The sequence below is a fragment of the Corvus kubaryi genome, unplaced genomic scaffold, assembly GCF_017639235.1.
Source record: "Corvus kubaryi isolate FWS band 111438036 unplaced genomic scaffold, C.kubaryi_AGA036_p1.0 66, whole genome shotgun sequence".
Classification (NCBI taxonomy): Eukaryota; Metazoa; Chordata; class Aves; order Passeriformes; family Corvidae; genus Corvus; species Corvus kubaryi.
The window spans coordinates 13,258,456-13,329,451 of NW_024582054.1; the positions used below are offsets into that span (position 1 = coordinate 13,258,456).

General features: G+C 38.3%; 5 protein-coding genes across 6 annotated transcripts in view; 3 read left to right on the top strand and 2 right to left on the bottom strand.

The window, feature by feature from the left end:
- Positions 1–3,476: 3,476 nt before the first annotated feature.
- SEC23A (SEC23 homolog A, COPII coat complex component) lies at positions 3,477–31,958 on the bottom strand. Its single transcript, XM_042047439.1, has 20 exons — positions 31,869–31,958; positions 28,200–28,441; positions 26,376–26,433; positions 26,033–26,119; positions 24,633–24,869; positions 24,454–24,533; positions 23,422–23,566; positions 22,927–23,085; positions 22,015–22,130; positions 20,484–20,607; positions 19,259–19,339; positions 17,450–17,539; positions 16,091–16,197; positions 14,956–15,109; positions 14,146–14,223; positions 12,996–13,157; positions 11,447–11,533; positions 9,824–9,979; positions 9,170–9,235; positions 3,477–4,925 (listed from the first exon to the last, which is right to left on the bottom strand). Exons 2-20 carry the CDS (start codon positions 28,418–28,420, stop codon positions 4,836–4,838), a joined length of 2,298 nt encoding a protein of 765 aa, XP_041903373.1. The 5' UTR covers positions 28,421–28,441; positions 31,869–31,958; the 3' UTR covers positions 3,477–4,835.
- A 3,106-nt stretch (positions 31,959–35,064) lies between these two features.
- Positions 35,065–43,246, top strand: GEMIN2 (gem nuclear organelle associated protein 2). The gene is made up of 10 exons (XM_042046946.1): positions 35,065–35,237; positions 35,752–35,836; positions 37,018–37,107; positions 39,052–39,111; positions 39,283–39,393; positions 39,977–40,021; positions 40,717–40,785; positions 42,083–42,193; positions 42,403–42,461; positions 42,785–43,246. Exons 1-10 carry the CDS (start codon positions 35,116–35,118, stop codon positions 42,822–42,824), a joined length of 792 nt encoding a protein of 263 aa, XP_041902880.1. The 5' UTR covers positions 35,065–35,115; the 3' UTR covers positions 42,825–43,246.
- Positions 43,247–45,499: 2,253 nt separating this feature from the next.
- Positions 45,500–51,183, bottom strand: TRAPPC6B (trafficking protein particle complex subunit 6B). Its single transcript, XM_042046947.1, has 6 exons — positions 50,484–51,183; positions 50,334–50,401; positions 49,155–49,272; positions 47,601–47,684; positions 46,466–46,559; positions 45,500–45,682 (listed from the first exon to the last, which is right to left on the bottom strand). Exons 1-6 carry the CDS (start codon positions 50,562–50,564, stop codon positions 45,651–45,653), a joined length of 477 nt encoding a protein of 158 aa, XP_041902881.1. The 5' UTR covers positions 50,565–51,183; the 3' UTR covers positions 45,500–45,650.
- A 282-nt stretch (positions 51,184–51,465) lies between these two features.
- Positions 51,466–61,551, top strand: PNN (pinin, desmosome associated protein). The gene is made up of 9 exons (XM_042046948.1): positions 51,466–51,633; positions 51,926–51,997; positions 52,666–52,734; positions 53,869–53,941; positions 54,025–54,119; positions 56,070–56,151; positions 57,771–57,926; positions 58,009–58,147; positions 59,161–61,551. The coding sequence occupies exons 1-9, from the start codon at positions 51,521–51,523 to the stop codon at positions 60,444–60,446; spliced, it is 2,085 nt and encodes a 694-aa protein (XP_041902882.1). The 5' UTR covers positions 51,466–51,520; the 3' UTR covers positions 60,447–61,551.
- A 6,448-nt stretch (positions 61,552–67,999) lies between these two features.
- The window catches only part of MIA2 (MIA SH3 domain ER export factor 2), a 36,433-nt gene continuing 33,436 nt past the window's right edge, over positions 68,000–70,996 (top strand). The window contains exons 1-2 of one of the 2 annotated variants that reach the window (XM_042047395.1): positions 68,000–68,271; positions 69,755–69,888. In XM_042047395.1, coding sequence (XP_041903329.1) covers positions 68,157–68,271; positions 69,755–69,888 — 249 coding nt within the window. In that variant the 5' untranslated portion in view covers positions 68,000–68,156. The remainder of the gene's footprint in view (positions 68,272–69,754; positions 69,889–70,996) is intronic. The other variant, XM_042047394.1, reaches the window with a different exon arrangement.

The following is a 70,996-nucleotide window of genomic DNA, read 5'->3' on the forward strand; positions in this document are numbered from 1 at the left end:
GTAGACTATGAACTCTGGTACATGAGTCACTGGCATCTCTCCTGAGGTTGAAAGGTTGGTAACCACAAAGAGGCGAGTTCTAACCCAGAGGGAAGTACATGTTCAGGGAGTTCAGAGGCTGTCCCAATTTTATTTTGGCCCCACTTCAACAACCATTATGGTTCCAAGTTACCCTGATCACGTAATTTATACACATGCTTTGAAAGTTGTTAATCCCTTGAGTGAGTGGTTGTCTGTTCCCAGTATTCAGGAAGAGAGAATAGGACAGGGTTGCCATGCCAGGACTTTGTGAGACACAGGTTCTTTTTCTAGTAAGGTATATTGGTCTTTGGCCATTCTCTAGCCAGAGAACCATTCCCAAAATGTGCACAGTTCCAATGCATTAAGCTGACTGCAGACCATGACACAACATACGTATTTTTCCCCAGGAAAGCCAAAGAAGAGCCTACTGCTTGTTCCACACACATTAGCTGGCAAGCAAAGTCTTACCCCCCTTCGTGGCTAGTGTACCACACAGCTGGATACCTCCAGGCAGTCATAGAAAAGGATGGAAAGACACACAAAATGGACAATCTGCAGGAACTGGAGACAGCCTCCCTTGTTAAAGTATGCAGTGATTATTTTGCTTAATTTTTGCCAAAAATCAATTTATGGACATTGATCCAATTGTTTATCTTTTAGCATCGCAGTTCTTCCTTCAGACAAAAGCTTACACTATTAGGAACAATCTGCTATTTTAACCAAGATTTCAGATTAAATTCAGAGCAGAGAAACAGCTTCATTAATTTTTCCATCTGTTCTGTTCGGGCTTGTTGGCTTTCATGTAACATTTAACTTTTGTATGAACACAAAATGCCAAAAGCTAAACTGAGCTCAATTCTATTGTGTTTCACAATCTGACAGGAGGTAACATAGTCATTTGCCTCAGACCTGGGTGAACAGGATAGGCCTCTCATCACTGTTCACCAACTATTCTATTCAACCAAGGAAAAGAGGGAACACTGGAAAATGCAATTTTCCTAACATTGATGGCAGCCATAGGCCCACTCATTGATGTCACAGTTCCACAGATCAAGATGTGAAGTTCTAGGAATTTGACAGTATTTTTATTTCTAGGCAAATCCACTTGCCTTTACGCAACTTAACTTCAAATTTTGGTTGAGCTTGTTAAATCTGTGCCTAAACCTGGGAGTTATCCCATCCAAGCATGAGAAGACAGTCTACAGTTAACAATCCACTCCTTTTTATCCCAGAAAAAGGAAATAAAATTATTAACGGTTGGTATTAAAAAAAAAAACAGAAAATGTGAAACAGAGTAGCTAAAAAAATCCCAATCCTAGACTCTCCAAAAAAAGAGATCCTGAAGCTGTATTGTAACAGATTAAATTACTGTCAAGTATTTCCAAAGGTTCTTAACACACTGATTGTTCCAGTCACAGTCCTGTAAAGCAGGGGCAGCCTCTTGGACAAGCCGGGCTATTTATCACAACAGCTTAGAGTCAGCAAAAAACCAAACAGCAGAGGCTTGATGTCTTGCTAGTGAAAGAGCAGAGCACTGTCAAGGATGTTCTGACCTTCCTTCCAGCACACTTAAATACCTGTGTGGATGGCAACAATTCTAGTTTTGAGATCCAGTCAGAAATACTTCAGAGTTTAAAGGTTTTTATATATATTAAATTATCATCCACATTTTAGATGATGGCTTCTATTGCTCAAAATGGCTTGTTTCAAAATAATTAACGACCATTTCTCTTCCTGAATGAAGGGTAGCTCTCACACTTAAAAGGTCCAGGAAACTTTAATCTCTTAAGACACTGACCATAGGAGCTTTGTGTTGTGGGCTGATCTAAACCCATCAATGGCATATATATATATAATAAATGGACTCAAGTTCAGGACTTAAGGCACTGGAAAGAGAAGAAAAATTTAGATGGTTTTGTAGAATGTACAGCTTGTAAAGGCGTGCAGAGAAAAAGGCAGCAGGTTAGAACTAAGCACCTTATAAACCAGGCACTGTATAAGCACTGTCAATCACAACATGCTTTTCTGTATGTCCTAACACCAGACACAAGAATATCAAAGAACACCAACAGCTGTTGCATTGCTATGAGTTCCATCTGATTTTATGATCCTGGCAAACCTTTAACTTCAGAATCTCCCATGTTGCTCTCTGAGACAAATGTATTTCCCATATGGCAATGCTTCAGGCCTGTGTATGTCCAGTGAGGAACTTTAGATCAAGAACAGATCTCGCACTGTTCTAATCACAGCCTGCCTAACAAGGTGGAGAAAGCAGCACCTGTCTGCTTGTTCCCCCACCTCTGACTTTCCAAGGGTAATTTTCAGTCTTTAACTTGCCAGTCCTTAACAGAACAGTCAGCAACTGTTTTATCCCTTATTCTGCAAAAGGCTACATCTTCCAAGTCTTTTTCTCAAAAACATTTGACCAACTCTTCCTCTGATTTCCAATCTGTTTCCAGCCAAAAGCAAATATTCAAAGCAATCATAAATAGACCAACCTTGAGTGTCACAGATATTGGAGATTGGTAGAAACTCTTCACCAAGAAACCCAGTAATACAGACATTAGCAAGGACTTCAAATTGTAGCAATTTATCTTTTTTAAACCACTTTCTCCTGTAGCGCAACCCTACAATGCATTATTTTAAATGTTGATCAATTCTCAGTGAACAAATGGCTTCTGTCCCCTCCTGTAGCTCACCTGACCTATGCCAATGTGCAAGAGATATTAGATTAAATAGATGAATGAGATGTTGCAAGTTACCAGGACTGGATGGCCTTCACTAAGGAGTTCTAAAGGAAGTGAGACATGGAAGGGCAGATGTGCCAGTGAACACTTTTAACTACAATTACAGACAGTCACTGTGCCAGATGACTGGCAGACCACTGGACATTTTGGAAAGGTTTTTCCCTCCTAAGAAGCATGCTGATTCTATCTCACTAACCATAGAGTCTTCAGAATAGGTGAATAAGCAGGAGGATAAAGGTGATACATCAGACATATTTGGATTTCCAAGAAGTCTTCGGCAATGTTAAATACTTGATAAGCTAATGTTGCTAAGAAATTGGATTTTAAAATAGCCATTACAAGGTGAAAGCTGGTTAAAGGGTAGGAATGAAAGCAGAAAAAACCCCATTCATTATCATGACTTGGTGATGACTTGATTTATTAGGCAAACTGTACCTAACTATCAAGTAAACTGGACATATTTGGTGTTACAAGAAAATTTAGGCTGTTTATTAGCTAAAACAAAAGAAAGTCAAAAAGGCTACTGAATTATCACTTTCTAAACTGCCACTAGCATAAACTGTTCAGCACCTCTGGAAGTTAAATTAGTTTGATACCAATTATTACATGAAAAAAAAGGTGAAGTTATTCTAAATTTTATCACTACTACCTTTATTTCCACATTTTATTTCAAGAACTGACATAAACCAGCACAATAAATACAAGAAGTGAGAGAAAAACATGTATTTTATTTGCATTGTGGCAAAAGGAGCTCATCTCATTTAGATCAAAGAAATGGAGAGCAAATGATTCAATCAAGTTTTTAAGAATTTATAGAAAACAGAAAAACCACCCTCATGTCTATCACACCAATAAACAACTGAATTTCGTATGAACTCTCTATTCCTTTAGACTTGGCACAATTTTTTATTGCCCACTACCACACTTCACATCTTTGCTTGTCAAAATGTTGTATTACCTATGTAAACATCTGGTTTATGCGTAAACTTCAACAAGTAAATGGGAAAGCCTACTGATTTATCCACTCCCAAAAAAATCAAGTGTGAACTAAATATCAAATTAATTACATCATATTCTACGTAATACTGTTTCAACAAGAACTACAGCCTGTTGAATTCATAACAAAAAGGATGCAGAAACAAAAAGCAGATGTGCAGTGTCATGCATTAGTGTAATAACATTATAAGGCAACAATAAAAAAGGTAAATTTTATTTTTAAGTATACTCACCAAGACAAAAATCAAGGCTGTACTCTTAGTTCATTTTGGTAGTGTAGGATTTCTTCTTAGCTCAAGCAGAAAGTGTTAACTTTTGAGCATATTCACCTGTTACTGTGTTTGATAATAGATACTTTGGTCACAATACATGTGGATTTAAATTTTGTGCAACAGTGGATTTTATACCTTTTCAGTTCAAATTCTTTATGTTGAAATAAAGAAAAACTCTGTTCCCAAAGAATCAAATAGGGTAAATGGGAAGAAATACTTGAAATTAAATACTCCTAAAATAAACAATACATGAACAATAATATCTCTGCAGGAAATAAAAGTTCATAAGCCTGAATCAAAAGATTGAGTTAATACTATTCTTATATGCTTTTTGTTGTAGCTTTGTTCACTTCATGCTCAAATTGAGTAAGCAAAAGTAATTATATGGCAGTCTGGAAAGCCAGACATCACCAAAGATTTCCTTTATTGTTCAATGGGCCTTTTATGCAGAGCATAATCAACCCCAACCATTTAAACAAGAAACTGAAATCACATCTCGAAGTTGTTGCAAATGATCTCAAAGTAATTTTAGTACCACAGTAACCGAAATGACTGTTTTTTTCCTGAAGTTATTTGCCAATAACTTAATCTACTACCTGTGATTTTTAAAAACTGCAGTTCACATTAAAACATTTGCTGATAACAAAAGCTTTTCTTTGAAAACAACACTGCTTTACATCTAGTCAGGCAGCTTGTGCATATCAGAGCATTCTGTCAAGAGAGACACGGAAAAGGGTAAAGGAGGAAAAAGCTGAAATATGGCCGCAGTTTGTCTGTGCCTTCCACGCACTGCAGAATCTCAGGCAGCACTAGAGACAGCGAGTTTCTTCAGATGATCCATAAATACTTGTAAGCTGACATCATCAGTAAGAATGGGTGCTCCAGACTCCTACAAAATAAGGGAAAAAGGGAGAACTGATTATACACATTGTGAAGAAAAAGCATTTTAAGGCACAGTATGTTCCATTGAATAAACATTTTATAAATTTAGCAAGATCTTAGAAGTGTATCATTGTCGAAATTCTCTGACAAAAAATCCCAGCAGACTGTACATTTACATAAATTTTCATACATTGCATGAATTCCAGCATAAACCACAACTACATTCTCTTACATATTAACACATACAGCAATGACTTGCTGTATCGCAGCGTCTTTACATCAGCCATACACAACTCCAGAGTTTTTTGACAGCTGCCAAATATTAACTTACAAACTTTCCATGGGGCAGTTCCTGCATCATTCCTACCTCAGTAGAGCAAAAGGGAGAGAAACAGTAATATGCAAATGACAACCAACAAATCAGTATCACTCAGTGAAGCTCAGACATATCAAAACGGTGAAAGGAGGAAACAAATCCCCTACGGGTCTGATTTGTCACCAAGGGAAGGTCATCCAGCTTTCCCAAAGAGAGCTGGGCCTATTCTCTCCTGTAGCTCTGTACCACCTCAGAGAAAGACCAAAAGCATCTGAAAGTCACAAGCAATCAGATCACAAAAGATATGAAAAAACCTTTTGGGTGGATTCTTGCAATTTACTTTTTGACCTCAGAAGTATTTTCACAAATCCAAGAATTTCAAAATGGTCATGTTTTAATTACTATTTTTGAACAAATTTACACTCAAACCAGCAGTTGGCAACTCTGCAAATATTACATAGTAACTCCCTTAAGTTTTTTGAGACCAGTCTACCACTACTTCCATTTACAGATGTAAGAAGAATTCCTATAAATCTCAACAATTCAATGTTTTCAAAGGTACTAAGAATCCATATCTCCAAATTAAACCAGAGCTGTCAGAACTCTTGTAAAGTCTTCCAAAAGACAGACATAAAAGTCTTAACAAGGATGCTCAGAACTGGTGCCGTTTCCTGAGAACTGGCCGGAAACAGTTCTCAGTTAACGATCAAGTACAGCAAGATTTCTTGGATCACTACAATACACAGCCACTCTCAGGGAAGGCACACTAAATTATCTATCATCTGATGGCAGCAAGATGAGATTAAAGGATGCTCTACTTCCAAGCCTGCCAAATGCTATGTCTGAGATCTCTTATTTAAGAATCACAGAATCATTTAGGTAGAAAAGACCTCTAAGGTCATTGAGCCCAACCACTAATCCAGCACTGCCAAACCCACTGCTAAACCATGTCCCTAAGTGCCACATCTACACGTCTCTTAAATACTTCCAGGAATGGTGACTCTACCACTTCCCTGGGCAGTCCATTCCAATGCTTGACAATCCTTCCTATGAAGGAATTTTTTCTAATACCCAATCTAAATGTCCTCTGGCATCTTGAGGCCATTTTTTCTTTTCCTATTGCTTGTTACCTGTGAGAAGAGACCAACCCCTATCTGGCTCCTTTGAGGTAGTTGTAGAGAGTGATAAGGTCTCCCCTGAATCTCCTTTTCTCCAAATTAAGCACCCCCAGCTCGCTCACCTGCTCCTCACAAGACTTGTGCTCCAGAGCCTTCACCAGCTCCGTTTCCTTTTGCTGGACACACTCCAGCACCTCAACATCCTTCTTGCAGTGAGAAGCCCAAAACAGAACACAGGACTCAAGGTGTGACCTCACCAGCGCTGAGTACAAGAGGATGATCCCTTCCCTGGTCCTGCTAGACACAATATTCTTGATCCAAGCCAGAGTGCCAGTGGCCTTCTTGGCCACCTGGGCACACACTGGCTCATGTTCAGCAGCTGTCAATCAGCATTCACAGGTCCTTTTTGAAAATTTCAACTGCATCTTCAAACACCAACCACATAATGGAAATGCACAAGAAGTTTATCGTTGTTTTCTGGAAATGCTTTCTACACTAGTAAGGCACCTACCTGCCTGCTAAAGTTTAAAGAAAATCTTTACTTAAAATATTAAAAACCAAACTAGGCAATTCATCACTGCCTGAAATACATTTTCAGTGGTGTGTGGGTGCCCTCTTCAGGTCAATGTGACTTTCAGTGGTTCACAAAATAAAATATGAAACAATCAGGAAGGTCATGAGAAAAAAAGAGCAAGATGCAAAACAGTTTGAAATTTCTCCCAGATATCGCATTTCTCATTTTATAATTAGTACTTGATTCAACTTTTTTCACAAAATCCCTGCAAATACAAGAGTATATTATCTTGAGCACACACACTGCAATGCCCCCGGGTGGTTAATACACCATTTCTTATGTTACCCTAGAACTGAATTCTTTTCAGCATTAAAACAGACAACTATCTTTTGCAAGATGTATCATCTGTCTAGCATGAAAAATTATCTTACAGATCAGTTAAAGAAATTTTTTGTACTTATATTTGGAATACTATTTCATTTGCTTATTAATTAAACAAGCAGCAAACTGTTGTCCTGTACTGCCGGAAATGTGAAAACTTAAAAAAATTCCACGTAACGTTTAGATTAAAAATAAGATCTTCCAAACTACAAGATTTGTGTGTATGTCAAGGGGAAACATGATGAAGAGAAGCACTAATAAACTGCTGGTTAGATTACCAAGTTTGGAAGCAAAAGAATTCAGGATTTGTGTTCAAATTGTGCTGGACCTGACTCAGTACAGAATTTTCAAGTATTTTCACTCTGGAGCTCAGTGCTGTTCACTGCCAGAAGCTTCATTAAACAAATTCATTCCTATGAAAATGTACCCTGATAAAACTTATTGACAAAGATGACTGCCATAAAACTACTACAGAGCTTTCTCACTCATGACTTCAACACTGTACACCATTTAGCAAAGTACTCTAAGAGCACAGTTAATACATAGCTTCAAATGTCTGATGCCATTACACTTGCATGAGAAGATGACACTGCACTAGCACTTACCCACAGCAGTGTTTCTCTTCCCACTATAGAAGCTGAATGTGGAAGGGGAACATGGAACAGAGATGCAACATTCAAGAATACAAGCTGCTACAGAACGTTTAACTTCTGAACATAACTTCCTTCCTAAAGACAAGGCTTGAAATCTGATTCCTGGTCAAACAGGCCACAGAAATTCTGGAAAATGTCAGTACACTGGCACTGGTGTATTTTCCAGTTCTTGCTTCTAACTACCTTCAACACTTATTTCCCCTATTGCAAGAAAGTCCCTTAGCCTTTATGTGTGGTAAGCAGTCTCATTTCCAGTATTTTGAAGGTATTTACAGGGATAAAGCTGTAAAGCTTTATCTAAAGCTCTGTGAGACAGGAGGACAAGGAGGTAACAATACAAGGCTACAACATGCTGACTTGAAGAGGAGGCCACCAGGCAAAGGTCAAGCAGCCTTACTAATGGCTCAGCCAGGTAGAAGAAGAAGAGACACAGAAGTGTTACAGTTCTCTTCTGCCCTCGAGCAATATACGCACATTTTCATCCACAAGACAGCTCAGCCCGGCCAAAGCTACCTAAGCCCTCACTGTCACTTGTTTATTTAAGAAAAAATACACCCACCAATATGAAAATCTTTTATGGCAGCAACAGGGAACCAATCCTATTTGACTACAGCAGGTATAAAATTGGTATGTGAAGTCCTCCATGGTGTGGACAAGAATATGATTCTACCTCTCAGACAGGTTGATGGGTTTTGTTCCCCTCTCCCTCCAAAGCAGGAACACTCTTTGGTAAGGTTTGCTTCTCTGCTACTGAGCAGAATGAAACTAAACTGAATTACTGGTGAAGTTAAGCTTAATGAATTGTAAATTGTAAACTTAGCTTACTCAATCATTGTCTAGCCTTAGTATATTTAGTGCTAAGGCAGTAAGTGCACTTATCAGTGACTATTCCAAATCTTTTTATCTGTTGCCTCAATAAACTCTCTACTTTTGACTTCACAGAACTGTTTCAGTGAAAGTCCTTGGACGGGCTCTATCAGGCAAACATCAAACCCATAGTCTTAAGATAACACTGTCTAATAAATTAGGCTAGACATGAAAGCAGCCTAACAGAAGCTTAAAATAGTAAACCAGATCATTTCTGTCTGAAGAAATAAAGCCCATTTTTCTTAGCTTTTGTAATTTTGGTCACATCAGACCAAAACTGCATTTTTTTTTTAGTTTCAAAACTTCGCATTATTACTTATATGTACATAATGTGCCACTTGCCTTCTGAAATAGGGGGGGAAAATTCATGCATACAAGCTTGATCAGCAGATTCATACTCACCTGTCCCCACGCATACATATTGTTATGAGTCTGAGAGGGATTTACTTTTGAAAGCAGGAAACGAGCCTTTAAAAAATAAAGACAATAAATTAATCTTCTCAAATAGAATTTTCCTGCACTTAGAAAAAAGTTGCGTATGTATGAAATATGTCATTTCTATTATCTGGAGATACAGACATTGCAAACAGCACCTCTGTAAACAAAGCCACTCACTGGACTCCACAGCTGTAATGAAGAACTGCTAGCAACTTTCTGATGCAGCTGAAAACAAGCTTTTGTCTTTTTCAAGCACTAGCAAGCAAATGTGAGTATCAACAAGACATTAATTAGTAAGTTTTAAAAAAATAACACAAAAGAGTAATTCTGGTATTGGTTCAAAGACCCAGACAAGTACTGTATTTTCTGCCCTACACACCTTACTCAAAGAATCAGAGTCCAAGTCAGTACGGTTGAAATAATAATATATAGCAGGATTCATAAATTAGGGGGAAACCTACTCTTAAATATCTTGCTCTATAAAAGCTTTAAAATTCAAAACATTGATTTGCAATTTATGTATATTGTAGCACAGAAATGCATGCTTACTACCAAAAATATCTCCCAACGTAACTAACACATCATTTCCCAGATTATATAATATATACTTCACCATACCTGGCTTCCTCCATGTTCTGTATCAATGTATCTGGGCATTGGAAATCTGGAATGGAGAATTTCTTGGGCATCATCTATTGGAGCTTGTAGCAAGTGGTGGAAATTCTCATACTCTGGCATATCCTGGTACCCCGACTTACGCCACTGCGCTATGGTCTGGGGACAGGGGAAAGACAGAAGCTTAGAACTGATTCGCCCAACTTTCTTAGAGGATACACAGGTCTTTTCAGAGGAGAATGTGCCATTGCTCGCCTCTTTTCTATCACTCATCCCTTTCTGCCCTGTAGTAAGTTAATTTTTAAAAGCCAAGATGTGCAAGTAACATGCCAATAGATTTTTTTTTTCCAAACTCTTAACAATGTGTGGTCCATTCGTATTTACTCTTTTTTGTCATCTTTTATATGCCAAATATTTTGTTTGGAGGAGGTCAATGATATTATTTACACTTCTCATATATCATAGACATGCATATTAGAGAAGTATTTACACTGGTATCTTTCACAGTCTGTAGCACAACCTCTCCACCCTCTAGGAGTGAAGCTGGCTACTCAAGGTCAGCTCACGGATACAGGCAGTTGTTAGGAAAGACCTGGAGGGACCCTCAGCAGGGGTTCCTCCCTCCTCTGCTTGGCAACTGCTTTTAAACTGAAGGTCTCATTCCTGGCTCCTGTCTGAGCCACATGTCTGTACCAGGCCATGTACCTGACTGATGTGGACCCCCACTCAGGGACTTGACCTCATAGCCAGAACTTGGACCTCCCTCATCCCCATCAACTTGTCTGGTGATCTGGACTGAAGGCTTAGTCTGGCTACTGCTCAAACTGCTCTGCTTGCTTTGCTCAGGTACAGTGGGGACAGGTCCTCAGTGATAAGACCCTGCCTGCCTTGCAATGATGCTTGCTCCCTGTTCCCCTTCCCTCAGGGAGCAGCCCACCACTGCTGCTTACTGATAGCACCTTACAAAAATGAGATAACATTCTGCTACTTAAGAAGTGTTGAAGTTTAGTAAATATTTTTATCAGTGCAGCTAGAAGGATATGATCCAGAACAGTATTTTTCAAATTCTCAGCTGCAAACCATTTGCAAAGTAGTAAAAAGCAGTAGCTCAATTCCTCCAGGAAGGCAGAGCACCAGCAAGTCACAAGCACTTTAATTTATATTACTAAGGAATGTCTACCTGCCTAACTGCCAGGTGCAGTTCCACTCCTCCAGGACAGTACAGATAAAGGGTGACTATAGAACTTGCTGTTCTGACTTCCTGTCCCTGAACAACCAACTTAAACCAATCTAAAATAAAGGAGTGAAAAGTGGGGAGGAGGGCGAGGCAGGGTATAACACTCTAAAGTAGGAAAAATATTGATCTAAACAAATACTCTGCATATTGAAGCTAATTAATCTCAAACTCATCATAAGAAACAGGACCAAAACATCAAGTCATGTCAGGTATTTGCATATAGACGTGTTAAACTACCAAACTACAAACACAAACTGGGACTCTGCTGTCAGCCACGCAGAAGAGAGGTCAAGCACTGAGGTCCATTAGAATTGGAGCCTGACTTCTAGTGACTTCCATAATGTAGCACTCCTACAGAAAAAATTTATGTAAGAAATGACAACTCTTACCTCTCCATGATAAATAAGGATTTGGAAAAAGGTGTCCATAAGGAGAATGCGATCTGGTAAAATGCTGCTGCTATCCAGAAGAACAGGCTAAGATTTAAAAATAAATTTAAAAATTATCAATGGATGAACTGAGCAATTAGATGGCATTGCCAGATTTTTTAATCAGTAACTGAATCTTAGGAACTTTTTCAATCACTTACTAAAGCTCTGTATTTGCTCCTTTTCATGTTCCACATCTGCAACCCACACAATCTCATTCTGAAGTTATCCTGCCTGATTCTATATATAAAACTTCATGAAAGTAATAAAAAATGTATTCAAGAGCTGAAACCCCTTTCATTATAATGCACTTTTCTAGTCTTTCAAGTACCTCCCTATTTACCCATACAATGCCATTAATTTGAATTGTATTTCAATGCATAAGGATTCAGCACGTATTCAAATACAAGATTTGGGGTTTGTGAGTTGTTTGGGATTTTTTTTAGTCTTGTTCTTGCAACATATTATTACTGTGCATATATATCCCCCAATACTGTATATAGTAAATACTCATGATTTATGAAATTTAATGTAATATTTAAGGTTTTAAATCACCTTTTTAAGGGTGGAGACACTGTATTGGTGCTATATGATTTAATTGAATCAGTATTACTAGAGATAACAAAAATATCAACTATTCCAAGAATCAAGAAAAAAATATTATTATTCATTCTACACTGAGACATCAGCTCCTGTTTAATCATATTTCTCTTTCAATCACCAATGGAACTACTTGTTTTTCATACATGGGAGAGTGATCTTACACTTGCAAGCTGCTCTTCACAAACCACCTTATTACTTTCATTTAAACGCCACTTCTAAAAGTCTTTTTTTATATCCTCATAAATATACTAAAAAAAAAAAAAATTCCTATAAAAAAGTTAGAAATCCAACCTGCCAAGATCCTTGACTACTACGTTTGTTTTCACTGCCTCATTCTCTTTTAAGTAACAGACAACTTTTGTTATCTGCTGTCTGACACTTCTTCCAGAAGCTTCTTGGAAGACCAGCTTTTTATTTTAGGTTTATACAGAATGTGCCATGACAAGATCACCTGGAAGGTTCTGTACTAAATCTACACATAATGGGAACCATATCAAAATTAGAAACTTTGGATTAAGGTATTAAAATAGAGGAAATTTTGTACATTAAAAAAAAACCTCAACTTTTCTTTCAGGCAACAGCAAAAGTACATTTTTAAATGAAACTATTTTTGTTTACATTTACATTCTAGCACCACAAAACCAAAAAATGCTCTCAAAAACTAAAAAAATAGTACCATCCTTTAGTTTAAAACATAACCTCTTTACAAAGTGACTTTTGTTCTCCAGACTGCTACATCAGAATTCTGAGATACGCCTTGTTCATAGCTGTTTTAAATTAAATGAATGTTCTTTCTCATACAATAAATTTTAAACCAATACATTTTGTAACGTAACAGTGAAGACAGCAATCACCTCTTTCTTAACAAAGCACCTTTTAACCCACTATGGAGTTATTTTACTGATACCTCTGGAGGTCCATTGAAAGAGTAGGCATAAAGAATTGGCTGAACCATGATAAGAGACTGGGTTAGATCCTGACGCATAAAATGATGACGATAGTAGGAGCTCTCATCCGGACTGTTGTTAAAAACTTGTAAGAAAGGAGATCTTCTCAAGTGAAACATGAACTGCAAAACAAGAACCATTGGTTTGAACTTTGACAGATAAAAAGGACAGTTCTACAAGGAGAAAATATTTTCCACAAACTACATGAGACCAATGCCACAACAAAACTGAATTCCAACTCCTTTAACATTTCTAATTTGTATGTGCACCTTTGCCAGTTTTTACACACTCCCATGACAGTAAGAGAGGCATCAGAATGGGGAACCTACAAAGCAGCTTTGAAATCCTTCCTTTACTATAAGTTCTACTGTTCCTATGAGGGAGGTGGATGTTCTGGAATGAAGTAAGTTGCAGCACGTAAACAGAAAAAGAAACATTAACCATAGCAAAGTCAAACTTTGCTAGTAAAAGCATATGATTTCATTGCTGAAACAAATTCTCCACATGCTGACTCAATCTCTACGCAACACCTAACACCTACAGACAGATCAGTAGGTAACTGAAACAGAAATATCATGGGAGTGTATGAAGAGTCCAAAAGTGAAGTGTCTGGAGCTATCAGAATGGAGAAGTTTATCAGAATGGATTATTAGCAAAGAAACTATTCAAAGTTTGATACTGTCAAGGTCAAGTTCACAAAAAAGTGTTTCTTTTCAGTATCATAAATCACATGGGAGAGAAACAACAAAGCAAACCCATTTATTTTCTTATGTTTCCTGAATTTCTTCATTAGAATGTCCCTTTAAAAAGTGCCATTAAATGAATTACAAATTCAGGTGAGATAAGGATTGCATTGTAGGAGAAACAAAAAATTTACACAGTTAGACACTTAACTGTAAGGGCAGAGGACAAAGGGGACACAGCAGCACAGACAACAGAAGTGATTTTCCTAATGTCACATGCCAGACAGTAGTTGGGGGCAGGGGTTCTGTTCATCCTGATATGCCTTATTGTACTCAGTGCTACATGGACTCTTTCTTCACTGAGCATTCTCTTTTATCCCTATAGACAAACCTTCCTATAGACAAACCTTCCTATAGACAAACTTACCTGTGGATAAAGTGAAAATGTTTCTGAAAATCTGAAAGAGCTTGGATCATCCTTGTGATACTCTCCAAATTTCTGACACTGGAGGAAATGAGAAAGAAAATCTATATTAAGAAATATACTTTGCTTGGTCATGCCATTACTGTAAGTTTGGTTTTAAAAGGCACGTGACCTGTACTGCTTACAACTTTGTAAACAAACAGAAACCTAGCAAAAACACTGACACAAGTTCTCTCTTTAACAAGCAACCATTTTCTTGAATACGAGGCTTCAACAACTTTGTGTGTTGGTTGTTTTCCCCTCTAAAATCATTAAGCAGAGTTAGATGATTAAACAGCCCAGAAGACATTGTTAAAAATTAAATAATTAATAAATGCTTACTTACAAATAAAAAATAAAATAAATTTTTAAAAAGCCAAGCAGAAAATTGAACTTTTGAAAATAAAAAAAAATTCCATATGGTTTTTCTAGATACTTTGCCTTTTTTTTCTGCTAAAAATACTTACTCTACAATATCATTATAAGCAGCAGAAAGTAGAGAAAACTTTCATTTCTGCTAATCGCATGTTATAATTTCTCTAAATTCCTCTTAATTATCATGTGCTGAGGAAACATTAAAAAAATCAACCGAAAACACACCTGCTCTTTTTTTAATTTAAAATAGAAAATCTTAGTTAATTCTGTATAGCCTCACGTAGAAATTAAGCATTCCGTTCATTTTTTGCTTTTAAAAGAAACCATCACTGAACAGCAGTCATTTATGTGTCCACAAACAAGAAACCAATCTGACTCTTTCAATACAGCTCGTTTTACCAGTCGTATAAGTTGTCTGTCCAGCCACCTCAGCACATCAGGCCCCTCCTCTGTCTCTGCCCTGTACACTGCCAATCTAGCCATGAGAATTGCAGCAGCTTCCTGGTCAAAAGATGCAGCAATGTTTTGAATCTGGGTCTGTGCATCTGCCCAGCTGCAAAATAAAAATACAAGGATTTGCATCACAGTGAAAGGAAAAAATCCAACCTCAAAATATTCCTTCAAAATTAAGGCAAAGAAAGTTTAACAGTTAGCAGTTTAATAAACTCATGCTGAAGCTTCAAAAAATCTATTGGGTAGATTAAACAAGCAGTCTCCCAGTTAACCATTCTTTAATTAGAAATGTTCCTTATTTGTACAGATATCATGCAACCAGTGAAATAAAATATAATGTCACTAATAGAACAGCTATCATATTTTTTAAATAATTAATTGGTTGTTACAGAAAACACCGTCCATGCATCTAATCGCTATTCCCACATAAGCAATTTTCTTGCACACTTTGCCAGTTCTTTTTAGCTTACAGAGTAAACTATTCATCAGCCGTTTCATCAGTCACCAGGATTTTACTAATACAACTTATTATGTTAACAACACAGCCATATCAACAGTTAGGGCAATGCTTTTTTCAATAAACTGAATTTTCCATCAAATTAACCAAGCAATGATCTCCTTCAATTTAGAGTAAATAAATGTCACTGGACATTGAAAAATGTCTTCAAGATATTAAACATCATTTCCTAAAATTGTGAAGTATATTGAATCAAAGAAACTGCAGGTAAAGGTTATACACAGAATACCAGGTATATACATCCCACTGAACTGCAGTTGGCACTCTCAAGTTAAGTTATGAAGTGATTTTTGCCATTCCAAACATCTCTTCAGTTCAGGCCACAGAATTTCACTCAAAGCTTCCCCTTCGTCTAAAATCACTTGGCTTTCCTCAGAGCACTGCTATAATAACATTATACAGCCACTGTAACCTCTCAGAGAAGAAACAGTCCACAGAACAAAAGAGGCAACTGTCTCAAACAAGAGACTGCTTACAAAATCTACAAAGTAAAAGGCATATCTATCTATCTATCTATATCTGTATCTCCTGACTTTTCAAAAATTATTCACAAGTAAAACATACTTTCTGGCAACTGTGGTCACTCTGATACGTCTCTGTCCACTGGAATGCTGGTACTGAGTCACAAACTGAATTGCACCACGCCCTCCTTGAGGAATGGGAGCATTGTGCTAAGAACAGAAGGAAAATAAATGAAAGGGAATCTCAAGATTTTACAGTACAATTTGAAAACTTGTAACTAATTACTAGAAAATTCTAACATTCTTTGCAATAGGCAGCCCCAGTTATTTAAATGCATTGTCTGGTGTTTTTATTATGCTGAGTACCTTTATTAAACACAGATAATCAACTTGGAGATTGTTAAGGGGCGTTAGAAGCAGTTGCTGGCTTCACCAGATATCCTTAAAGCAACCAATGCTCTCTCCTTACAGAGACAACATTTTCCCAAGGGGCCTTGGAATTCCTGGTTCCATCACATTCTATTTGAACACCATATGATTCACTGGAATTACAGGATAAGAAAACTGATACTAGTCTAAAATGTTGACTAATTAATCTGCAATAGTATTATCAAAACAAAGATTGGAATCCAGGTATAAACTGAAATTTCAAAACTCTGCTCAGTGAAAATACAGATTTACACACTATGTAAGCAACCCAGAAGAGGAGAAGAGTTGAGATCAACTATTACACACCGTGACTAGGCCGGTTTTAGAGCTACTAATAAAACAAGGCAAACATAAATATGCAAAAAAGTAGAATTGAAACTTGGCTAAGGTAAGTTCCAAGTTTTCAAACCTCTGCATAGATAACAAACTATGAAATACAGCATACCAAACATATAGAAACTACAGTCAGCTCAGTTCCTGAGCTGCTTCTTGGAACAAGAAATGGTGTGAGAATGAGTAGCACACTTGCTCCTCATGTTTTCATCCTCTTTTCTAGTAGCCCCCCAGGGAAACAGGAAACCTCTTTTGCCCCTATGCATTTCAATGAAACCAATCTTTGCTTGCAAATATTGAGCAGTACATTAAAATGTAACACTATGTAGTAATTACCTTGTAACTAAACCATCAGAGAAATACTGAAAAGCACTTTTAAATATACCCATTACAACATTTTCATATAATGCAATTAAAATACATTTAATAAGTAACACACTGAAAGAAAAACTTGGAGTTAGAGACTATAAACTCTATCCAAAATAAGTAGGTTCCTCAGTTCTCATTATCACTTACAAGAAGATGATTAGCCCATCATTAAGCAGTTAGTGTCCACCTCTAAACTTTGACAACACAAAATGGCAACATCATTTTTATCCCTGCTACTGTGCTTGGGGAAATCATACAAAAACACAAGCTTCAACAGTCACCTAGAATAAAATTACTGTATTAAGTAGACAAGTAGACAAATATTTATTACCTGGTTTACCACCTCAAAGTACAGTGCAAGTGTTGTAGTAGGATTAAGACCACAAATCTTCCACTGACAAGTGCCTCCTGTTCCAATCTCCTGCAGAAAGATTTTGTAATACTTTTATAAACCAGAAGTATTTCCTGGTTTGTGAAATACAGCATCTAGCCATTATAGGTAACTGTTTGCAACTACTCTGTCACAAGCTTTCTCCCTGGTCACTCTGCCATCTTCTCAGACAAACACTCCTGCAAAGCAACTGCAGTGCTGAATGTAGGAATAATAAAAAAAAGAGACTACTGTTTTAAACAATTAATACATTAGAAAGATCAGGAGCTGGCATTAGAAAAAATTTGAAAATGCAAGAAACCGGAAAAAGTACCAGACTTTGCTTATAGAGTCACAAAAGAGGCAAAAAGCACATGTAAGTGGAATGACTCTTCTAAGGTGCAGCAGTAAAACTGTAAGCAAGCTTACACACTGTATTTCATGTAGTGACACACTCTCTAGTAACTAACAAGGTAACTACACAGATAGCAACGTATTTCAACTGACAATTCCTTTTTGGCATCAAAGCAACATAAATATCCAGCAAAACCAATTAAAGTAATCCATCATCCATAATGGACACAGTGAAGCCAAATAAAACATCTAAGGAAAACTATGCTGACAATATTGCCACTGCACCTGTATTCACTTGAAAGCATTATAGCTAGAGGAATTGTCCAGTTATCACTGAAATGAGCTACATGCACTCTCATTTTATTCATATTCAAATTTTAATTCAGATAATTTCAACAAAAAGGGGGTTGGAATATAAATTAATCTTGATATAACTGTAAAGCAACAGACAATCTCACAACTGAACTTCCTATTACCTTCTATGAAATAGATACATAGCTTAAATGAGATGTACCTTTAACTTATTTTTGGTGTTTTTAACTTTTATTGAAATATATGCAATCTCTTCAGGCAATGAAATGAGAAAAATCAGCACCAGATCACCAAAAAAAAAAAAGGCTGATTATATTGAAATTTTTATATTCACAAAGATCCAAACATAAATAAGTTATGGAATAAATGTGCTTATTAAAGCAGGCCATTTGTGAGCATTTTCAAACTGGGAAGTGCTCTGTTATGCAGATTGTTAGGAACAAAAGTGAGACTTCTCAAACACAAGACATTTTGGTCACTTGCAGGAATTGGGTTTTTTTATTGGTAATCAAAAGTTAATAATACTATCTGATAAGAAAATAAGTGATGATTTAAGTCTAATATAATTTAAAGGCATTACTTCAGGAGCCCACAATGGTTGGATCATCCAATCAATTAATTAAATGTGCATTTGGTGAAACAGCTACAAAAATGGGAAGACAGAGTCAAGATAAAAGGGATGGTTCCAAACTCTTGTGCCTTCCTGTTCTGTCAATTCTTCCTAAAAAATGTATTTTCATGGTTCTCTTTGGATAAAAGGAGACAGCTCTGATTTTAACAATACAGCATGCTAACTCACTATCTACTCAGTTTCTGCTACATCGTCATGTAACTTCTGTATAGTAAGTTTAAAGCAATCAAATTTAAACAATCTAAACAAGTGGACATACCTAAACAAGTAACAAGGGATCTGCAAGGTCTAATACAATCGAATCTGACCTACTAATGAATGCGAGCTTGCATGTATTTAGTTTAAAAATCAGTAAAAAGTGAACATTTTGTTCCATTTATGGAAAAGTTTCAGCCTCTCTTCAAGTCCAGAAATCTAAAATCCTATTTTTTCATAGTAGAATATTACCTTCATTTTTAGCGAAGTTTACTTACATTTTCTGAGACACATGGTCCCTTAGAGTTGAGAGAGACACAGGGTCCAATCGCTCCAGAAATCTTTACTTCTCTTGAAGTCTTCATATTTCAAATAAAAATATACATTAACATGGCATAGCTAAATAATTCGGTCTCATTTTATCATTAGATAATTGAAACCTCAACACAGATTACTGATACCTTTAGGGAAGGTTACACATATAATAAGGCTTGATACATTTGGAGACACTTTTCAGTTTCTACTCTTAATTACGTTTGTTTGCTATACCAATTAGTGTATCTTAAACAACAGCATGAACATAAATTAAAACATCAAGAAAGACTGCTTTATTCATAAACATAAGAGCCTATAAAGTATACTGGGTAATGTTTCCTTTCTAATGAAAGGATTAAAATATTCAAAGGTAAGATTAAAACTGAAGACTAGTAAAATAAGCTTACACACACCTGACAAGGAATTTATATTCTATGTCCTAAACATATTTAGCTAAAAGCAAGATCCAGCTATTTACATTCTTCCAATGTCACTGTCCTGTTTGAAGTGATCTGTATGTCCCTCTAGAACTGGAGTTCCCTTTTTACATTTTCCAGGATCTTTCAACAAAATCCCCATGAATATGTATACAAAAAGAAGAGGGTTCAACTATTTGTCCTAGTAGTAAAAATTTAAACAGAATTTTACCAAATATGAAAATAGTCTCATATCCTTCTACAAAGTGGGACGGTAATATTTTTCAAGAAACATCAAAGAAGACAGTGCCTGAACCTACAGCATATTCAGCTCTAAGCTTCTCACAATGGGGGAGGTAAAAAACGACACTGTTAAAATGCCAGAGTGGATTTTGATAAGGATGGAAAATGAAAGAAAATTTGTCCTGGACTATGCAGAGAAACTGACCTATCTAAAACCAAGAAACCACAGATACCAAAATCTAAGGTCACAGCATTGTGAGTTTCTAATGGAGACATTTATTTTACTTTAGTCTCTCTTTTGGCTGTCACTGAACGCAAGGTGAGAAGGAACTACCAGTATACCTAACTCGCATTTACAGAATCACAGAACTGCAGAAAGATAGTTAGGCAGTAACAGCTATGTACAGGCCAATCTTAATACATCTGTTGAGCATGTTCCTAAAGATTTCCTTAAAAGAGCAAAGATTCCACAGTTTGTAGCAATCCTATTCCACTGTTTCACTAACAGACTGCATTTTTGTATGCTTACCTTTATTTCTAATGTGCCGCCAAATCCCATTTTAAACTGTCCTTGCATATCTTTAGTGAATACTCTCTGAAAAGTTTGTTTGAATAATGATGTATTGAAAGAGTCTCCCATTACCATGTAGCCTCTAGACAACAACAAAAAAACCAAACAAAACTCGTGAGTTAAAATAGATTATTTATACAGCTCATTTTTATTGAAGACTAAAACTGAAGACAGTTCATTGTGAGACATATTTTTACCTTCATAAAACAGACTAATGTTAAATTTGTTACTTGTTAAACTTGCTACAATGTTAAGGATCAAATTTTTAAGTGAGCTTTTTGCCCTATGCATCTTAAGGTCATTACATTATGTAACAAAATCTTTCACTGGGAAAATACTATACTGGACTTTCAACACTAAGGATGTCTCAAGGTCCTGTCACACGGTCAGTTTACTTTTAATATTTATTATTCCAAACTACAGTATTTTGTGTAGTTCACTCATTATTTCAGGGTTAAATCTGTGCTCAAGAAGCATGATTTATTTTTATGCTTAGCAGTACTCTGTGGATGTAACTGCAACAGTTGCTACTTGTCGTGAAATATCATACCCTGCCTTTAGAAAATAGTAATGGGAGATATTATTTTCAGTCATCAAAAAATGTTAATTGAAACCTTTTAGTAGGTCAAACATTACACCCAAAAGAAGTATCCAGGTGGATACTCAAAAATAGAAGAAAATAGACACGGATAGAATCAGAAATTCCTCCCCGTATGCAGGATGTAACCAGAACCAAAATAGAACAGCTGTATGAGAAATAAACAAACTATACATTAAGGCTACAGAAACAGGGTGAGTCACACGAGCAGACAGAAAGAGCAAAACAGTATAAACAAAAACATAACTTGAGTTTGATGCAGAAAAGGAATAGGTGTCAATATGCAGGTGAAGTCAAATTTAAACATAAATAGCCTGAACAGTGAAGGCTCCCAAGCTAAGGCTATATATACAGCTCTGAAGAGAAGCAGTGATTAGCATGACCAAGCTGGCCTGAAACTCAGGAGCTGTACCTGATAGTCATCTAAACCACTAGCTGAACCTATAAACAACAATATATAAAAGAACAGCATAAACAAGACAGAAAGAATAACAGAGGGTTTTGTACCACTCTGAAGAACAAGAAAAATAAGGATGACGGGTCCTTATCGTTACTGAAACCTGCCACTTACACAAATACACACAGAAAAACAGCAACAGCATATCTGATAAATATTCTGTTTAAAAGATATCCATGTTATTCAAGCCTCAAAAAGATCACATTAAAAGAAAACAGCAAACCTGCTTCTGATTAAACCCAGAATTGTGGTGACAGATCTGCCAGAGGCCAAGATATTCCAAAATTCCAGTATAAATGCAACCATCACAATTTATCAGTGTTTATGCTTTTTTTTTAAAACAGCAGAAGGTTTTTTGCAAGTGCTTCCTGTTAAACAACTTAAAAAACTAAAAGACTGCTTCATATACTACTAAAAAACAAATGGACACATACCCAGTGTAGTTGGGACAACACTTCATCTCCAGTAGACCAGTCTGATCCAATGCACATGCATATATGTCAATAACATGACCATTTGTTGCAGCTCGATTAGCCAGGGCTTCAAAATGCTAAATGCAAGATGAAAATACAGTTCATAGCAATTTACAATGTGAACTCTCCTCATCTTCATATTAAATCCTGAACTTACAAAATTTTTCTAAAACATTATCAGACTTTATTCACATAAAAGTATATTTTTTCCTAAAGTTAAAACTAAGACTGGAATTTTCAACACTTGGGGTTTTTTTCTGATCAGCTGAGAGCCCGACTCACACTAAAGAGAACTGTGGTTGCTATTTAAATTAGAAAATTACTTTGATCTTCTTCCTTTTAAACTTTGTAGTTAGTACTAGATCCAGCACAAAACCGAATTTACTATTCTAATCTCAAGTGTCTACAATGAGAGGTGCCTGCAACTGAGCTATTTGTTTAAGATCCCATTATCAGTCAAGATGAATTCAACAGGTTTTGAATGCAGTTCATCAACCCAAATGTACTAAATCAAATTAACTATGACTAAACTCTACAGCCTAATCCTCTCCCAACTAGAGAGTTTTGAGCACCTGCCTTAAAAGCACCAGCTTACAACACTAGATATACCATTTGGTCACAAAAATTTTTTTCTGAATTAAACCAGAGAAACGCTCCAAAGAACTTTAATGTGATCTAGACAAGTCCTAACTCAATATACTGAAATTTCTGAAGAAATTCTTGAGACATACCACTATTCAGAGCCAGCTAAACAAAACCTCACAATTCTCACCTCTTTACAAACTTGCTATAACTAACAGCATTTTACAGTGCCAAGCAATTTAAATGTTCATTTACTGGGAATATGTATGAAATCCCATGATCATCTCTTACCTTAGTACCCTTTTTAACATATTTTGCATTGTCTTTTTCGATGTCATGCCACGATCTTATAGGCAACTTCAATTCATCCCCAACAACCATGCCAGGTCCCTGCGTAGCTGGTCCTCCAATGAACATCATTATGCGGGCACCAGTATTAGGGAAAGTGCACTGCAGGAATTAAAGACAAATAAAACCCTTGAGTTTTGCTACAAGCTGAACAAAATAAATAGATATGTGGGTATTTATCACACTGCTAGGATTGTAACAACAACTGCATTTTTTCACTCCAAAAAGTTAAACCTGCCAATAATTCAATTCTCAATTTTGCCTTATTAAAATGTGTAAATGTCTATGATATTCTATGAACATAAGGGATGATATCCGTCAGAATCATCCTACAAACCTAATACACATCAGTTAGTAAGGTTTTTACATACTGATTGTGGCAGCTTTTCTGCAAGAAAATTATCTACGTTTTAGCACAGCTGTAGTTAAAGCTATTACCTCAAGGAGTCCTACAGCTATAGACAGGGCCACTCCAGAAGAACGTAAGGGCCGTTTTCCTTGTGGAACAGGCCAAGGATCCCGCTGCAGTTCACCCAACAGATCAGTAAGATTCATATCAATTTTCTGCACTGGTTGCAAAAATCTAGAAACAAATACGTGGAAGTAGTTTAGATTTAAATTATTAAATAAAAATTTTATCAATTGCTCACTAGCAATATATTAGACATGTATTTGAAATGTCTAATTCTAGATTCTAGTCTGAATTCAGAACAATGTCTCTGCTTCATCAAAATAAAGCAGTTTGGAATTACTACGTACACACTCAGCTTAAGAAGTTCAGCAAAGAGCTTGCAAAATTGAAACTTGCAGACTTAGAGATACCACCACTATCCAGAAAGAACCCTACCTAGCCAAAAGAACAGAGCAGGTGATGACCTATGAATCTCAAAAAGAAACATATTTCACTACTTCAGTGACAATCAATGATCAGTAAGAAAATTAACATGCAAGATCTCTTTCATGCTGTTGAAGGAAGTCTACATATGCAGCTAATTTTTGCAAGCCAGAGATGGCAAAACTGTCTTTCTTTCTCATAATTTTATAAATTCCTTCTATGTCACAGTGAAATACACAAGAAAATCCTGTAATTTCTGAATGAGAGACCAAAGGGGAGGGAAGAGGACTAGAAGAGGGAGAAAAAGGGAAGGCACAACTGGATATCTGCATAAGAAAGGGGCACTAAAGCATCTATTAACACTTTCCAGCACACCAGTCAACAGAAGCATCATTATTACTATTTATGTATCTATAACATGCCTCTCAAAACACTTCCAAAAATCATCCAGATAGTATTACTATTACCCATTGAGTATTTTCTTCCCAGTATAAATTGTAGGAAAGAACAGCCTACTAGTAAATTTGTGCGACCAAGAACTTTGGCTGTCAGTTTACTGTTTTCATGGTCATAAAACCTAGGTTTTTCAGTACATCAGTGTAGTCAAGGTACATTTTAAGATGTTTAAAGATTACCTGTTAGAAGGTGGTGGCTGCTGCACTTGAGGACCCCGACCAACTTGTGCAACAGCTACTTTTGTAAGCCCCAGCATTTCCTGTAGTCAAATAAATAAGATTTTATTACAAAATTTGTTTACAGACTATCTCACCATTAGCACCTTAATGATTTATTTTTGTTTGCCTCTGTTCATTACCTGAAGCTGTTTTGCAGAGAGGTCCTTTGTTCCTCTGAAGACATAACTTTTGGAAATTCCTTCACAGCCAAGCTCATGAACTTGCACCATTCGGCCAAAGGTAATGAGACCAACTAATGCCGTTGGTGGCAGAAGACTAAGGGACATTTGCATGGATTCCTTCAGAGCTTGCAAGTCTTCATCTTCCATGCATGTATCCACAACATAAAGAAATATCAACGGCATCTGAGGACCACGCTTTGAGAAACACAATTATAATCATATGAAAAACAGTATTTCTGGAGCACTTAAAGGATCAAAAATGAACAAGTAAGATACATCTCATAAAAGTTTTAATTTAAATCATACCAGTAATGTGAATGTTCCATCTAATTTAACTCCCTCTCAATTAGTAATCAGGATCCAGAAAAAAAACCCTACCAAAGGGAACTCTGTACAAAAAGGAAATGCTTACTACAGAAGAAAAGAAAAAGTCCTTTCAGGAGTTGAGATAGTTTTGAAGCATGAGCCAATTACATACCTCTTTTAATATACAACGAGCTTTTACTGCTCCAAGGGAACATAACAATCATAAAGCTATTCACAATTATAAAATATTCTAGCCTGATGACATTCCATGGCATTTCACCTCAGAATTTTTTTCCAGAGACCATCTGTACTTTTTATTCTAGATAAATAATTTTGCTGTACTATGAGCAAACATTCTATTTACTTTGCATTACAAGAGTTGGCAAAAAGTATTCGTTCTTCCTTTGATTAAAATTTGTAAGGCTTCAGTGAGGATTCAGATTACAATTTGTCTCACTGAAGTCTTAAAAATTTTAATCCTCAAAAATGGAATTTGGAGATTAAAAATTTGCAATTGCAAATTTTTGCAATTTAGAGGTTTAGGTCTGTTTTTTATTTCTATAAAAAGCAACCTCTATCCTGAAAAAGGATGAATACTAAAATTCAAACACCTGAATTGAATATGTATTAGCTGTTGTCTCTAAACCAGGCAGCACTAAAACTAACTACTCATCATTCAAATACAAACCTAAATTCAAATGATTAATGAGGGGTGAATGAACAGTCAAATCTGAACGACATTACTTCAGCAAGCAACAGAGGTAAGCAGCCTCCTGACACAAACATCAATTAAACTCATTGTAAAGAAACAGACCTAACAGAAGTATCACCTTTAGAGAACTCTCTTTTTCACTGTTTTTTAAACCAGTCTTATTAGCCATCCCAATGCTCAAATGTTTTCCTTTTCCAGCTGATGGCATCAATGTTCAATCTACTAACAAGCACACATATACTCACAGTCACTAAAGTACAGTGGAGAAGTAAAACCGAAATTTATTCTTTTTGGACACTGCAAGGCAATAGATGTTCAAGATTCTATTTAATGATTTTACCTGTACTACATATTCAATGCTGGAGAATTGAGGCAAAAGTTCAGCTGGCTGATTCATTTCAGATATGCCAGCATAAGTAGGGGGAAACTGCAAATAAAAACACAGAAATTAAATATAAATAAAAGATTACAGTTTCTACAAAAGCGGAAAAAAAAGGACTTCTTTTCAACAGATATTCACTATTGCTGTGATTTTAAAAATCTCAATGCAGTGTCTGAAGATACAGTTGCACACTCCTGCTCTTGCTGTCAATTTCAGTTTGCAAATATAATTTGAAAAATCAAGATTTTCATTTCACCTTGTGAGAAGTATTTTCTATATGTTGAATGTTTTATTTTCTTACCTGGTTTCTCTGGTAACAAAAGTTGCAAGCCCAGAGTTTTGCTCGATAATCCACTTGGCTATAAAAATACAATAGGAAAAGTTTATATAGCATAATCAATTCATTTTCCTCCACTGCCCCTAGAATACTTTTCTTTAAAATTTTAAAAAACACTTTGACTTTGAAAAAGCTTCCTTCTAATATACTTTCTCCTAAATACCCTCATTACAAACTGAAAATAAGTGGAGCATTACACAGATGTATCAGCCAAATTACTGTGTTTAGGGAAAAGGAATGGTCTTCAGGAAAAAGATGCAAATAAGAATGTAAAAATACAGGCTTCACGCCTATCTTAGAGCCTTTAGCAAATCTCTTTAACTCTGCTTTCGTATTTTTCATATTTTTCTGCCTCTGTCTATTAGTTTTCATGGTGTGGGACTATCCTGAATATACACTATGCCCTAAAAAAACAGGTTCCAACATAACAGTTCTCTATAACAAGAACAACATTGTTTTCAATTGATGAGTCTACCTCCTTTTGCCTACATTTTTATTAGTATTCAGATAGTTTAAATAAAAAATGTAAATTCTATCTTCATGCCACAGAGATATCTCAACAAAGTCCTAACGACATCTTAAGGGAAAGTCAACTTAATAGTTCTCAATATGCACTTCCTGCTATTACATCTTCTCCTGTCTACAAGAGCAAATCTTCAGATAAGTCCCAGCATGCTGTAAACAAAACACAGATCTATTGCTATCTAATTATCTTTACCAGTTATACAGGCTGCAAATTACCTAGCCCAAAGTGCCACAAAGGCTTCAAAAGTCTCCCCAAATTGAGTCTCCAATCACCCTTTCAGGGGGAAATAAAATCCAGTCATGACTTGCATACACAATACAGAAAAAATGTACACAGTTCCCTGTAATGTTGGCATCTGTCTGACCCTTTACAAGTTTGTCTTCTCACTGGTTTTCTTCCAGTCCTCAATAAAAGATAATGCTTCTGAAAAAGTTAACTGCAACTAGCCACTGCAGCTGTTTAATACTGAAACACAATTATACATCTGCTCTGAAGTTGTTTTTTCTCCCAAGCAGGGACAAGTTATTCGTAACATTAAATTTGCATCTACATCTGATGTTCTCTGACATCATATCTAATCTCTATCATTCAGGACCCTTCCCATGCCTATCAAACTCCAACTTAGAAATCATTCTGTTTCTTTTCCATACTTCTATGACAGGAATGACATATGAAACACCTCCTCTGCTTCCAACCCAAACTTACCCATGACTAGTCCACAATCATTTGAGCTTGTGCCAATATCACTCTTAAGCTTAAACAGTTTTCCACCCTCTTTTGTGCCTACTTCTGATGTTATCTGTCTATCACCTTCTGCTTTGGTAAATTAAACCAGATAACCTGCTTTGGTCCACAAATGAACTAAGGTCAGTAATAAATGTAGTTTATTTCACTTGGAAATTAAACTATATCAGGGTCCAACTGTTCAAAAGATACAGTATTGTAACTTTTTACCCAAGTCATTTTCAAGAGGCAAAATGAAAGAGTATACTAACTCCCAAGATGTATAGTTCCAGAAAAATAACATACCTAATCAATAGTAAGAACATTGAAACTACTCACTAAATGAAAGCTATGTTTTAGGTATATATGTTACATATGCAAATCTATGTGCAGAACCTTCTAAGATCTGTAAGTCTGTGCTGTATAATGATGTGAGGAGTACTTGAATTTCCATATGCCAGATCTTTCACACAGTTCAGCTATCACTGTTCTCAAGATTCTAAGGCCAAGTACTGGAGTAACACATGCATTAGGTTTACCATAAGGGATTCAGAACAGCTCGGCACGTGGTCCTACTGCACAACACTGGCTCATACTGGATAGGAGGCAAGTCTGGCCGTTCCTTCAGTGGCGTGAAGAGGGCAGCCACCGGGACTACCATTCTTGTAGCTTCAAGACGACTTGAAGGCCAAACATTCCAGCTGAATCTAACTCCATCTCTGTCCTCATTCTGCTGGATAAATTCCAGGAAGGTTGTCATGGTCAACTTCTCCCTTTATCACTAAAATAAAATCATAACTGTTAACAGAATGTTGACATGCAAATATTTTTATCCACTAAATGCTGAATGCACTTAATGACAGTCACACATTCAAATACTGTAACTGAGTTACAGTCAATAAAACACTGAGAAACACTGAGAAGAGCTTCTTAAATCCTAAAAGCAATGAGCAGAATTCTAAGAGAAAACAAAATTTGCTTTCTAACTTTATTTTTGGTATCTCATGATGCAGTCTACATGCAAACATAAAGAAATAACAACATGATATTCCTACAGCAAAGCTAGCAAATAACTTTGTAAGAAATACAAGTGCCATATTCCAATACATTATCTACAAAGAAGCACTTTTCAACAATTCTTTGAATTCAAATTTACCATTTTGGGCATTGACCTAAGGCTTTCAAAATTTTCTGCTACGATTATTTACAAGCTGGAGGATGGGGGAGCACAGACACATCTGAAAAGCTCAACAGGTACCTGCGAATATCTGGGAAAGTTAGCAAGGAGCGCTCCCTCCCCCCAATCCCAAACTCCTCAGCTATAGACACACTGCTCCTGACTATCTGCTGCATGCTAGTACCTTTTATAGTACACATAGCACAGGTTTTTCCAAGAACTACAATATCTAAACTCACACCGCTTAATAATTAAGGATTTAAGCCTACATGAAACACCTAAGAGGAAGTAGTAATACTCCTTGATCTCCATTTATACTGTACAAAGTTAATGAACAGCTATTAGAAACACTGGAACCCTCCTGAACTGGGATGTAAATCAGGAATTCTCACAAGCACATTAATATTCTTAGTCCTGCCATTACAGACACTACAAGAGACTCCTAGAAACTCTCAATTTATCAAAACCTACCTCTATCAAAATTACACTGGCACTGCACCTTTAGCTTCTATGACAGCTAAAAACTTTCCAAGTTATTTTAAATTACAGGCTAACTTAATGGTTTTATTTTAATCCTGACTTTTAAGAAAACAGATTAACAAAATACACAAAGCAAAGGGAAGTGCTGCATTTCACAGTTAATATCCTTAGGAAATAATCAACTCCCAATATTTTAATGGGCATGTCTTACTGATCTTAGGAGCAAATCTGCTCCTATCTAGACATGTCATGGCAATTACAACACAGGGAGCATGAGGGACTTTGTGCGTAAGAGCACTTCCACCATTGCTTTTACTCAAACTTCTGCAAAGCCATTGGGCAGGGGACAAAACTGAGCAAAAGAGAAAATATCTGAAAGTTGTAATTACTACAGAAAAATCAGAGACAGAAATTAACTCAGCTAAGAGAGGAAAGAACAGCCTGGCATTTGAAGAGAATATAGAATTTAAGAAATTTCTCTCCTAATAAATCAAAATCCATCCATGTTTTGTAAAAAATTGGAAGGAACATTATCTCTGAAAAATGGGGTACTGATGGAAGAACCTGCATGAGGCAACTATCTCCACTATAACCACAAACTAAACAATCTGTCCATCTAAAAATTATTTCCTGAGAAGACAGAGAAAATTGCAACTTAAGGCTATTTCACCCATTCTGTAGCATCAGCTACAGAGTTCACCAAATCCAGCTCCAAACACTGCAACGTGTCACACTTTCTGTACTGGACTTCAAAGCATTTTCTCCACATTTTATTCTACGTTTGAAATGGCTGTACCTGGATATTACTTTCACCACTCAGTTACTGCTCCTTAAAGGGCAACGTACAAACACCAGTGTGCACTGAGTCATCACGTGCACACACATACATAAAGGATTTGTTGGATTTACTGAGTTAAATACTGTTATTTTCTAGTAAAGTATGGATTTCCTATTAGGAAGGCAAAAGTGGCTAATAATCAAGTTCTCCTCCACCTTTTCTTCTATTCTTTTCAAGAGCCAATAATGTTTACCTCTTGGTCTGACAAATTACACTCAGTACCATTGTTATAGCTATGCAGACACATTTTCTGGGATGGGTGTGGAGATGCATTATACAAGAACAGCAAACCCTCCTGGCCTACAGGGTACACAACAAATTTCGGACACCTGAATGCCACAAAATACACACTGCCACCTCGGAAAACCACAGAGAAGGGATTTTCGGAACAGCTGAATAGCAACAGTTCCCACATTGGAGTGGCACTGCTTTACTTTTGCTGTAGATTACGATATCCAGAAAAAAACAGAAATCCTTTGCTGGCTTGCTTCCTCCCTCCCACTACTAAGGCTGAATGTACCTGCACCATGACAATCTCAACTGTGTCTCACAAAAGAAGCCACTCTTGAATTGCATTGAGAGTCACTGGTTGACTATCAGCACCTTTAAACATTTATACATCACAGGTAAATGTGTCCCAATATAGAATATCCCAGAAATAATATCCCCTAATCTTTGCATGCATATACAAACAAAATCAAAACATTTCTCTCTACGGCATTGTAAGAGTTCCAGCACAGACAGACTGAAGTCCCTCATAGGACCATGTGTTTAAATACCACTAAATGAGTACAGTTCATTGCACACTTTTCTTACAACACACCTATTCTTTCCGTTTATTATGCACTAACAGCCCGGTAAAAGAGATTAATAATAAACCTTTAATTAATTTTTTATGCCCAAATCACATATCAGATACAAACCTATTTCAGTTCCAAGGAGGAACTAAAATATACGAGTAGAATGGTTTAAATAGTTATCTAAAGTAAGGTGCTGACAACATTTTCACCATTCAGACGCAGTCATCCTCCAAATCTGCTTTCCCAGACCTCTCGCTGAGAACTTTTTTTTTTAAACAACCAGGGTGTATCATAACCTACCTAAATTAAAAAATAAACACGTACTCAAAAGCAGCAGGGCCTGCATTTCTTATAGCTTTATCTACACGGCAAGGCACCCCCGTCAGTGGCACAGCGGCGTAGGTACAGCAGAACTCCGGGACAGGAGCACCACAGGCGCTGCCGGCGAGAGCCGCCCTTTAGCCCCGGCCGTGCAAAGGCCGTGCCGCGCCGGCCCTACCCGAGCGCCGGCAGCCCCGGCCGAGCTGGGGGCTGCTGGCGGCCGCTCGCCCAGCCCCGACCCGGCGGGCGCTCCCCGCCGCACGGGAAGGGCGCTCGCACCCCCGGCGCGGGAGGCCGCGGACAGTGCTAACCAGCCGCCGGCGGTAGCCCCCGACCCTCAGGCCGCCGGGGGCCCCGAGAGCAGTTTCGGGCACCCGGGGACACCCCACTGCCAAGAAGGGGACGCGGGGAGCTCCCACCACGCTCGCTCCAGGCCCGGCAGCCGTGCGGGGCCCCGCGGCCCCGGGTGCCCCCCGTGCCTCCCAGCGCGGGGAGCGGGGCTGCCGCCTCTCCGCGCCGCGGCACCCCAGCTCCGCCGGCTCGGGCTCCCCGCGCCCTGCGCTGCCGCCTCAGCCCTGCCCTGCCCGCTCACCCGCGTCCCGGCCGCCGCCGCCGCCGCCGCTCCCGCTGTGCTCGCTCTCCCCGCCCGCCCGCTCGCAGCCGCCCCGGCGCTGCCGACGCATCAACATGGCTGATGGGAGAGTCCGCGCCACGTCAAGGGGCAGAGAGCGGGGGCGGGCTGAGCTCCGCCGCTCCCCCGCCCCCGGGGCACCCCGCCGGCGCCCCACGGGCCTCCCCGGCCAGCGCGGCGGGGCCGGCCTCAGCCATCGCAGAGCTCTGATCGTCGCTTCGCCGCCTTGACGGTTCCTGCTCGCGTGTGTGTGTTCTCTGCCCTGTTTGGCTTTCTTCTAAAGGTCGGTCGTCTGCATCTCGATCCCAAATCCGTTCAGGAAAAAAGGCGTCCTGACCACGGGGAGCAGTTTTGCTTTCTCTCCCCGCCGGCAGCGCTCGGCTCCCCCGTGCTGCGCCTGTGCCCGCGGGTACCGGAGCTGCTCTATCCGCTGCTGCTCTGTCCGGCATGGAATTTCTCCGGGCCGAAACAGCCGCGCTTCCGGGAGTCCTTGAGCTCACCCTGCTTGTTCCCATCTTCCATCATGTATACTTACGGCAACTTTTTAATCAGGAAGATTGTTTGCGTGTTTCTTCTGAGTGCCTGGAAAAAAAAAATACATTGAAATTATATTCCTGGTGGGTTTTAGCCTGAAACAATCCTATATCTCGTATTTAATAAACATTTAATACATGTTTGTTTACTGTCTGTACAATAACTATCACATAGCCATTACTGTATGGGTTTGTCCGGGTTTTTTGTTAGTGTGGTCAGCTTTTTATCCCAAACGCAAGTTATAGTGACTCTTCGGTTTCAGGAATTATTTTTAATAAGCCGGTCATGAAAGGCCAGAACAGTAACTTCTATCTTTCCTGATACATCTTAGTGCAACTAATTCAGACATGGGGGAGGACTGAAAAACATTCTGCTGACTGACTGCCATATCCTCCTTCAGTGCAACTTGGAAAACATTCTGTGACCACCAATCAAATATAAATGACTAAAACAACCTTATTCTCTTTTCTAATATGTCAAATGTGATTATGATAGAATTTCTTTGCCATTACTATCTCCAGTATGGTTTACCAGTCCTCTTCAGTCTAAAAACATGAATAGGTAAACAACAGCGGAATTTATGGGAGGGATTTTTAATTTCCTCATCCACAAATCTCACTGCCGTTTGTGGGAGTGTTAAGCTTGCCAATGACATGTAACATCCTCACTCTGAACACAAAAGAGGAAAAAAAAAAAAGACCAATCCCAGAACATGCCGAACATCAAACAGATGCACAGAAGGTGACTCAGTGTGATAACTTCAAAAGTATTCAAATACCTTGTGAAATATTTTCAGAAAATTACCTTGAAAAGAGGCAAGTCCTGAAGTAGGACTGCAGGATATGAACTGTATAAATGAGAAAAAGATACAACTGACATGTAAAGACACTCAAAGGGCAAGAAGGGAAAACAGGAAAGTATACTACTCTGAAAGTTCACTACAAATAAAAGATATTCAGTATTTTTAATTAGTCTTTAGCTCTAAGCACAATCCAGTGCTCTAAACTTAAAGAAAAGTCTTGCAGCTGTTACGATGATGCAAACCACAGAGAAAATCAAGGAGAAAGAAAAAAGTAGAACAGAAAATACATATATACTCATTATAAGAAAATATTTTGTTAGCTGCCCATACCATATTAGAATGTAGATTGAAAGCATTTTAATTTTTCATAATGCAGAATTTATGTGGGGGGTTTTTGGGTTTGCTTGGGTTTTTTAGCCAACAGGGAATATCCGTTAATGCAGCTCACCCTTTCTTTGGAAAAGTACTCTTCCTTAATACCTAAGCAGTTGAGGAGAAAGAATATACATTTCCAGTTTCATCATCTTCTTTCTCCCCTGAGTCATATTTGCTACCATTGCATCAGCATTGTTGGTAAGACATGTTAGGAACAATTTTATTACCTGTTGAAGACTATCTGTAATAATTAAAAATATGTTGCTTTATTTAAAAAGTATCAACAAAAAGTTCCAGAAAAGGTAATCTAAACATAGAAATTATATTTAAAGTGTATTTATATCTGTGCATTCTCTTTCTGTTCATAGTTCTTGACTTTACAACAAATAGGAAAAATAAGTTCTGAATATTACTAAAGTATTAGAAATGAACTTTTTATAGCTGGACTCACCAAAGTTTTTATCTTGATCATCAGTCAGCCTTTCCAGAGTTATCACTGTAGTCTTAAGCAGGTTTTATTTCTAGTGGTGTCTGCAATTGCTGCATACTCAACTCGGACATTAGATCCGGGTTTCAGAAATAAAACTCCCTGGTACACGTAGGTGCTTTTGGAAACACCCTAAAACAAACAAAAGCCATTGGAGAGGAGGAGTTAAGGCAGGTGTTTATTTAGAACTGCTAAAATACAGATGTGCAGGGGATTAAAAAAAAAAAGCATTGCTTTTTTTTGAACTTACGTTAGAAGTATCTAAAACTACTGTGATATAGTAGATCTAAACTGACTTTGCTGCAGAACTAATAGGAAAGATAATATACCGATTGACATTTTGTGTAACAGGAATAATACACAGTGTAAATGATTACAGCATCATCCTTCCGCTTTTTTATCCTACGTGAAAAACAATGCCCCTTTGTGGAAATGCTACCTTGCTTTCTGGCATGTGGGTGCTCCCACATAATAGTTTTCAGATAAACCAATACAGCAACAGCTCAGACATTGACCCTTCCAGAATCGGAACTCCATGTAAATTTATAACCATTAACTTTTATGTAACTGACTTTAACCACAGATCTCAAAGCATTTCAAGGAAGGGACAAGTATTATGAATACTGGGTATTCACAGGTAAAATAAGAGAGTACTAATGGGTGAGCTTTGAAGAACCTCTTGTATTAGAATAATGGCACAGGGCCTAATGAAAGAAGTCATTAAAGGTTTACACCTCTTCACCACAAAAATAGGCCTAGTTTGATAGGCAGTGAATTGGCAAACCCCTTTCTGCCACTGCTCTTTGGCCAAATTTCTTTTATTCTCCTCCGGTGGTTTCCAGGGCAGCCAAGATGCCCGGAGCAGGGGGCGACACCTCAGAGCGCAAGGCCAGGGCTCCCGCATCGGGGCGCACGGCTCGCCCGCCGCCCGCGCGCCGCCCGGCCCCGCCCCGCCGCTCTCGCGAGAGCTGCGGCAGCCGGGCGGGCTCTGCCGCCGGGGCGGCGCGGCCATGGATTCGGGTGTGGAGGAGTTGATGCCGCGGCTGCTGCCTGTGGGCGACTGTGACCTGGCCGAGGACTTCGACCCCACCGTGCCTCCCAGGACGCCCCAGGAGTATCTGAAGCGCGTCCAGTGAGTGGCGGGGCGGACGTGCCGGGGCCGGCCCGTCACCTCCCCGCGAGAGCGGCGCGGCCGCCGGTGCTGCCCGGGCCGGGCTTCGTGTCGGGGCGCGCCGCGGCGGCCGTGCGGTGCTGCCCTCGGCCGGTATAGTCGGTGTTTTACACACCTGCAGGAGGGGCAGGTACCGACCTCTTTCCTCCCGTGACCGGTGACAGGACTCGAGGAAACGGCATGAAGCCGTGTCTGGGGAGGTCTAGGCTGGATGTCAGGAAAAGGTTCTTCACCCAGAGGGTGGTTGAGTACTGGAACAGGCTCCCCAGGGACGTGGTCACAGCACCAAGCCCGACAGTTCGAGAAACATTTGGATAGCGCTCTCGAGCACAGGGTGTGATTTCTGGGGTGTCCTGTGCAAGGATTTGGACTCAATTGGTCCCTCCATGATTTTATGAGTATTTCAGAGACATCCGGCATATATTGACCTGTTACAGGAAAGAAAAAATGCAGCCCACTTGATTCTGTCTTGTAGGATTGAAGCAGCTCGATGTCCTGACGTGGTCGTGGCACAGATAGATCCAAGAAAATTGAAAAAGAAGCAGACAGTAAACATTTCAGTAAGTTTGAGAGCTTTTACACGTTTTGAGATGGAAAAAAAAAGGAGAAAGGTGTTACTATAATGATGTTTGTATTAATTTTGGGGAGTCATTGGCATAACTAAATAGCACTGCTAGATTCTAAAAGCATCTACAGAATTAAATGTCTGTGTTTGAAGAAACCCCTGCTCAGCTGCTGGGTAACAGTAGTCTTTTTAACTGATTAAATTGATAATCCCCATACTATTTGATATACAGCAGACTATTTTACTGTCTGAGGAAATCAAATGTTGCATTGAATTTTACAATTATTTTATCATAAAACCTGCATAAATTTTAGAAGAAAGGTATCTCCATACCTGTGTTTGGGTTTAAGTCTCTATCTAGCATAAGGGTAGTAAGTGCAGCTAAGTTTTACCTAAGTTATATTAAATTCTAGCACCACTTCTTTCCTTCTGGAAGGAATATTTTATTGGAATTTCCTTACTGTTGAAGCAGATTTTTCTGTTGTTGCATTGCCCTGCCAGCTTGGTTTTTAATCTACTTTCAAATAGTTCAAGAGACCAAGTTTGCCTTTCTCCAATGAAAACGATGTAATACGAGATTTCACTACTAGATTACTCAAACTTTCTAGTACTGGCATGACCTTGTAACTTCTGTAGCCATTCTCTTCATCTGTCTCATCTGTGTAGTGGTATTCTTAAACACTTGTAGAAATATTTTAATTTGTTTAATAATTCTTTCATGCTAATCTTTAAAGAGGTTATATCTACTTAACTATCAGACTTAATTTCCTAGATGGTTTTGTGGTCTTCTGTCTTCCTCAACTTACTATCTTGACAAGCAGAATGCCTAAGATTGATCCCATCTGTCCCAGATAAGGCAACAGCATCCTGCTTTTTATGAGCAGGGAGATTAAAGCAGATCAATTGCTGAAAGGAAGACCTTAAGTAATTCTTTGACAATGTATTTTGAACATTTAGTTTTTCTTCTTATGTACATATGAGAAGAGTCAAACAGTATGTTTTGTCTAAACCAAATTCTTAACTCAGTCTTGGATGTGGTCATGAAATTACCTTTCTTAGATGAAGATTTAAAGGATATTGTTTAGCTGACAGCAAACATTTACTGATTCTCTTGTTCTTAAGGATTCTTCTTATAAAGCTCTCTTTACATTATAATTATTGCCAGTGTTTTCTCAGATTTCTGGATGTCAGCCTGCTCCTGAAGGATACTCTCCAACGCTCAAGTGGCAGCAGCAGCAAGTGGCCAATTTCTCAGCTGTTCGTCAGGTACAAGATAGTCTGTGAGGAGTCTGGCACGGTCTAGATAGAACATACCTGTGCTTTACAGGGGACAATTTTACGTCTGGTATAGAAATGTTATGATTTTGTAGCAGGATAGATGTTTATAGGCAAGTTTTAAGTTCTTGAAAGCTAATTGAGCATATACTGTGTGGCTTTTAAACCTCTGATAAAACTCTTGAGAGTCATGTTTAAGAAATTATCCTTCAACAAAAATGTGTCAGTATTTAGATTAAATGATACGGCATAGTTGAGGAAGGACAAAAACCCCTATGATGTTATGCAGTTATATTAAAACCTAGTGCTAGCAGGAAATGTTCTGCCAAACTCAACATTAACTGAGAACCAAGTGGATTCTAACCCATCAGGAGATTCATAAAGCCCATTTACACAGTCCATTTAGGAATCTGTTGATAGAGGTGGCAACCCATTATGAAGAGAAATACTGAATTGGTAAAACATATTTGTAAGGTTGTAGAGTTAGCACAGACTTTAATCTTTCATGACACATTTGCACCCTGCTTGAAATAACACAAGAACAGAAAATTAAGCAGTCTCAAAGGGTAAAGGTTGTAAGTTCAGCTAAGACTTACTAAAGTTTTAAACTGAAGAAGGGTCGAATTAGATTAGATATACAGAAGAATTTTTTTACACTGGGGGTGGTGAAACACTGGCACAGGTTGCCCAGAGAGGGGTAGATGCCCCATTGCTCAAAACACTAAAGGTCAGGTTGGATGGGGCTCTGAGCCTGATCTAGTTGAAGATGTCCCTGCCCATGGATGAGGGGTTGGACTAGATGACCTGTGAAGGTACCTTCCAACCCAAATCTTTTTATGATTCTACTATTCTCTACACGTAGTTCAAACAGGGTCAAATGGAAAATATAAGATGTAGGTAGAGATCATTTGTTATTTCAGTGCTGCAGACAGCATGTTTACAGTGCATTGGTGCTGCACTGTAGGAGTATCTCAAGCACTGAGGTGGGACCAACTGAGCTGGAGCTGCTCTACCACTGAACTCTGCATGAGCTCATATACCATGTGTTTTTCAGGGAGGAAAATTAGTGAAGGAGCAGATCTGTACTACTGCATCTACATTGTAAACAGTAACTGAGCTAGCCCATTTCTGCAAGGGATCACATTGCATCCTGTGTATTAGGCATAATCTAAGGTTTTAACAAAACTAAGGAGACTGACATCTAAAGGCTTATTCACTGTATAGGTATTCTTTTATGCTCAAATCAATTGTCTTCTCATCTGTGCCAGAATTAATACTGTGAAGATGAGACTATCCTAAAAAGTATTTAAAGTCAGAATTCACTTGTTCAACCACTGCATCAGCTGCTGTTTCTTAGAGCGTATTTAGTGGTCTTTTATACAGCTACAGTAACAACTGGAGTGGGAGAAAAATTTCTACAGAACAGTTACAGCTCTCTACAAGTAACTGTCAAGCAGGCCAATCTGTCTTAACACAGGATTCCTGCCAGGTAGAAGAAATGTGCTAAGAAAGCACATTTGCCTTCACTAAAACAATTCTGTAGACCTCTGATACAGATACAGACCACTGCTGGAAATAGGACATTGCCTTTATGTGTGCTTTTGGATTAAATCAAAGTGGGTTTTTTCTTAAGATTGTTCTAACCAGAAAAGTCTAGAAGACTATTAAAGCTTACTACCTCAGCTTAACCTTATGTAATAGACTTCAAAATGCCTTCAGCTTTAACTTCCAAAAACCCAGCATGAGCATCGTAATTACATTTCTGCTAAGAGGCATGGGAAATACTTAGCCAGTTGTGCTGGCTCTAAATCCACTAATTTATAGAAAGTCATAAAATATACTTTTCATACATTTTAAGAATAATGAAAAGCTTTTATGGTTAGGATAAAATAACTGCAGAGTTAACTGTGATTTAGCTTTGTTTTAATTACTCAGAGCCTGAACAAGCACAGGAATCACTGGCGGTCACAACATTTGGACAGCAATGTTACTATGGTGAGTAGAATTCATAACAGCGCTCTGTGGTTTGCTTTCGCAGTTATTAAATCCACGGTTAATCTTGCTTTATAGTTTCATGTAACAATTTATGAGTATTATCAAGTCTTTTTGCCAGTGTCTTCAAGATAACAGTATCACACGGTTTTAATTTATTTTTATTTACTTCAGCCAAAACCAGAGGATGAAGAAGGCTGGAAGAAATTCTGCCTGGGTGAAAGAGTATACTCAGAAATAGATGCACTATCTGATAATGAAAATTTAGGAATTGATTACATGAAGGTGAGTATAGGACTTCTATTTAATTTTCAGCAGCAATTTTCTAGACTAACTGCCAGAAACAATCCTCTGTTTATTACCACTTTGTGCTAAATAGAAAGTAGGAGGCTCTGGTGAGCCCAGCAAGTCCCATTTTACATTCTTTTTAAGCAGACACTAAGTGAAGCAGAAAATAAGTCTATGTCTTCAGTCAAAATTTGAAGCACTTCTTCATCCGTTATCAGCTGAAGTCACTACTTTGTTCTCACTGAACCGAATGGAAGCTTTCTTCGTAGTCTGCTTTAGTGTTTTGTTGCACAGTGATACGTGCTTACCCTCCTCATACGTGTTACCCTACAAACATGTTCTTCACTGCATCATTTTGAAAAAACAAAACTTTAACAAATAACAGTAGAAGCAAGGTGCTCTGATACTTCACTGGACCTTCAACTTTCTTGAAGATACTTTTCTAATAAATTTCAAAGCTCAGAACAGACTTCAAAATCACTGCAAGTGTCTGAACATCAAATTAAAATCTTAGTATGTTCTAAATTAGAACAAAAATGTTTGTGATAATGGTTGCATTTTCCAACTTGATTTCTTCCAGGTGGGCTTTCCCCCTTTGTTAAGTATTGTAAGCAGGATGAATCAGGTGAGCCTACCTTTTAGAATCATATCGTGACATTGCCTAAATCATTATTTCTCATATTCTGTCTGTTGCAGAAGGCTTATCTATTTTTCTTTGCCTAGACAATTCTTTATTACAAATTCTATTAACTGTACACTTAGAAAGAAAACACGTATTCATTATCTCACGTTCAGCTACAAATAACTTTACTAGCAAAGATTTTTCATGACTAGTTCTGAAAGTATTTTGTTGTTGTAATTTCTCTATAGCACATTTAATGTTTGAATTTTTGCTGAATGCCCCAACAGGTGCTTTACAATGTTTTAAAATTTCTCATTTAGTGTTTTAAGTGCAGTCCTTCAATTTGTTTGTGAAATTCTATGTACATTGCAAAGCTAGAAGAATCACACATTTCCTTTACTACATTTCCTACTTGCCACCATTATATACAACCAACCAGTCAGTGCAATGTCTCTTTCCTAATCTGTAGCTACTTATCCATAACTTTTCACTTACACAGAAACTTAATTCATTTCATAGAAAATTCTTTCCAAAAAGTGGTACTTTAACACTTACTTTACTCTTATATGTAACTTCAACCTGGAATAAATACTGTAGAGTAGAAATACTTTTTCTATAATAAAATCCTTCAGCTAGAAGGGCAGCAAAGCAAAACATTGCAGATACTGTATTGTCTCTTTCTTGTTCCTCTTTTGAAGGCAACAGTAACCAGTGTCTTAGAATACCTGATAAGCTGGTTTGGAGAGAAAAAATTTACTCCAGAACTGGTAATTTTTAATTTATTCTAACTACTTGCACATGAATGCATTAAACAAAGAATAAATTGTTTGCAGTTTTCTATTATTTTAATTTCCTAAAGAGTTCTCTAGATGGTCGTATCATATTCTTACTTTCAAAACATTCTTGATTAGATACTAAAAAGGAGTATTCACAGTTGTTTTTGGAAGGCTAAAATTACAAAACATAACAGATACAGACATAAAAAGTACTGCCCAAACCCCCTCCCATTTGTATCACTTGCCACACTAACTTAAGCCACGAGACTCAATTAGTACCAACATTTAGGAGAGGAGAAAGACCGCAGCAGCTTTGGTTCTGTCAGGGTGCTGCACACTATTTACCAACACCTCCAATTACAGTGTGCTGGCAAAGACACATGGAATCTTTCCACATGCAGCACAGACCAGAAAGCTTAGCTGCATTCACGTGGTGACAAATGAATCCTACTAAGAACTCCTGAGTAACAGGCTACATTGGCATGGAGTTTGGCCACAACTAGACTGACTATCTGCGTAATGGCATCATATCTACAGAAGACCTTGGTGGATGCAGCTCATCTCCTTCAGTACCACAAAGCAAAAGAGTAATGAAAAATTACATGACGCTTAGCATAGTTTCACTATTTTTTTTCAGTCACTTCAAGGCCTTTCATGTTCTGTCCTTTCCTGTGTAGGACTGTTTTCTTTTTAACCAGTATGTTGCAGAGGATGTGTACATTGACCTTTAGTTTAGTCCCACAATGAAGGCCACTAGACACTGCAATTAAATTAAGAAATTAGACTGGTAGCAGAAATTAAGTTTGTAAGAATGCAGTAGAATTCAGTGATGTAAAACTCAAAAGGACATGTTTTCACAGTTCAGATCTTAAAGCAGATCTAACCACTAATTCCACAACGATCTGAGTTCACACATTCAGTCTTCAGGAATGTTTTTTCACTGATTGTGAAGTTAAAAATTAATAGCCAAGTAATAATGTTTAGATATTACTAAAATAATCCTTCTTCGGACTGTAATAGTGGCAGCTGTAATAATTTATACCTTGGCCAGCATTCCAAAAAAATGCCAGGAACCCAGGAGTAGTACTCACAAGAATCTTACCTAGAGACACAAAACTCTCTACCAATTAGTGTCTAATGCGGTTTTCAAAATTCAATTATGGCATATAGCACTTGAATGTAATTTTGTTTTGAGACCTACACTCCAGTCCTGCTCTGTATAACATGAATTGCTTGAATCTTCAAGGAAATGCTCAAAATTAACATTTTGTTACTTGAATCCTCACAGGGTAGATGGCTTTATGCACTGTTGGCATGCCTTGAAAAACCTTTGCTACCTGAAGCTCACTCTCTTATTCGACAGCTGGCAAGACGATGCTCAGAAGTCAGGGTACTGGAGGTAAAGATTTAATATAACTGTGCAAAGAACTTGGTGAGTTTAGCAGGTAAGGAGGATCATTTTTCAGAAGTCTTAATAATTTATTTTTCATGTCCTAAGTTTGCTTGAGAATGAAGGGAAGACTACAAATACATACAACTGGCGTCCAATAGCTTCTCTATTTGACACAGGTAACAAAAGAATTGTTGTAATATTAATCTCTTTTCCAGGAGAGCAAGAATGAAGAACAAATATCAGCTCTGAACTTGATAATCTGCTTAGTTAGCAGGTAATACAAATTATACACCTAAACCAGTAATGTATGTCCAGCATAAATGTGTGATTATTTTTACTTAACCTAAATCCTTTTAAAAGTGAAAGTCTAAAAGTACTCTGGGCCAATGCAGCAAATACACTTAGCTAAAATGACTTCAGATAAACGTAAGAGTAAAGTAAGCTTATTCCTTTCTTCAGATGAGCCCCCTGAACCATAAAGCCATAATTATGATAGCGACACTAAAAGATGAGCTAGAAAGCAATGGGTCAGACAACTTGAAGTGAGGAATATGTTGCATACTGGAGATTTCTTACCATATTCCACTTCATTCCTAGGTACTTCGATCAACGGGACCTGGCTGACGAGCCTTCCTAGGCTGTTTTGAGAACATCCAGTATTTTGCATTGCCATAGTACAAACAGCATTATCAGAGTTAGCAGCAAGACACTGCACTGTCCAGACCTGAAGTACTACACAGTCCCTTCAGAACACCCTCATGCTAATGCATTTGGGACAGCTGTGAATAACTTTAGCTGAGTTTTAGCTGAGATTGTCAGTGTCTCCAATACCATCACCACCATCATTGTAAAGTGGTAATTGAGGTGTCCAGCATCATCTCTCAAGCTCTTGTCTTGGTAAACTACATTCTTGGTTAGGAACTTCTACAATCTGAGTAATCTATGCACACTGCTATTAGGTAAAGTCTGAGATTACATTACAAATTATTATTCTTTTTCTAACAGACTTATTGAGGGCTTTTTAAATAAAACTAAAGGATTTTAAAGACTGTTCCTAAACATTGTGTGTTTTCTCACTCTATATTATTTAACAGCAACCTTACTATAGAAATCTGTACAGTTAGGGCTGAATGTGTTTTTTCAAGTTTTGGTGCCTGAGCTCTAGCACTGCTTAGCAGCTCAACTATAGCCAGCACGTTACTGAAACAATTGTTTTAGTAAAATGTAAACATTACTACTTCTTGAGTAGTAATACCATTTTTAGTAAACAGTTGCAGAAACCAATGAAAATTACATACCTGTATTCAATGCTTTTAGAAGCATTTATTAACAGAATGAACAAATTTATTTTCTCTATGGTTATCTTGTCAAATGCATTGCCTTGCTTATTTATATATATTTAATATGGAGTGCTTTGCCAAGAGGATCAACATCTAACTGGTACATAGATGACCCTCTAGTTCCAATAGTCTTCAACAATTAAAAGAACTATGCATTCAGCTGATAGCAGCAGTATTAACAGTATTAAATGACATCTGATTTCTGTGCATTGTACAATTAAAATCCCCCTCCTCATAATTTAAAATAATAATTAGCCATAACCAGTTATTGATACATCATTAATATGTCTTTGAATGATTGCCATTCTTGCCTGTGGAATGGTAGTCTTAGGCATCAAGTGAACAACCAAAGTGAATGACAGTAACAGAATGTTAATTCTGGAGATGCAAGTAACAGATTTTGCACATGTTGAGTGTCTACCCCACTGTAAGTGCCTAAACGGGACGACATTGAAATGTCCATCTACTAGACATACAGTGTGAATTATTTCTAGTCTCTTTAGTAACATTTTCAACATGTTAAAAGCAGGATGAATTGGCAGCTGAAGAACCTATGAAATGCAAGAATACTACCTAGCTACTTCTCCAGTCCTACAACTCCAAACAAAACTTATATAGGTGAATAACCACCATCCTCCTCTGAATTGTCAGGGTAAGAACCCGGGGTTTTCAATCAAACTGCAAATCCCCACTGAGTACCATACTACTGTAGTTACTTTTACCTCTGCTAGTTCTGTAAAAAGCTGGACAGCATTTGGCTGGTTCAAATTTTGCTCTACATGTTTCCAAGAACTGTTAAATTATTCAGCTACAGCTAATCTGAACTAGCATTCACAGTACCTGAAAAGATAAGAACTTAGTCACACCTTAAGATCAAGCATAATAAAACCCTGGTTATCATATTCATAATCTCTAGCTAGACAGCTTGTGACAGCTTTCTAGAAAAGGCTTGAGCCACGATAAGCTTCAGATTTTTCCTAGAACTTTGGAGAACAGTTCCACTGTTCTTGCCCACCATGCAACTGTACAACATACACTTCTCCAATCATAGAAGGTAAATTTATATCAAAAGTGCTATTTTAACAAACCAGCTTTTCTAGTTTTTCAGCCCATTATTTACTGGTCTCAAAAACAGAAACCCAATCTACCACAAGGCATTCTCACACTTCTGAATAAACACTGTAAGTTTCTATTATGATGCATTTGAAGATAAGTAAAAGGCCTGAACCTGCCAACAAAGAAGTCTTATAGCAAAACTTATTAGAAGTTTTAACAAGATGCTTTCATGCTTACCTAAAGCAAGATATGTATTGTTATGCAAATCTTGTAACGAGTAGTATCTAGCAAATCCCAGTGTCCTGAGGAGATTCTTTATAGCTTCTTTGAGGCCTAACGATCTTCCTGCACACACTCATTACAGAAGTGAACCGTAGCTAGCAATTAAAAACAACTACATTAATATTGAGTTTATGCACAACATGGTAGAACAAGCTTCCTTCTTTGGCCAGTATAGACAACCTCAGGCATAAAATCATTCTGACACAAGGAACAGCAGCTAATTTTAGGGACATAGGAGAAACTGTCAAACTATGTAAAAACAAGTTCTCTTGTACTGCCCCAGACTACATTCCTCCAAAGATCTCCACCGAACATCTTTAATGAATGCTGTTGGCTCACGTGCTAATGGCTCCATCAAAGAAACACAAAAGCAGTCGCTTCCTCCCAGTTCACAGTGAATGGGGAAAGGTAGAAGTTGGCCATTCATTTTGGGCAACACAACACAACACACATTAGTTTCTTATTCAAATTTAGTCTTGGTCAGGATTTTTCTCTGTTCTCAAACTCCACCTCTGGTCTTCCAGGCTCTCTTGGTAATTGAAATGTTTAGCTGAAAACTTACAGAGCACACAGTTTTTACCATGTGGACATTATTACTTTGGTATAGAATAAAATTCATACCAAGACACAAGCATAGTGTTAAGTTATTTTGATGAGCATTTAATATATATTTTGGAATTGTGCTGCACACTGCTATAATTTACATGTTATATACAAGACTGAGGCAAGATACTGAATCCACACACAAAGGCTTTTTGAAGTAGATACCCAGATTCGAATGTGCTCTACATCTTCTGTATCATCACCTGAAATTTACCTGCAAGAAAAGCAGCGTAAGATCACATTATTACCATTAGAGTTATTTCTCCAAGTAATTATTCTCTTGTAATAATTTTTTTCAAATAAATGGTAAGGAACATTTCAATCTTACGGTTTAATTGTAAGCCACTGAGCCATTATTTAAATTTAGCATTTAAATTTTAACTCCACACTGAACAGGTTTTCTCTTTTCTTTTTTTTTGGTAAGTTAACCACGTCCCAGGTCACAGAAGTTTTTTCAGCTAAACGTAAAATTTGTGCAGTCTGTGGAAAATTTTTAATTGAGCAGCTTAGGTAGTTACAATGGTCTTCACTTACTAACATTTTTAATGACTCCTATAGAGAGAGATCTTCACTTGTGCAAATAACCTTCTGGACACACATCCTTATGCATTTGATGCTTCCAAATGTAAGTACAACTTTTTTGTTTTGCTTTCCACTCAACATCATGGAGGCTTATCCTCTGTCAGCATTTTCTAAATACTAAAGGATTTAGTGGCAAGCCATATCCTGAAGTTCACATGGACTCAGCTCTGAACTTGATTATCTGCTTAGTTAGCAGGTAATACAAATTATACACCTAAACCAGTAATGCATGTCCAGCATAAATGTGTGATTATTTTTACTTAACCTAAATCCTTTTAAAAGTGAAAGTCTAAAAGTTCAAACAAATCCCACCTTGAAAAATGCTTATAACAACAACTCAGTCAGGAAAGTTACCAAGTGAGCTAATAATTGAATATTCCAAGTATTCATTACTTACTATATATATTATACTTACATGCAGGCATTGATGAAACTTCAGCTGTTACAATACTCTTTATTCCCAGATTTGATAGCCCTCCTCTGATTAGTCCACAGGTGAATGCTAAATACTAAATACAAAGTTGCACTTCAAATAAGTGTCAACAGTGAAGCTTGTTGATAAAGATTAAAACTAAGTACTCAAGAACACAACTTAATACTTGGACCAGAAAACCATGGGGGTTTTGTTACCATGCTTGAGAGACTTTGTCAGGTCTCTAGTAGATGAAAGCTCCAATATTTGGTAGAGTGGAGCTCACTACAAAGATTGTTCTCATTAGAGGCACTATTTTGAGTCACTTTCTATTTCCATTAAACCTGTAGGAACTTAATATCCTTAAAACAATTATTCCCAAGACTTGGCTGAAATTAGCAACTGGTACTAAAGTCAACAAAGGAGAAACAGTCCAAGGCAGCATTCTTGCACAGGCCATCCCTTAGAATAAAAAGGCCCGCAGATATTTAAAATATGTGTTGCAAAACAGAAGGAACATTTCACCAAACACAAAAAAAAAATCCCAAGGACAGTAGCCAATTGTGAGGACTAAGATCAAGAATTAAGAAACCACAAAATAGAACTGAGTCCCATTTCTTAATCCACCTGAACCAAAGTGCTCTATGATAGGTTCTGTAGAGGCACTGATTTTACTTACCTGAACTATTACCCTAACTCAGCATCTGCACTGAAAACTATTTTTAATTGGTGGACTATCTTTCTGAACATTCACATCATCTCAGAAGCTTGTTTTAGGTAACAAACAGCATCTTCCAAATGTGTTTTGGGAATTCTAAACACAGTTTCTGAAAACACATGCTTTCCCAAGAGAAAGAATTTGTGTGACAGTGGCAAACAAGCTTTTACCGTGAAGTAATTCAAATGTAACAGCAGCAAGTCTCACAACAACCACAACCATTTTTCAAACTATAAATCAAATCCACTGTTCTGAAACAAGGTGCCTTTCTAAAAAGCACACAGGTTTTGAAGACTTATCCTTAGCTGCCCTTTTGAAGAGTTTGTATCTATTAAATTACAAAATTTAAGTTTATTATTAATAGATAAAGGTAATTCAAATCAAACTGGTAGACCCCCCACATATGAAATAGAAGGGTACCTTTGGTGCATGTTCTAAATACTGCTTTCCTGCAGACATTTGTGTCAAGAGACGAAATTTATTGTCTTGAAGGACATAAATACCCTGTTTAAAAAAAAAATTGGGGGTTTTAGTTAAACGTGCAGTAATATAGAATCAACATTTTCTGTGAATGAATTTGACTTGTAGATAAAATATATAACAATCTCACGCTGAAAAACAAAATTTTAGATTAAGGCATATGTAATTTAAGTTTAAATTTGATTCTTTACTTACAAGAAATATCAAAAGAAAATATACGTGACTGTGAGTATACAAAAAAAACCCTAGATGATAATATGATCAGTTAACCCTAAAAAATGTTAATGCACATTTCTTCTTGGAAGAGTCCTTCTGGTGATCAGAAAAAATAGTTCCATACTAGAAAGTCTTTAGTAATATATCAAATGCATACTGATTTTTACATTCAAATCTCAATCTTCATAGGGTTTTGCAAGCCTCTATTCTGATTCTGAAATTCAGTGGGAATTATTTTTCTTAATAGCAGTACAGGCAACAACACCCAGCAGACAATCAAAGTAAAAGTCTGGCTTTTTCTACAATACAATTTTGTGCAACAATATGCATCTTAATAAATTAAGTATAAATACAGTATAGCTTTATCTACACCTGCCATTGTAATTTCCCTGCTACTGACTGTGCTACTTTGGAATTTCGTAAGCCTTGACCTTAAATTAAGGCTGTATATACAATTAAGACCTTAAGTTCAACACTGCAGCTTTCTTTGAATCAAAACCCCAGATTTCTACGGTAATTATTATTACTTGATAAACAAGTCATTGAAAAATATAAAAATAAAAATATTTTATTTGGCATAATCCTTGTACAAATTCTCTTCTTCCTAATTTGACACAAGAGACAAATGGCCATAAGAAAACCAAGTCATTCAATAGGAAAAAGATTTTTTACTCTAGTACAATGGCTCCTTAAGTTATTTTGATCTGGCTTTAAGAACTGTGGCTGTTGATATAGGAAAGCACATGGATACAGCGCAATGTCACCAACAAGCAAATTTGAGAAGTGTCTCAGCTGTTTCTTAATACAAGTATTTTCAATAGAGTACAACTGTCTCAACTGCTGAAAACTCTTACTATTCTTCAAAGTAAAAAAATCATGGCAGCCATTCTATTTAGATGTTAAGACAGTAACATCACTTTTTCACCAGTTTTTTAGTAACATTTATTAGGAGATAGATTAAAAAGTTCTTGTTTAAATGTTAATCGACTGTAATCATTCCTGTCCTTTCTGTAATTTTGCAACAGTGCATATGAAATTCAAAGCATTTAGTATTTTCAAACAGGGTGGCAATAAAGACATCGCAGGCAATTACTAAATTGTATTCTAAAGCTACATGACAATATGAATATTGAAAACCACACTTTTTAAACAAAACAAATATGGAATATTTTGGGTTTCTTACCTAGTTATTCTAGACCAAGAAAAACAAAAAATGCGCTAGCAACTCAAAACTCTCACCGATCTTCTAAGTTAAATATTATTCTGCATCATCAGTACCTGGTGATTAGTCCTTAGGTTATCGATTTGTTTTTTGAATACAGTTGTCCAAAAATCTTTGCAAATGAACTTCATAATGTCTAATTCATCCTTGAACCTGGCAGTGTCTTTTGTAAACCTAAGAGATAAGTGAGAAATATATCAATAACATAACCTGACCAATTAAACAGAGAAATAATTTTTAAATGGTACCGTACAACATAATTTTTGAGGTTATTATAGAAATTAGTTTTCCAACCATCATACAGTATCATTCTAGCTTCCCTGTGCATTCATCAAGTATTTTAACTTAAGAGCAACACGGTATTATCTTAGTACCTGCAGTATGATAGCAGAATAAATTGTTTTAATTCCATGATTATTAAACACAATTGACATTCAGAAAGGTGGAAAGTGCTCCATCAGTTTTATCTTCAACAAAATATCTAAATAGAAGATAAACAAAATGCTCACGCCTATACTGCTTCTTGGAAGGAGTCCTTCAAATATGCAAAAGAGCTCTAACATAGGAACAAACATGTAAAACTTGTTCCCATTTTTCAGAAGGGATCCTTTTCTCTTGCTTATTTCAGATTTCTCTCCCTTTATCCCCCTTGAGGGTCTTTATATTTTTGCTCAACAAAAGCATGACTTCAGAAGCTCAAGTTTCCACACGACCTCGGAACGAGGGCGCTGGAGTTGCATCGCGGGTCCCCAAAGGGCCCGAGCTGCTCAGTCGCGACGTTGCAAGGACTCAGAGCACTTCACAAAACCGAAACGGAGTAACAGCCAATCATAAAATTATGCTTAAGTAGTAAATCAGAAAGAGAATAAAGTCATAAAATGTACCAGAAGCAAGAAACATGCATAAGCCTACACAAAGCAAAATTAAAGACAATTTTAAGTATTAAAAGTAACCATACACCCTGACTCGGTTTTCATGACGGGAAGCACTAGGAAAACAACACACTCTAAAACTGTCTCGTGATACGCAAACACAAGTCGCCACAAGAATGAGATACGAAAAGAGGAGATGCCAGAACAACTGATGATAGGAGGAACGCACTCTGTCCACCCAAAGCACCACACTTTGCCCGGGCAGGTCTGCTTTACCGGCGAGGTGAAAGCCCCGAGAACGAGCAGCGCCCGCCGGCTGCGGGAGCGGGACGGGGGCGCTGCCAGGGCCCGGCGGGGACTCACCTCTCGATGAGCCCCTGCCCGACGCGGAAGCCCATGCTCTCCAGCTTGGTGGTGCAGCGCCCGTTCTCCTGCAAGACATAAGGCGCCGCCGCCGCAGCGTCAGCCCCGGCCGCTGCCGGGCGGCCCCAGGGCGGCCCCGGCCCCACTCACCCCTTCGCCCTGCTCTGCGGCGCGGTACAGCCCCGCCACCATCTCGCTGTGCAGCAGCAGGAACAGCGCCTCGTCCGCCATCGCCGGGGCCACCGCCCCTTGCGGGCGGGACCAGACACCCGCGGAAGCTCCCGGCCGAGGCGCGGCTGCTCAGCAATGCCGGTCGGGCCGGTTCTCCCCTGCCGGGGACGTGCTGGGAAAGGGGCTCGCGCGTTAAGGCTCTGCAGAGTCCGCGAAGCTGGGCGGCGCAGCCAGCCCAGCGTCCTGAGCGAGGGCCAGAGCCGGGGATCAAACGCGCCCCTCCTGCGGAGCTGCCCCGCCCACCCTACTGCTGGAGCGTATGTCACTGACTTCAAGAGCACCCGTGCCTTCCCCTGCCCGCCGCAGGGAGCCACAGAGCGGCACCGGCTACTGCGGCGGAAGAGCGTGGTTTAAAGCCTCGCCACCGCCCCGGGCGCCAGGAATAACGCGCCGTACGGAGCTTCCCTGCCACGCCGCTCCGGGCGGGATGCGAGGGCAGGACCGCCACCCCAGCCGGCGTCAAGTAACGCCCCCGCCTATTGGCTCGCCGAGCACGGCCCCCTCTGGTAGCGCAGCGGTGATTGGCCTCCGCCCGAGGCCCGAGCGTGCCGGCTCCTCGGCCCCATTGAGAGTGGGAAAGCAGGATGGGTCCCAGGTGGGTGGGAACAAGCGGCTTTCTGATTAGGCTACAAGGAAATGACGTTTAAGTTCTTATTAACTCTGTCTCACGTCACTCCGGCGGCCCCTTTCATTGATTCGTCGGCAGAGCCTTCCTCTAGTTGGGCAGCCGGGATGCCAGTCTGCCTCTGGGCCCTGTGATTGGTGAGCGCTTTCGGCGATCCTCCGGGGGGCGTGCCCTTTCCTCTCGTGCCCGATGATTGGCGGTCAGAGGGGGCCGCCAGGCTGCGATTGGCTGCGCCGTCCCGGCCCGCGGCCACCGGAGTGGGCGGGGCCTGACCCCCCCGTTTCCCAGCGGTGCCTCGCGCAGGGCCCGGCCAGGCCGCGCGGCGAGCGGGATGGCGGTGGCGGTGCGCGCGCTGCAGGAGCAGCTGGAGAAAGCCAAGGAAAGCCTCAAGCACGTGGACGAGAATATCCGCAAGCTCACGGGCCGGGACCCCAATGATGTGAGGTGAGGCGGGGAGCGCCAGGCGCGCCGCTGTCCCGCGAAGGAAGGGCCGGCCGGGGGGAGGGGGCGCGCGTCGGGCCTGCAGGGCGGGCGGCGCAGAGCTGGCCGCGGGTCCCCGCGTCCCTCTGCGGGCCGTCCCCGCTCCGCTGGCGCGGCGATGGGGGAGCTCTGCCTGTGGCGGGGCGCACGGTCGCGGAGCGCGGGGCGGAAGGGCCGCGGGCGTGTCGGGCCGGGCGGGCAGCAAAGCCCCGGGGGCCGGGCAGGCGCCACTAACAGCGCCTTCCGTCTCTTTCAGGCCCCCTCAAAACAGGCTGTTAGCCCTCACAGGCCCCGGTGGAGGTAGAGGGCGCGGGAGTTTATTGCTAAGGTAAGAAGAAGAACGGGGAGTGAAGTTTCATCCATCCTTCCTCTGGTAGTGGTTCGTGCTATTGCGCTCGGTGTCGTGTTTCTCGTTTGCCTCCCCTGCTCGCTGCGGTGCTGTTTGAATGAGCATCAGAGCTGCCCTACAGGGCTTTGGGGGTTAAATTTAAAGTGCCTTTTCATTCTGAGTTGCAACAAGTTTAAATGGGTGGCTTTCCCCAACCTTCACAGCTGTTAGGCTGAAAATTAAGGGGTACCGTTAAAATGAAGGGAGATATTGTGTGGTGGCTGGGACCTTGTCTTTGAAATCGGTGAAGATCAGTCTCTTGGTGATCATGAAACGGGTAGGTGCTCCAAGAGGGATTTTAAAATACATGTAGATAAAACCACATCTTGAAAATAACTGCAGATGAGATCATTTGAACATAATGGGATCCTTGTTTCAGTGTAGCTACTGAGTTAAGTAAGTGCAGAAATTCAAGGTGAAATTAGTCGGTTCACAAGCAATATGTTTAAATACTTCACTGCAGTACTAACAGTAAATGGTGATAGAGCTGAGTAAAATTTATGTTTAATCATGACCATAAAGCCAAATTGTAGTTCAATTGTGCAAACTTAAGGTGGGCCAGGGACTAACCTACACTTGTTCTAAGACCACAAGCGCTTTCTTTTTAGGCGTGGATTCTCAGATAGTGGAGGAGGACCCCCAGCCAAACAGAGGGATCTTGAAGGTGCATCCAGTAGGTGAGTACGAAAATTGATGCAGCAAACTTGCTTTTCCGAATGAAAATTTGTAACAGTAAACTAGTAACTGCTAATAACTGGTGACTTTCACTGTCTTCTTCGGAGATTTCATATTCAAAACTTGTTGCAAATAATTTGGGAGATAACAAATGACTGTGGTGAAATCTTCTTCATACCTTAGAGTGATATAAAGATGGTAGCAATAATAAAAAGATAATAGCAATACAAAGATACTCAGAATTTTCTGTTTTATTTGGTGTACAATCTGCTATATTACATTCTTCTTAGTAGTCACATTTGTTTGCAGTGAACACAAATTGAATTATGATTGAGATCTCCTGTTCAGTAAATGGAATACAGGCAATGTGACAATGGACTTGGGGTTTGAGCTTTCACATCTGGATGTAAATCCATCAGATGTGACTGATAATAGTGAGCTTAAGTGCTGTGGGCACTTAATGTGCAATGGTAGTTCTTGACCAAAGCAAAGCTTGCTTTGGAATTTTTGAATTAGTGGAAAATGAATCTGGGAAACGGGAAAGTGCTGTGCCACAAAGCTGAAAATGAAGGCTGAAAATAACTTCAACTTAAATTATTTATTGTAGGATTTATTTTATTTAAATTATTTATTTTAAGTTGTTCTTTGTTAAAGCCTTCATTCTTCTATGTCTCAAGTGGTAAGCCCTCTGCCTCTCTCCCATAGGTATTCAGTAGGTAACTTAAATAGCATTTCCCGTTTAAGAAATTGTACCAGCCTTTCTGTGTCAATGCATTTAAATCTGTCTAGTGAGCCTTTATACCAGTAGCCATTTTAGAGGTTCTGGAAAAGCGCAAACATTTAAAAGAAGAAATAAATTCCAAATGTATTTTAAAAAGTCAAATAGGTAGTTACACAGATTCTTCTGGTTTTATTACTCTGCAAGTTGTATTAAAATTTAAACTGTTCTGTCTCACTGGTTTTCACCAACAGTAGAGTCTGTCTATAAAATGTTATTTACCAGTTGTTGGAACAGTGGGGAGATTTTTGCTGAAAGTGTTGGTTCTTCTGACTAGATATGCTTGTATTTTTCTCATGCTGGAAGAGATTCTCTCCTAAATACATGTTCTCTCATGACCATTAACTTTGTTCCTCAGGCTGGGTGGAGAACGTTGGACAAGAAGAGAATCACGCCAAGAAAGCGACGCAGAGGATGATGATATTAAAAAGGTAACATATAGTAGATGGAGCTGTGCAAGAAGCAGCCTACCTGCAACATGACGAACAAAGTAGTTTGTTTTTCTTTGTTGTAGCCGGCGTTGCCATCTTCTGTTGTTGCTACCTCCAAAGAGCGAACACGTCGAGACCTTATACAAGACCAAAATATGGATGAGAAAGGAAAACAAAGGTATGCAGAAATCTCTTTTACACTAATGTGATACTTTGGAGTTCTACCATAGGAAGTAGCTTTAGATTTAAAAAGTATTGCACACAGGTTGTTGTGTATTAAAGATTATGTTGAAAGTTATCATAATGGTATAAAATTTAATTTAAAAAATACTCTCTCAAAATACTTCACAAGCAGCAACATGTGCATTGTTCTCTTCACATAACTGACAGGGATTCTACCTCTCGGGCCGCCTACAGAAACAGGTTTGCTAGTGCTGTTTTAACATCTTTGGTGTAAGACAGAAATATCTGTAGCTTCATTGGTAGCTTAGTGTCTTGGATTATTACAGCTGTCTTGGCTCATCATTTCTTTTGTTGGTTGAAGGAGGGGTTTGGGTACGGTTCCTCACTCCCTCTGCCTCTTGTTTTAAGCACAATAGTTCCGTCGTGTTTCTTTTCTCTTACTACTTTGACTTCATGTTGTGTGTACAGCCTTACCTTCATTTTGCCTGCTGCTTTTTAGATTCCTCCCATGTATATCTCCTTTTTCCTGTACTTTTATTTGTCTCAGGGGTCACTCATTAAAATTTTAGCTGAAATGCAGCTCTATTGGTAAGAGGTGTTGGAAAATCGAATTTGCAACTGTGTTTGACCTCTTGGACTCCATTCACTTCAGACTGCAAGTCACCTGGTGCAATAATAATTATACCTCAAATAAACAGAAGATTGAGAACTGGAATAAGGAACTATAGAAAGCTTCTCTTATAAGTCCCCACAGATCAACTGGCACAGAAAACTGGCACTTTGCTTGCTTCTTTTAGTTATAACCCCACTTACAGTCTGCTCTTGCTTCCATTCCTAGGTTCTAATTGCTTCCCTCACAAGGAGACTTCCAGAATTCTTAATGAACTTCATAGAGCTTCAGGCACTAAACATTTGTTCCTTCAGGATTGTAGTTTTACTGCTTTTTGGTTCAGTAGTCTCTAGGGAGATGAGAAAACCAGTATTTGTCTCTGTGACCTGTGGTGGAAGGAGGTTCTTTAAGAGGACAACATCCACTGACCTGATTTTGCTCAGTGTCTTCTGGGATGTCATTCGTACACAAGTGCACTTTCAGTGATCTCTGGCTTTCAAAATTTTTTGTGTTCCTGTTTCTAGTATTTAATATACTTTTATCTTTCCATGTGAGGTTTGTGCCACTGTCATAGAGTAGTACTTTGGGAAGACAGTAGCATTTCCTTTCTCTCTTAATCCAGTAAAAGTTCAAGGCTAATAAGAGAGTCTGCCTCTTGTTGTAAAGACTTAATTTGGGATTGAATGAAAAGGAAGAAAAGGTGAAAGTCAAGAAACTAGTTCTTGCTCAGAAGAAGGGAATTTATTGAAGAATTTTACTTACTTTTCTCAAAACAACACCTAATTGGATGAGAGTAGTTCTGGTTTCATCCCACAGTGCAGTGTCCCATTGTTGGGCAACCGTGATAGATAAGCTTTCACTCTCCTGTGGCTCCATTTCTCCTTAATAGTCTAAGCAGATTGTGGAGAGGGAAGTGTATGCTTTTCAGAAAACCCAGTTTGCTGCCTTACTGATAGCTCACACTGTATTTACTTGGCTTTTTTCTTCAGTACTCTCTGCTTTAAGATTTTTTAAAATATTTCCTTAGTGTTACTATTTCCAGATGAGAAATGCGCAGGCTTCCAGTTTTGCCAGTGCTAGCTGTTCTGTGTTATGGATAAGAGCTGTGTCTTACTTGTAAGCAAAATGATATGTCACTGTAAATTATATCCTGGACTGTTGGCACAGTCAGTATGTCTTCTCTTGCTAATGGCCTTGGATATTACTGAGCCTTTAAAAATAAGGTGGAATGCTCACTACAACGGTGGAAAGTTTCTCTGATTGTTTATGCAAATAAAAAACTTAGTAGTTGAATTGAATCTCAAATTTCTTTTTGTTGTATTATTTTTTTTCCAGGAATCGACGTATATTTGGCTTGTTGATGGGCACTCTTCAGAAATTTAAACAGGAGTCCACAGTTGCTATTGCTACTGAGAGGGTACTTATTTTAAATTCTATGAGATTGTAAATAATAAAGCAAAATTGTGTGGTTAAGCTGTTTCAAGTAAGAATGAAAATTCCCTACAGTGTAAGTTGTAGATGCAGCAGATTGGTGAGAGTGCATGTAGGTTTTTGTTTATCTCAGTGCAGGGGAATGAGGGTGGGAGGCAAGAAAGGAGTTCTTACAGTGACTTTGTAACATTATTTCTGATCTTTGTAGAAGCAAAAAGGCAATGTTAAATGGAATTTAATCAGGTAACTATTTAAGAGGTCACAGGCTATTTCTGGAAATAATAGTGATGCAGTATTGTTGAAGCAGTGCCTATCCTGGTGTGTTCCAGATGTTTAAATTATAACCAAATATACAGAAATCTATGGTTGGTTATGCTATCTGTCTAAAAATGCCTTTCCCCTTCCAGTACAGATAACCAGAATTTCTGATTTTAATAAATGAGTGTGTGACTGTACTGAAGCAAAGGCTTTGCATAGCTTAGTAGTGATTACTTAAAAAAACTTGTATATGGGATGGTGGTAACTTTGTTCCTAGTATACCCTTTTAATTTGTGAAGGCTACGGTATTTGTTTACTGTTGCTCTAAATGGGTTATTTAGTTAATACTAATAACCTTTAGATTAAAAACAGTGTTTGAAAGTTGTAATTTCAGCCTTCCAGTTGAAGCAGATAGATAGAAATATTTAAAGCCTTTCTGTATAGTGTCAACAGAGCTGACTCACAGTGCTGGTATTGATTACTTTCAGATTCAGTATTTGAGTGGTTTAGCCAACTTGTCATGCAGTACATAAGACCAAAGTTCACTTTTGCCTGCTTGCTTTAGAACAAAAAACTATTTATCAGGATGGTCTAGAAACATGGAGTCCCTGGCTAATTTATAGTAGTATGTGTTTGCACAAAGAGACTTTGAGGAGTTACTGTCCTTGCAAAATTGTTCTGAGAATCCATATAGAGATTTCTTTCTTCATACATATAAACTTGCTATAAATCAAAGTAGGGGCCTGAGGAGTTTTATGACACAGCCATTTTGTTGTCCTGGCAGTAAATTCTATTTTTTTATTGACAACTGTTGTACAATCTGAGCACATGGCAGTCTAGGACATACAAACAGGGCATTCCTGGATTGTAGTAATATATCTAATTAGCAATTAATATACTGGAAGTATTCACAATCTAATTTTTGTTGGTACAAACACCAGTCAGCAGTCCTTCATTTGTTTCTGGAGGAGTTGACTTTTTTCTCTCTCAAGTGAGAAATTTACCTGATTTCCCTAATACCTCAAATATATTTCTTTTATTTTTCTGCCGTTGGGGAAAAAAACTTGTTAAAGCTTATACTGAAAATTTAAATCCAGACTGGAAGATAGTAAAGCAGACAGAAATTTCACAGGGCCTCATAACTATATAGTTAAACTAACAAAAAATTAGGTGCCAGCAAGCAATGACACTCTTTTCTTCCATTACCTGTAGTTTAGGAGGTATTTCCTAATGTGTTTTTAGGAATGCCTTTAATGGTGTAAATAATTCAAAATTTTTAAGTGGATTGAACTAGAACACTTTCTCTTGATGTAGAAAAAAATTAAGATGCTACTTCATTTATTTTAGCAAAAGAGACGACAAGAAATTGAACAAAAACTTGAAGTGCAGGCAGAGGAGGAGAGAAAGCAAGTTGAAAACGAGAGGCGAGAACTGTTTGAAGAAAGACGTGCTAAACAGACAGAGCTGCGGTTATTGGAGCAAAAGGTTGAGCTTGCTCAGTTGGTGAGTTTTTGTTTTGTTCTTGATCTTTCTCATGTTTAAACTATTCTTGTGTATCTCAGGGTTATTTTCTTTCATTTCTCAGCAAGAAGAATGGAATGAACATAATGCTAAAATAATTAAATACATAAGAACAAAGACAAAACCTCATTTATTCTACATACCTGGCAGAATGTGTCCTGCTACGCAGAAGCTGATGGAAGAGTCACAGAAAAAGATGAATGGTAAGTGGTCTTTGTGATACAGAGGCCCTTGTTCTTGCCTCCCTTTGTTTGGTGTACAAATTTCTTTTAAGTCGCTGCTTAAATACATGAATTTCATGCTTAGGACGAACTATATTTTTACATGGGTGTTAATCATAAGTGGACGTTACTCTTTCAGTGACTTATTTTTATATTGAATGAGATTTGATTCTCTCACAAGAAGTCAAAAGATATGTATGCATAATTTCAGAGCTATGTGTTTAAAACAGTCCTTTATATTATTTAGTACCCAAATGTATCCAAGTGCAGCAACTTATTTGAAGGGGCAGATTCTGTGAAGACCCAAGGAAATGCAGGTGTTTACAAAGCATTTGAGAAATATTTTCTTAAGCATAGCATTAGAACTTTATGATGATTTTTTTACCTCAATGTGTGTTCATTTCTGTTTCACAGGATGACTATATTTTTCTTTTGGAAAACAATTTAAAATACTCCGATTGATGGTAGTCTTACTGTTCTTTTTTTATTAAACTAAGAATGTATTGGTTTGTTTTTTTTCTTAGGAGCTTTTCTTCATTTTGTGGGGTTGGGGGATAAGAGAAGGTAGCTCACCTGTCTGGATAGCCTACAGTAATTAAGCTTTCTTAATACCTAACCAGCTTTTTGCTTATTTTTACTGTCTTTTGTTTACCTTAGGAAGTATAACCTTAATAGATAAATACCAGGAAATGAAGGTATTACTTTGATGTACTGTTGGTTGGTTTGATTTTAATGAAGTCAAAAACTTTTTGTTAGCTTAGATTTAGGGCTTTACTGTTCTAATACTCAGCTGAGCTTACTCTCCCCTTTGCTTTTTCTTATGGTAACTAGCAGTCTTTTTCATTATGCATGAATGGCTTGCTACTTCAGAAAGACTAAGGATGCAGTGTTTATAAGTTGAACAATTGGATAATTTACTAGCTCATAGTTAAAGGGTAAATAGACTTCAGGGTCTGTAGATTATCTTAACTATTATTTATGCATTTATTCCCTAGCGCTCTTTGAAAGCAGGAGAAATGAATTTGCAGAGCAGATTAACAAAATGGAGGCCAGGCCCAGAAGACAATCTGTGAAGGAAAAAGAACATCAGGAGGTGCAGAATGAAGAAAAGAAGGAAGAACAGAACAAGGAGCAGGAAGAGGGTAAGGTGGCTCAGCAGGTGGAAGAGATGGAGACAGGTAATCAGCACAATGATGTAGAAATGGAGGAGGTAGGGGAGGAAAAGGGAAAAATAGGTTCAGGTTCAGGGCATAGTGATGCAGAAAAAGAACAGGAAGAGGATGAACAGAAACATGATGTGGAGATGAAAGTAGAAGAGCCTACTGAGGTGAGGGAGAACGACAAGCAACAGGATGGTCAGCATGAGGAGGTCACAGTTGTAAAAGAAGAAAGTGAAAATGTTCAGCCCGTGGATAATGAGCAGGATGTGGCTGAAATGAATGAGGCAGGTAGTGTAGAACGTATAGAAAATGAAAATGGCAGAGAAATAGAACCAGAAACAGAGTGTGATGTTCAGCCAGAAAAAGTGTGTAATGTTCCTTCTCCCAAGAAGGAGAAAGGTATCAAAATAGAAAATAAAGCTGAACTTGAAGAAACACAGGAGAAAACACCTGAAGCTCAGACAGAATCTGTGGCTGAGGCTCTATCTCAGCCACTATCTGTGCCACTAGCACAGTCACCTCAGTTGTCTCAGTCCACTCAGGATACAGAGCCCCAGGCAGACAAGGATGAAAATGCAGCGCTATCTGTAAAGGTGGTTGAAACCCAGGCAGAGCAGAATCAGACACCAAGTGCAGAAAGCAAGAGTAAGACTAGGAGTAGAAGCAGGGGTAGGGCAGGAAACAAAACTGGTCATAACCGTAGCAGCAGCAGTAGTAGCAGTAGTACTTCAAGCAGTACTACCAGTGCAAGTAGTTCCAGTACTGGCAGCAGTACCAGTCGGAGCAGTTCCACCAGCAGCAGCACTACAAGTGGAAGTACCAGCAGGGACAGTAGCAGCAGTAGCTCTAGCAGTAGTGAAAGTAGAAGTCGAAGCCGAGGAAGAGGGCATAACAGAGATAGAAAACGCAGAAGGAGCACAGACAGGAAGCGAAGGGATGCTTCAGGAGTAGACAGAAGTCACAAGTCCTCAAAAGGTGGTAGCAGAGATACCAAAAGCTCAAAGGATAAAAGTTTGAGGTCTGACAGAAAGAGATCTATATCAGAAAGTAGTCGGTCAGGCAAGAGAACTTCACGGAGTGAAAGAGACCGTAAATCAGACAGGAAAGACAAAAGGCGTTAACAGAAGAGACCAAGCTTCCTTAGCCTAATCTTTGCAGCAGAAGATTATTTGAGTGAAAGGATTCCTTGTAAGGAGGAAGAGAAGGCTGCCTTAAGAATTGCATGCTGTAAAAAATCTTTTGGAAAAATGCAGACTGTTTACCAGGCATTCTTGTACTTTTTACATAATTTTGTAAAAGGTTACTTACCAAAATTATGTGAAGTTCCTGAAAATGTAAAAATAAAAGATTAACACTCCTTTGCATCTTTTTTTTAAATATCCTGTACTCATTAAGATCCTCTGTATATTTTAATAGGTAAACCTTTAAAGTAGATGTGATAATTTCTTCTGTATCATACACTTTTTTTTTTTGTAGAAATAAATGTGCATTTTAAATAAATTGTTTGAGATGTCCTGTTGACAATTAAATTCCCCTTTTTAGATTATATGTAGGAAGGCAGTATTACGGGAAATATAAAATTTTGCCTTTCCCCTCTATTCCTTGCAAGAATGGGAATTTTAAGACCTAGTAAAGCAAGTAATCTCTCCAGTGCTGGGTAGGAAGGGAAAGTAATTGATTTGAATCTATACTTTTTGTTTTCTTCTGTAACCGCAAGCTCTTAGTCAATTCTGTCTATCTTCCAGTTTTATAAAAATTTCCTATCCATAGGCAGGCAGTGATAAAATGGGAATGTTAACACTGGCCAAGATAGCTCAATCAGTCTGGAAAACCACTCTTACCTGCTTTCTGCAGATGCTTTGGTAGTATTTACATCTATGTTCTAGATATAGTTAATCTGTTCAATGACGATCCTTGTTTTGGTGGCCAGTGGAAGTGGCCAGTGGCTTGCTTCTCAACCAGGATTTTTATTTTAGTTGCAGACTAATCTTTGATCCCTTCATACCACCAGGAATAATTACATTGCAGTGTTGGAGTTACCTGGGACTACCTAATACTAATGTTGTGTGCGTGCAAGAATGCTTTCTGAATGTATTTAATAGAACTTAAGGTGGTATAGTGTTATCTATGAAGGTGAATACTGTTTTTATATAATTTTGTATGGAAAACAGTAACATCTGTTGCTTTGTTCTGTACATGTGCAAATAAATGTGGCTTTGTAGATTACTCTCGATGCCTATGATCTTTTCTATTAACAGGTGTATTACCCTAGTCTTTCTACATTTAAAGTATGAATTGCAATTGCAGGTGGCTGTACCTTACAAGCTCTGTATCCAAAATTATTCTTAAGGGCCTTAATTGTCAATTAACTGAGTATGAAACTATAGTGCTGTAATCCATGCTGTCTTGACAGGAAGAGAATTCTGTTATGTGATATGCCAAATCACAGACCAGGAAATCCTAGAAAGATTTCAGTATGGAAGGACACGTAAGCTTTGTTTAGTGTATGAAATGCCATATACACCCCATTTTTCTGGAACATAGTTGCCAAGTTCTAGCTTGGAGTGTGTCAGTTTTCATCTGAACTCAAGAGTAGTGACAGATTTATGTGTTCTGAAATGCTGAATGTCATGACTTCAAGAAATGTGTCTAGTAGGGGATAGAGTGCAGCACAAATAGACAGTGGGAAACGCAGGCTCCCCCTTTCTCAAGGAGTTCAGGTTCTTAAGTCCATTTGCTACTTCAATATCCTATCTGCCCCTGCCTCTACAACGGAGTAATTTTTATTCTTGTCAGGAGTTTCCAACAATGTTTCCTTCCCTTCAGAGAACATGGTTTAATGTGCCGTCTTTTTTGAAGGACAAACGAAAGTTCAAATGCCTTATTGAAGATGTTAAACAATGTTTTAAAAATAACCTCTAATACTGAATAACTGAGTAAATGTTACTGGTTTACACGTTTTGAGTAATTTCAGGTTTCAAAGTGCCTTTGGAAGCCATTTTAGTTTTATCAATTAAATGTTGAGTAGTTCTAATGTTTCTTATTTTGAGCTTGTGTGATTCACTGCTGCAGTGCATTTACTGCACAGGTTTAAATGGCTGATAGTGGAGTCAGTGTGCAAAGCTTCTGACCACTTTCAGAGCAGCATGTTAACAGGGTTTATGAAAACAACAGGATGGTGGGTCCTGGTAGCTGAACCAGGGACTGGATCGATTACGTTGTTTCAGATTATATTCCCGGCAGCAAGGTATTTTTTACTGTGAAAATACAGGGGCTTTGTTGCTGAATACAAAGCTGGTGATGTAATTGATAGTTTAATGTTTGTTAGAAGCAACTTACTGCCATGGTTAAGCAGTGCCATTAATTGTTAGCATTCCTAGATCTAAGCAGCAGTGTATCTGCTATAAACATCAGTGTGTGATAACTTTGTAAGACTGAGGTTTTCAAAAAGCTAGATATTCCAACCAATATTCCTCTACAGAAATAGCACAAGACAGTAGTGTACTATTAGCACCATAAAGCAGTAGTGTTTTTAGTAATTGTTACATTTTCCTTCAAAATTTCCTCCTCTTATCCTGAAACAATATCAGACCTGTGGATAGGAATGAGACCATGAAAATAGCTGACAACTTCAAGACTAAATTTGATGGAACGGTTTGTATTTTCTGAGCATTTAGTGCAGATAGCATAGGAGTAGGAAATGATTGAAACATTTTCTTTTGTCCCTTCCCCACAATGGTGAGTGGGGATCAAAGGAGGAATGCCTTGTTCTCTTTTCACTCAAGTAAAGTGGACAAAGGAATGATAGTTTTTCCCTTTTTCCGAGAATGAAGTAGAGATGCTTTATGTGACTAGGGAACAATACCATGTATAGTCTATGCCTGTCTTTTGAAGTGTTTCCATCACATGGTCCCTTCTAGCTTTAAGTATAATTTAAGAAAGCAGAAACCTGAACATAATTTTTCTGCAGGCAGTAGGTATTGGAGAACTGAACACCCTCCTCCAGCAAAGTTAATTTCAAAACCAGTAAATTTACAAATAGATTTCTGGGACATCTTTTATTTCTCTGGAAAGTAATGGTCTTGTGGTTAGGTCCCAGATACAAGATTCGGGTTCAGCTGCTGATTTTATAGTAATTACTGTGTTACAACAGGGTAAACATACTCATTTAATGTATGTCCAGGATCTTTAAAATGAGTTTGCCTAGTCAAAGAAGAATTTCTCGGAGACTGTGTATTTGTGATGGGTTCAAATGCTGCAGCAGTGCTGCATTAGTAACATAGAGACATCTGTGTTATGGAGGATATAGTTTTGCTATTTCAGTCTTGGGGGTTTTTTCTCCTGGTTCAGGCAGTTGTTATTAGGTAAGAGTGTTCTATTATATGGCAAAATGTGAGGTCTACAAAGCTTGTAAATGTATCCTCAAGATGCAAAGTAATAAAAGTCACAACTTCATGATTTTTTAGAAATGCACTGTCGGTTGTCATGTTTGTAACTGTTCTTGTAATAGAGAAGCAATAGTGGCTTTTTCTTGCTACTTGTTATCCTGGTTGAAAAAGCTGGTTTACCTCTGGGTGATGAATGACTGTTCCCTGCTTCGATTTGTCTAACTGGAAGAGGAAATTAGTGTTACTTTTCTTCCTTTGACTTATTTCTTAAAAGATGCTTGTTTTTGACATGCATGACATTTGATTCAGTGTAAAAGCTGATCTGTATTTTCATCCAAACATCCAAAGTCAAGAGAACTGTATTGTTAAAAGTGCTTTTGTCAGGGACTATATTCTTCCACATATTGTGCAATATTCTACACTGTAAAACTCTACGTTCTATGTGGTGCCCTTTGGTGCTTTCAAAAGAGTATGGCCGAAACTGTTCTGTTCTTGCTATGAAATAGATATGAGGAGAACTTTTACCAATTTCTGATTTGCTTTGATCTTTGTTATTAATGCAGATACTGAATGGTCTAGGAAATGCAACATCTTCACTTCTACAAAGCCATGTCTTAAAAGAGCCATCCAGTGTGCCATGCTACTCAGATTATTTCAATTACTACTCAATTAATTCAATTAATTCTGATCCTTCTTTGAATTCTAGTATGTTTTAAGAGATGTCTGCCTTTCTACTTCAGTAGTCACAGTTACTAAGGTGTCATTCAAATAAAAATAGCTTCATTCTAATGAAAGTTACGGGAAATAGATCTTTTTCATTATTGTTTGTCTTTGTAGTAGTCACATTCATTGCTTCAGTTCTGCAGAACAGAAATTAACTGAAGTCTCACTCTATCTGCTATAAAGCTCTCAACTTTGTCCTTTGGAATCTAGCTATAATAAACTCCATGAATCTTTGACTTCAGTTCAAAGGTGATTAGAAGTTATGCTTGTATAGCATATGCTATGTATAGGATTTGCACCCAAAGGAAAAGAGTATTTGGTATGAATATGATTTATTATTGAAGTTACTGGAGGAACAAATAACAGAACAGAGATCAGAGCAGTGTTTGTCAGCACTTAAGCCTTGAAGAATGCTTGTTGAGACTAAGCAACACAATGAGCAGTGCCCAGAATAACTTGAAAATTTCAAATGCAGTTTCAACTGAGTAACTGAGATATTTATTTTACCTACATGTAAAGACTTGGACTGTTTGGTATCTATATGAAACTGAAGTCAGAGCCATTTTCAGAGCTATTTTCAGAAATACAAGTAATAATGTACAGACCTCAAGATGTGGGTCTGATTGTTCTCCCCCACAAACCTACATAAGTACATAAACTTAGATGTCAGAATAGCTCACTTTTTCATTTTTAGGTGAATGGGCTCCATATTGCCAGGCTCAAAAAAGGACTGTTAACCTTTATAGGCCCATTGTTGGGTTTTGTCTCATTTCTGTGGTTGGTGTGCAACACTCTGAAGCTTCTAAATAGTTGGATAGAAATGTCCTTTTTTTCCTTTATTTTTCTTTTCTTTTTTCATTTTGTACAACATTTAGTATATAGAGTGTCCTTCTGATATAAATTACCTGTATATTCCTTCTCACCAATCTGTTTTGTGGAGACTTGGGAATGAAAAAAAATGGGGCAGCGTTAGTCAGGAGTGACGGGGGTGCCGATCTGTAGTGTATTCCTTGGTGCTCTGCAGTGGATTACCTAACAGCAGAGACAGCTGGTGTAACAGGTCATAGGATAGGCTGCCTGACTATCAGGTCATGTGGCAAAGGAAGGGGCCAAAGCGTTAGATTGCAACTGGGGAACGTGTCGTCTCTGTGAAGTTTTCGTTTGCAGGCCCTGCTGGCTAAGGTGACCCTGGTGCACTTTGTGCCCTTTCTTTGCTGGCTCTGTAGGTCAGGCTAAGCACCAGTGTCTGGTAGGTTTGAGTTGTGGAGCAGAAAGAAAGGGAAACTATGCTGCACGTAGGATACAGCTTAGGTTTGTGGAAAGAGAATACAGTGACTTCTGCATGAGTCATACTCAGGACTGAAGGAGGGGCAGGCTTACTAGGAACCATATGACTGCAAAGATCAGGTTGGGAAGGAATGCAGATTCTTGGGGTGCTATCAAGAAGGCAGGGAGAAGAGGCTCCCTCACGCAGGACAGTGGGAAAGGAAAAGTGAAGCTTTTTTATAGGTTAGTAAGATATATTGCATTTAGGTCACCAAAGAAGTGTGGGACAATGATGTGAAACCTTTGAAGCAAAGCCTGCTTCTAATGCAAACACAGAAGATGGAGACTTTGTTTTACAAATAGTCACATGTAAAAGACAGTGAGTACAAGTTAATCCAGAGGAGATTCTGATTAGACAGAAGAGGAAAATATTTCACAATGAGAGCAATTGGCCATTGGAACAATCTCCGCATAAAGTGGCGGATGCCCAAATGTTTTGACTTGCTTCTAAGATTCATGTGGACCATTTTGTCTAGACTATGCTTTTACCAAGAAAAGTTGGACCAGATGAACTTTAAGGTCCCCTCCCAAGCTGGTATTCTGATTCTCTGCAGGTTTTCATTTATAGCACAACTTCATGCCTGTATAACTATTGTACATCTCCCTGCATAACTTTACTACTTCAAAGCATAACATATTTGAGAAAAAATTATTTATAACTACATATTGGATAATAGGTTGCTACGAAACGGTATCCTTTAAAAAGCAGGGCATGTCATTTGCTTAGCTTTGCTATACTGCTCTGTGATATATGATGCAGAGATAGCATATGGATTTTCTAGTTGTCTTACAAGCCTGAAAACTGCCAGGCACATTTAAGACATTGGAGCCAAGTAAGCATTCCCCACACTAAAGGATAGATTGTACTTAGATCTAGTGCATGAGAGAGCTCCAAAATAATATGTGGAAAAAATTTCTGGTCTAAGTTCCCAATGACCAGCTGTAAATTATCTAAAATATATCAGTGCACAGAAAAAAATAGTTTTTTAAAGAGACAACAAAAAAAAAAGCTGGAAAACTCAGTAGCTATGTTAGCATTAATGCAAATCAATATAAGCATAAAATTGATAGTTCATCTATCAATTTGACAGAAAATATCATCCCATCCCTTCCAGCTGGTCCTTAGAGATCACAGGGTCTGAATGTGGCTGGGCTTGATTTATGATTATAATCAATTTGGCACTATAGGTCTGGTTGTGTTCAATAAGAACTTTCACAACCACAGATTCACAAATAGTGCAATTTACCAATCCAAAACTACAGGTCAAGCTGTGCTCAGTAAGAACCGTCACTGTCCCAGATTCACACATAGCACACATAGTTTGGTGTATTGAAACAACAGAAACACAGACTTGGAATTGCTGTTGATAAACAGCACTAGATGTGACAGAGCTCTAACAATAACAATAATATTGTGTCAGCCTGGATAATAATAATAATCCCATGCAGAAGCTAACCAAGCAGGCATCCCTGCTTGTGAAGAGAGGAGAGTAACCCACCAACAGACTCCAAGACCTTTTTGGGTCTTTTGCTAAGTACATGAAAATTCTACCTGGCTTATATACAGCTCAATCTTATTCTCCTCCTCCTTCTTTACATGTAGCATAATCTTAAATGGAGGATAAGTAATATAGTCATGTATGTGGTAGCATGTGCTTCATTAATCTTATTAGCATTCTCAGGGTTTGTGCTTTAATATTTAAATATTTAAACCCTTATTCAGGCAAAAGTTACTTTTTTGGCCATGGTGTCCTTCAAAGTTCTAGTTATATGACTTTGTTTTGTTCTGTTCAGTCCTTCAGAGCCAAAACAGGACCATCCTATCTCCACAGGGCCTCCTTCTTCAGCCCACTCATCCTTTCTTGACGTCAACTATGCAGAACTCAATCTGCAAAGATAGTGTACAAGGAATGTGGTATAGGCTGTAGACAGTAGGCTGTCTTAGACCTTGCCAGGCTTCTTGGCCATCACCCTACACCACCTTAAAATCAGATGAAAGAGGTACATTAAAAATGCATTCATAATCTAGAAATAATCCTAATACAACTCCTGTTGAATTTTCCCAGGCACAGTCTTCTGCAAACTCAGTACAGAAGAATCGGATAGAGGCTAGATTTTGATTTGACCAGAACTACTTCCTTTGTATTCAAAACATCAGCCTAGCTATCAGAACATAGTTAATTATTAATGCATGTGTACAATCAGGACAGCTGACTCTGCAGATTGTTAGCAGGTTAGCATAGTGTACTTCTGTTTAAGCAGATCAGAGAAGGAAAATAGGATTGAAAGTTTACTTGCAATGTTTTGTTAGGCTAAGAAAAATGTAGAATATTCTTGCTAACCACACATCAATGCGGTTTCCACAGTTTCAGTGCATTCCGGATTTACTCTAAGATGTCAAGGATCTTGGATCAGAGAATTCTGTTGTTAGTAATTTCATTTTTAGCAAGTGTGCAGAGTACAAAGGTACTTTCAGAATGGAAGAAGTGTGGTGATCCAGAATGTGAGAGTAAGTAAAAATTTGTTTTTTTCAAAGGGAGTCTGTGGTGTATATGCAGCTATTAGGAATCATAATCTCAAATTATCAATGAAACAGACTGAAAATGAGTAGCCATAGCAAATGTTTGTTGTTAATATACTAAATTTATGAGCAATAGGCTTAAACTTTTAAAACAAAAAGAGAAAAAAAATACTTGCTGGATTGTTGTGTAAGAATATACAGATCAAAGTTCAGTAAAAATACTTTTGAATAGCTAGTTTTTCTCAGGTGTCCCCAAGTGGGCAGTAGAAAACAGATTTAAAGTATTTTTAACTCATTCTTTACAGGCATGAAATAAAATAAAATATAAATAAAATAAAAATTATAGGTTATAAACTGAGAAAGAAGACTCTTTATCATCTGTTTATAGTACAATCTAGCCCATTCTGCAGAACTCTGGTTTTTTCTACTGTAAGCAAACTGGTTTGCGATGGTTTTTGTAATCCTTCTTACAAAACACTCTGTTAGTATTTCCTCTTTACTTATTTTTTCTTCTTTAACGTGAAGTGTGTGCTGTAACTAATTATGTAGTTCTCAAAGAGTAAATAACTCTGCAGGAGGCAGAGCCCCTGAATCACAAGTGGGCAAATAATGTTCCATTTATTATCCACCGATTACCGTTGTGAAACCTGTCATAATCATACTTGAAGCAGTTTCTAAGCTGTTTCCATTGGTTTGGCAGACTTAAGTGTTATATTTTCAGTGTGAATAGCTTCTCCTGAAGTGGAAGAGACCTTAGATTTTCTCTGCTGATGGATTTCTATTTTCTTGTGGAGCCATAACAACTCCAGTAGGTTCTGGGTGTTCAGAGATGTCTATCTTTGTGAACAGCATGAGAAATGGGCTCCAAACTGACCAGAGCATATCAGTAGTGGTTTCTGTGGGGAAAAAGAAAACTTTGGAGACAAAGAAGACTTAAATAATTCAAACTGAATTGGAAGCTTTCATTTTAACAAGAGGTTTAAGGTTTATATTGCTTAAATTTAAATTTATTTTAGTCATAAGAGAAATGTAGTCAAAATACAGAACAAAATCCCTGAAATAAATACTAGGTTTAACTTAGAATTTCTAAAATATAAAATTATAAATATGCTTGGGAAATACTTTTTAGCTGTTTAGGTCTGACTTTAGTAATTGAATTTGCTAATCCTGCAAACACACTTAAGCATTAAAACCTTGGCTAGTGGAAGCCAAGCACTGGAAAATGTCCATATAGGACAAGAGCTTTTCCCCTTGATGTCTGCAGTACATAGGAAAGAAAGCAAGATAGGGCTGCTTTTTGCATTAGTTGATTTCCACTTGATGATAGAAATGGATAAGTATCATAACAAAGTACATACATAAAAATGTTTGCTAATACATCCGTATTTGATATATATCAGATTTCTTCAGTAACTGACTTCAGACAAAATGGATGCTGTATTTGTTTATTTCTTTCCACTTATTATTCCAGAGGCAATGAGCCGAGTTCAAGCCACTACAGACTACTTAGGACCTGATTGCCGGTATCTTAACTTCAAAACAGGGGAGGAGATCATGGTATACTCCAAACTTTCAAGGAAAAATGAAAACTTGTGGACAGGAAGTGTAAGTACTTCAACCTGAAAGACTTTCCCCATAAATATTTGAGATATAATAATAGCATAACAACTGCAGTCTACTTGCTTCTAAGGGTCTTCTATCTCTTTTGGGATATTAACCAGTCATGGATCAATACAGTATTTGGGAGATGGGTCATTGTTACTACCTTTATATAGAAAGAGAAAATCAAATCTTGGCAAAGATCACTCATAGAGAAACAAAGTCAAGATCAGAATACAAGTTTTCTGTTTCCTTCATCTTATCATTTGACTGTAATGATTTCATCTGGTTCCCTTTAAAACACTCAGGTCTATCAGGTCAGGTTCCTACCTACAGGTCTGTGGGTAAGACATCCAGTACTGGGACTTGACTTCACAATTCAGTGCTTAAGGAAAGCTCCCAGAGAAGGTATCATGCATATTTAATGACTTGGAACAAGTGTCAATGAAGTTAGAACAGTCATTTAAGAAGGAATGGATGCATTGATCCAAATAAAGTTTTACTGCTAGTAAAACTGTGTAAGTGCTTCAAAACCACAAGATATTAGTAAATTTTTGGGTTGGTTTTTTTTTTTTTCTGCAAATAAACTGTCACATTTATTGTTTAACAGTGAAATTCTGTCTTCCTTTCTTTCATCCAGGAGTATCTTTGCAGGTACCTCACTATTCCTTGCTTTCCAAGAAGTATCCCTCCATTAAAGGCTCTCTGCAATGGTTTGATGTAAAGCCAGCAGTGGTTTCTCGGCCAGAGGGACTTGATTCTTTTGGACACTATGATTAACTTATTTTCTGTAGTGTTGCCATCTTCATTGTCATTTTCTCTTGAGCTGCTGCTGGCCTCATATCTGAATTTCATATCCTACTTTCCTCGTAACTTACTATGGGTCAACAGTTTTTAAGGCATGACTTTTTTCCCATTTGAGGCAATAGGAAATTTGCAGCCAATTTTAGAAGGAACTGGCGGCAACCATCAGTGCACACAGCACTGTCTTCAGCTGAAGCAGTTTTAAGGCTACTGCCTTGGTTCTGCACAAACACATGTTCATAGAAATAATACAAATAATAGTATGGAGTAATATACTTCCCCTTGCTTTCTGAAATGGCAAGTGCAACAC

Excerpts from the sequence above, each read along its gene's own strand:
- GEMIN2 (XM_042046946.1), top strand. The coding sequence starts at position 35,116 with ATGGATTCGGGTGTGGAGGAGTTGATGCCGCGGCTGCTGCCTGTGGGC. Across the intron at positions 35,238-35,751 it reads GAGTATCTGAAGCGCGTCCA|GATTGAAGCAGCTCGATGTC; the intron begins GTGAGTGGCGGG and ends TCTGTCTTGTAG. Across the intron at positions 37,108-39,051 it reads ATTTCTCAGCTGTTCGTCAG|AGCCTGAACAAGCACAGGAA; the intron begins GTACAAGATAGT and ends TTAATTACTCAG.
- PNN (XM_042046948.1), top strand. The coding sequence starts at position 51,521 with ATGGCGGTGGCGGTGCGCGCGCTGCAGGAGCAGCTGGAGAAAGCCAAG. Across the intron at positions 51,634-51,925 it reads CGGGACCCCAATGATGTGAG|GCCCCCTCAAAACAGGCTGT; the intron begins GTGAGGCGGGGA and ends CGTCTCTTTCAG. Across the intron at positions 57,927-58,008 it reads AGGTTGAGCTTGCTCAGTTG|CAAGAAGAATGGAATGAACA; the intron begins GTGAGTTTTTGT and ends TTCATTTCTCAG.
- SEC23A (XM_042047439.1), bottom strand. The coding sequence starts at position 28,420 with ATGACAACCTTCCTGGAATTTATCCAGCAGAATGAGGACAGAGATGGA. Across the intron at positions 26,120-26,375 it reads TTTGTTACCAGAGAAACCAG|TTTCCCCCTACTTATGCTGG; the intron begins GTAAGAAAATAA and ends TTTTATTTGCAG. Across the intron at positions 16,198-17,449 it reads ACTTTGAGGTGGTAAACCAG|CACAATGCTCCCATTCCTCA; the intron begins GTAATAAATATT and ends TTCTGTTCTTAG.
- TRAPPC6B (XM_042046947.1), bottom strand. The coding sequence starts at position 50,564 with ATGGCGGACGAGGCGCTGTTCCTGCTGCTGCACAGCGAGATGGTGGCG. Across the intron at positions 49,273-50,333 it reads GGGCAGGGGCTCATCGAGAG|GTTTACAAAAGACACTGCCA; the intron begins GTGAGTCCCCGC and ends CTTATCTCTTAG. Across the intron at positions 47,685-49,154 it reads ACCTAAGGACTAATCACCAG|GGTATTTATGTCCTTCAAGA; the intron begins GTACTGATGATG and ends TTTTTTAAACAG.